Source organism: Pseudopodoces humilis, chromosome 22 (genome assembly GCF_049639895.1).
Source record: "Pseudopodoces humilis isolate 2021_Gansu_Grassland_sample_001 chromosome 22, ASM4963989v1, whole genome shotgun sequence".
Taxonomy (NCBI): domain Eukaryota; kingdom Metazoa; phylum Chordata; class Aves; order Passeriformes; family Paridae; genus Pseudopodoces; species Pseudopodoces humilis.
Window position 1 is genome coordinate 9,901,944 of NC_142221.1, and position 68,038 is coordinate 9,969,981.

At 59.3% G+C, this 68,038-nt stretch overlaps 5 protein-coding genes across 20 annotated transcripts in view; 2 read left to right on the top strand and 3 right to left on the bottom strand.

The window, feature by feature from the left end:
• The first annotated feature begins 603 nt into the window (after positions 1 to 603).
• GRIN1 (glutamate ionotropic receptor NMDA type subunit 1) lies at positions 604 to 39,011 on the top strand. Of its 16 annotated transcripts, XR_015774401.1 has the most exons (23): positions 604 to 954; positions 6,002 to 6,136; positions 12,067 to 12,243; positions 16,353 to 16,415; positions 17,193 to 17,293; positions 18,111 to 18,232; positions 19,067 to 19,241; positions 20,564 to 20,708; positions 20,801 to 20,884; positions 22,071 to 22,206; positions 23,010 to 23,137; positions 23,319 to 23,483; positions 23,715 to 23,833; positions 24,506 to 24,618; positions 24,725 to 24,873; positions 25,571 to 25,728; positions 26,097 to 26,258; positions 27,634 to 27,743; positions 28,685 to 28,830; positions 30,416 to 30,667; positions 31,407 to 31,517; positions 34,258 to 34,827; positions 37,367 to 39,011. XR_015774401.1 is itself a non-coding variant. In XM_088066006.1 (22 exons), the coding sequence occupies exons 1-22, from the start codon at positions 697 to 699 to the stop codon at positions 37,433 to 37,435; spliced, it is 3,078 nt and encodes a 1,025-aa protein (XP_087922132.1). In that variant the 5' UTR covers positions 604 to 696; the 3' UTR covers positions 37,436 to 39,011. The 16 variants fall into 16 exon arrangements, 15 of the variants coding, with proteins under 15 accessions (XP_087922132.1, XP_087922133.1, XP_087922130.1 ...); XM_088066006.1 differs by lacking the exon at positions 34,258 to 34,827; XM_088066007.1 differs by lacking the exon at positions 34,258 to 34,827 and having other exon boundaries at positions 37,370 to 39,011.
• LRRC26 (leucine rich repeat containing 26) lies at positions 38,996 to 43,147 on the bottom strand. Its single transcript, XM_005527316.3, has 2 exons — positions 42,369 to 43,147; positions 38,996 to 41,131 (listed from the first exon to the last, which is right to left on the bottom strand). Exons 1-2 carry the CDS (start codon positions 42,916 to 42,918, stop codon positions 40,872 to 40,874), a joined length of 810 nt encoding a protein of 269 aa, XP_005527373.1. The 5' UTR covers positions 42,919 to 43,147; the 3' UTR covers positions 38,996 to 40,871.
• A 2,874-nt stretch (positions 43,148 to 46,021) lies between these two features.
• RNF224 (ring finger protein 224) lies at positions 46,022 to 46,658 on the bottom strand. The gene has a single exon (XM_005527315.2). The coding sequence runs from the start codon at positions 46,520 to 46,522 to the stop codon at positions 46,022 to 46,024; it is 501 nt and encodes a 166-aa protein (XP_005527372.1). The 5' UTR covers positions 46,523 to 46,658.
• Positions 46,659 to 51,208: 4,550 nt separating this feature from the next.
• On the bottom strand, positions 51,209 to 53,384 carry LOC102108707 (uncharacterized). Its single transcript, XM_014256254.2, has 2 exons — positions 53,324 to 53,384; positions 51,209 to 52,806 (listed from the first exon to the last, which is right to left on the bottom strand). Exon 2 carries the CDS (start codon positions 52,755 to 52,757, stop codon positions 52,374 to 52,376), a length of 384 nt encoding a protein of 127 aa, XP_014111729.2. The 5' UTR covers positions 52,758 to 52,806; positions 53,324 to 53,384; the 3' UTR covers positions 51,209 to 52,373.
• A 13,555-nt stretch (positions 53,385 to 66,939) lies between these two features.
• The window catches only part of RNF208 (ring finger protein 208), a 2,739-nt gene continuing 1,640 nt past the window's right edge, over positions 66,940 to 68,038 (top strand). Inside the window, exon 1 of the mRNA XM_088065998.1 lies at positions 66,940 to 68,038. This exon is cut by the window's right edge and continues 1,640 nt beyond it. Within this exon, the coding sequence (XP_087922124.1) occupies positions 67,377 to 68,038 (662 nt within the window). The 5' untranslated portion in view covers positions 66,940 to 67,376.

Below are 68,038 nucleotides of genomic sequence, written 5' to 3' on the forward strand. Positions count from 1 at the left end.
AGGGAGGGTTCTCCAGCGCTGGAGTGCACACAGACCATGACAGAGTCCATGTCACACACAGCTGTCCCCAGGCAGAGCTGCCGCAGCGTGCCCTTTAGAGGTGCTGCCTAAGTGGGAATGTCGGTGTGGAGAACAAGCCCACAGCCCGTGTTTTACCCCGCTTTACTGAACCGAGGCACCGGGAAAGCCGCGATCCCGAAAGGGCACTGCAGGTGAGAAGGGCGGAGCGGCCCCCCCGAGCCCGGCCCGGCCGAGCCGCGCATCCCCCGCTCCAGGGACGCTCCGGGAGGCTCAGGACGCACCCGCAGCCGGGCTCGGGGGGACCCGGGCCGGGCAGGGACCCCGCAGCCCCCGCGGGAGGGGTGGGGGCCCCGCCGCAGCGCAGGGCCGGGCGGGGGTCCCGGGGGCGGGCGCGGGGCGGGCGCTGCGGCAGCGAGGGGCGGGCGGGGAGGGAGGAGCGGAGCGGGAGCTTCAGCACCGGGGAGAGCGCCCGGCCCAGCCCGCGGAGGCCGGGGCACGGCCCGGGGGGCACAGCCCGCAGAGCTCCGGGCACGGCCCGGGGGGCACAGCCCGGGTGACACGGCCCGGGTAACACGGCCCGGGGGGCACAGCCCGATGGGGCCCCGCTGAGCCGGGCGGGCGGCCCGAGGGGCGCGGGGGGCGCGGGGGGCCCGGCGGGCTCCGGGCCGCCCGTGGATGAGCACCATGCGGCTGCTGCTGCTCGCCCTCCTCTTCTCCTCGTCCTTCGCCCGCGCCGGCTGCGACCCGAAGATCGTCAATATCGGCGCGGTGCTGAGCACCAAGAAGCACGAGCAGATCTTCCGCGAGGCGGTGAACCAGGCCAACAAGCGGCACGGCACCTGGAAGCTCCAGCTCAACGCCACCTCCGTCACCCACAAGCCCAACGCCATCCAGATGGCCCTGTCCGTCTGCGAGGACCTCATCTCCGGCCAGGTACCCCGGGACGGCGACCCCCTCCCCATCCCCTCCCCATCCCCATCCCCAGCCCCGAGCGGGACCCGAGCCGCGGCCACCCCGGCCCCGAGCCTCGGGGTGCGGGTCCTGCCCGGGCCCGGGGAGCACTGCCCGCATTGCAGCCTTTATGTAAGCGAGGAGTGCTGTGCGCTCCGGGCACCCCCGGGCACCCACAGACACCCACAGACACCCCCGGGTACAGCCGGGCACCCACAGACACCCCCGGGCACCCCCGAGTACCCACAGACACCCCCGGGTACCCCTGGGCATCCCCGGGCACCCACAGACACCCACAGACACCCCCGGGTACCCCTGGGCATCCCCGGGCACCCACAGACACCCACAGACACCCCCGGGTACCCCTGGGCATCCCCGGGCACCCACAGACACCACCGGGCACACACACACACCTCAGAGCACACACAAGCTCACACTCGCACCCCGGGCACACAGGGACACCCACACAGCTTTGGGGCACACACACAGAGACACACAGTGCACACACACACACACACAGAGACACACAGACACACACACACACACACAGAGACACACAGAGACACACACACAGAGACACACAGACAGAGACACACAGACACACAGACACACACACAGACACACACACACACACACAGAGACACACAGAGACACACACACAGAGACACACACACAGAGACACACACACACAGACACACAGACACACACACACACACACACACACACAGACACACAGACACACAGACACACACACACACAGACACACACACAGACACACACACACACACACCCCTGTGCACACACACACATCCCTGTGCACACACACATCCATGTGCACACACACACATCCCTGTACACACACACACATCCCTGTGCACACACACACATCCATGTGCACACACACACATCCATGTGCACACACACATCCCTGTGCACACACACATTCCATGTGCACACACACATCCCTGTGCACACACACACATCCATGAGCACACACACACATCCCTGTGCACACACACACATCCCTGTACACACACACATCCCTGCACACACACACATTCCATGTGCACACACACATCCCTGTGCACACACACATCCCTGTACACACACACACATCCCTGTACACACACACATCCCTGCACACACACACATTCCATGTGCACACACACACATCCCTGTGCACACACACATCCCTGTGCACACACACACATCCCTGTGCACACACACACATCCCTGTGCACACACACACATCCCTGTGCACACACACACATCCATGTGCACACACACACATCCATGAGCACACACACATTCCATGTGCACACACACACATCCATGTGCACACACACATCCCTGTACACACACACACATCCATGTGCACACACACACATCCATGAGCACACACACATTCCATGTGCACACACACACATCCATGTGCACACACACATCCCTGTACACACACACACATCCATGTGCACACACACACATCCATGAGCACACACACATTCCATGTGCACACACACACATCCATGTGCACACACACATCCCTGTACACACACACACATCCATGTGCACACACACACATCCATGAGCACACACACATCCCTGTGCACACACACATCCCTGTGCACACACACATTCCATGAGCACACACACATTCCATGAGCACACACACACATCCATGTGCACACACACACATCCCTGTGCACACACACACATCCCTGTGCACACACACATCCCTGTGCACACACACACATCCCTGTGCACACACACACATCCCTGTGCACACACACATCCCTGTGCACACACACATCCCTGTGCACACACACATCCCTGTGCACACACACACATCCCTGTGCACACACACATCCCTGTGCACACACACACATCCCTGTGCACACACACACATCCCTGTGCACACACACATCCCTGCACACACACACATTCCATGTGCACACACACATCCCTGTGCACACACACATCCCTGTACACACACACACATCCCTGTACACACACACATCCCTGCACACACACACATTCCATGTGCACACACACATCCATGTGCACACACACATCCATGTGCACACACACACATCCATGTGCACACACACACATCCCTGTGCACACACACACATCCATGTGCACACACACACATCCATGAGCACACACACATTCCATGTGCACACACACACATCCATGTGCACACACACATCCCTGTACACACACACACATCCATGTGCACACACACACATCCATGAGCACACACACATCCCTGTGCACACACACATCCCTGTGCACACACACATTCCATGTGCACACACACATTCCATGTGCACACACACACATTCCATGTGCACACACACATCCATGTGCACACACACATCCCTGTGCACACACACACATCCATGTGCACACACACATCCCTGTGCACACACACACATCCCTGTGCACACACACACATCCATGTGCACACACACATTCCATGAGCACACACACACATTCCATGTGCACACACACATTCCATGAGCACACACACACATCCCTGTGCACACACACATCCCTGTGCACACACACATTCCATGAGCACACACACACATCCATGTGCACACACACATTCCATGTGCACACACACATTCCATGAGCACACACACACATCCATGTGCACACACACATCCCTGTACACACACACATTCCATGAGCACACACACACATCCCTGTGCACACACACATCCCTGTGCACACACACACATTCCATGTGCACACAATCCCTACTGTGCAAACAGCGGCTCACACACAACACATCTGCACTTGTGCCAGCGTGCACAGCTGCTGTGACACATGGGCACACACATCTGTGTGTGTGGGGGGACCTGGCACACCCAGTGCCACACACACCGGGACGCGGGCACACAGACAGACACAGACACACAGACACACAGACACAGCGTGCACAGACACACACACAAACACACACAGCGCGCACATGCACTCACACTCGGTGTGCCCTGTGTATGACTGGCACATGAGCACAGAGCGATGCCCCCTCCCGTGTCCGGGGTCACACCCGAGGGTGCGTTCTGACCGCCAGTGCCGGTGGGTGCCCCGGGCCCGGCCCCTCCACCTGCCCCGCGTGTGCCGAGCCCGGCCGGGCACCCCCAGCCGGTCCCCGGGGGGCTCGAGGTGCGGACGGGCAGCTGCAGAGCCCGGTTCCCCAGCACAGCCCCGCACACGCCGAAGGTCCCCGAGGCACGGACACCCCCGGCACGGAGCCTCACCCGCCCCGGGGCGCAGAGAAACGCGTGTGCGCACCCAGGGCAGCCGGCCAGCGAGGGCAGGGGGCTGCAGCACAGCTGGAGCACAGCTGGAGCAGAGCTGGAGCAGAGCTGACACCTTCGCAGCTCAGCTTCCCGGTGTGGAGGTGTAGGACAGCTGGGGACATCCCTGCGGTGGTGGCCGGGCCGGGCAGCGCGGGCTGTCCCCGCTGTCCCCGCTGTCCCCTGGCAGCAGGGGAGGCTCAGCGGGTCCGCACCGAGCCGCGGCTCCATCCGCCGCTCCGGGATGGCCTCGGGTCGCTCCGGGGCTCGGGGTGGCCGCTCGGTGCCGGCGCTCCCGGGCTGGCCCGGCCGCTGTGCCCGGAGCGCCGCAGCGGTGCCTCGGTCCCCGCTCGCTGCCGCCGTGCCCGGCCCGGGGCTGCGAGGCTCAGGAGGGGCTGGCAGCCCGCACACACAGCAAAATGGCTCCTGCCGGCGGCTGCCGAGCCCCGCAGCACAGCCCGATCCCCGCAGCACAGCCCGATCCCCGCAGCACAGCCCGATCCCCGCAGCACAGCCCGATCCCCGCAGCACAGCCCGATCCCCGCAGCACAGCCCGATCCCCGCAGCACAGCCCGATCCCCGCACAGTACGGCCCGAGCCCCGCACAGCACAGCCCGAGAACAGCACCAGCCCCGCCCGGCCCGGCCGCTGCCCCCCAGAGCCCTCCTGCCCCAGAGCAGACCCCCAGCCCTGCTGGCTGCCGGTCATCGCCCCCTGTGTTAGCGCTGGGCGCCTCCGCCCAGGGCATCCCCTCCTCCTGCATCCCCAGGACCTTCCCAACCTCCTCTCCAGCAATTTCTCCCCACTCCCACATAGGGCTGGTCTCCAGCCCGTTCCCCAGCTCCCTCTGCACCCTCAATTTGCTTCCAGTGCCAAGCAGGATCCTCCCTCTTCCCCCCAGGGCCCCTTCCCCGGGCAGGCTGCATCCTCCTCTCCTCTCCTGTCCGTCCCGCCCGGGCGCTGAGCACATCCTGGGGCTCGGGCAGATACTCGGAGAAGGAAGAGTTATTTCCTCCAGACATCCATGTCTTTGCTGATTCGCCCTAGCTGGAGACCTGTCACCAGCTGGGGACATTCCTTGTGCCGTGAAAGGACATCGGTGTGATAAAGGATCCCCAGGGATTAGCCAGCTCCTTCCTCTCCCTTTGACACAAAATAGGATCCTGCTGGAGACCAAAATCGCAGCTCTGCCATTACAGCAGAATTTTGCCGAGATCCTCGTTCCCCATTTTGGCACAGCTGGAATCCTTGGCTGAGGGCAGATGCCAGCTCCCACCCTCGGGCTGTGTCAGTACCCGGGGCCAGATGGCTGCTTCACCCCGCGCCTCCCGCTCCCACCACACTCCCAGCTGACCACTTTGTTCATAGCCATCCTCAGAGGGGAATTACAGCCGACTATTAAATGTGTGGTTAAAGAAATCGCATTACACAGTGTGACTGGAAGGGAGATGCTTCCCTTTAATCTGTAATCCATGAAGTTATTCGTTTAGGGAGCGGAGAGGTTGGGCACGGCATTGCACCCTGAGCAGAGCCATCGCCTCCAGCCGTGGCACAGCCCCCCCTGGCTCCCAGCACAGCCTTTGCTTCCCCAGTGCCGTTATCGTGTTAATGTGGGGCTGTTCAGCATTGCAGAAAAGAAAAGGGGAAAAAAATAATCGCACTTGATGGCCGATGCGCTGCCGTGAAATAATGTTTGTGTCGTGTATCCTGTCCTGCAGGTCTATGCAATATTAGTTAGTCACCCTCCTGCTCCCAACGATCACCTAACACCAACACCTGTATCATACACAGCTGGCTTCTACAGGATCCCTGTCATTGGTCTGACAACACGCATGTCTATATATTCTGATAAGGTAACTGATGCATGCTTCTGCTCTGGTACCTCATACATGTGCTGTAAATCAAGACTGCCCATCAGGAGGGTTAATGATGTCTGCACTCTGTGTCTGTCTGTCCATCCTCTGCAGCCCAGCCTGCAGCTCCCTCTCTCTCTCTCTCTCTCCTGAATTCCAGGGTACATAATTTTTTTGCAGCTGCCACTGTTGACCTACATAGTGCCGGATGATTTCTGCAGCGCTGCTCTGCCAGGCAGGGCAAAGGCACGAGCTGGCTCCTGCTCTCTGCTGACAGCCAGGGGGTCCTGGGGGTCTGGGGAGGGACAGAAGATCCTGGTAGAGCTGTACATTGGGCAGGAGCTCTCTGGGGCTCGGAGGGTGTTTGGTTGCATCCACTCCTCTGGGTTTGTGGGGTATTGGTAGGGGAGACATCAGAATACCCTGAGGCTTCACATGACATTCAGTCTGGTCAGCACTCAAGCCAGGGGTTCAGATTCCGGTGTCTCAGCTGTCCCTGTGGGAACACAGAGACTTCCAGGCTGGATGAGGTTCTGCCATGGGCAGGCAGTGCCTGGCCCTCAGCTCACAGCCCGTTTGGCAAACACCTAAAGCTTTAGTAACAGCAAAAGGAGGAGCTGAGCAGAGCCAGGCCTTCCAAATGCCATTGCAGGATTTCATCCAGGCACACGAGCTCTGTGGGTGAGATCGAGCCTGCTTCGAAGCACAAATCGGCCTTTGCTTGGAAAATGTGAATATTCAAAAATGTAAATGTTCAGTGCAAAAATAGTCACTCCACCTACATGCTAAATGAAGTCAAATTTCAGGAGGAGGAGCAGAGGCTCCCGAAGAGGCAGCAGAGCACTGCTTGGCTGGAGGAGCAGCAGGGTTTGGCTTCTCCCAGCAGGGAAGCCGTGGCAGGGAGGTCAGCAAAGCAAGACCAGGGCAGTGGTGGTGATGGTGGCTGCCAGGGCTGGGGACCTGCACACCCTGGCGGGGTCCCACCAGGCACAGCTGTAGATGGAAAGGGATGGCAGCAGAGCTGGCAGCAAGTGTGCAGGGGGGATTTGCTCTTTGCTGCTCTGGGGAGGAGATAGATCTGACAGGAATGTCCCTGAGAGGGTCCTTGTCACAGAGCCCACGATGGCAGGGAGAGGGGACCCTGCTCCTCATCTCTGTTCCATCTCTGCAGGGCTGTGCCCAGCAAAGCAGCTGCTGCTGCCCACAGCCCACCTGTGCTGTCCAGCCTGGGGCTGGCCTGCAGTGCTCACCCCGAGGGGCTGGCTCTGTCCTCTGCTTCTGCCAGTCCCGTCCTTTTTAAAACATCTTTTCTGCAAAGCAGCGTCACAAAGCCCACCTGGCTCACTCAGGGCTGGAGGAGAGACCCGTGGCTGCAGTGGTGGCCCAGTGTGCTGGAGATGCCCTCTCTGGAATATCTGGGGTGTTGAGCAGGTTCAGGGCTGTGGGGTACACTTGCCTGGCAGAAACTGGGCAGGGAACCCAGGCTGCCCACCCCAACACCCTCAGAGCACCCCTGCCTGGCTGGCACCATGCTCAGCCCCCTGCCCACCGGGGCTCAGAGCTCTCAGAGGAACAGGGACTTGCAGCAGGACATGGGGCAAAGGCAGGCACTGGGGAGAGGAGCAGAGGATGTCTGGGCAGTGGAGAGGACAGCAAAGGTGGGAGCGGGGTGGGGGACAGAGGGGTGGAGCAGGGATGGGGCAGTGGAAGGTTCTGAACACCCCATGCAGGACAGGCTGGCTCCTGACACAGGGACACTCAGCTGTTCCCTTTTTGGTTTCCAGCTTGCTTTCTTTTTTGTTTTAATTCAGGAAATTATATCTTTCAGCTTAGTTTCTATGGAAACAAGCTTGTAGGATCACTTTGTATGTACGCCCCTAATTGGTTTAGGAGCCATCAGACAATTTGGGTTGGATTTCACTGGGGGCTGAAGTTGGGTTAATTATGGTCCTCTCAAGGCTGCCAGGGGGAGGAAAGGTGTGGACCTCAGCAGGGACAGCTTTGCCCAGTACCTTTTGATGCTCTCAGAGCATCTTCAGTCAAGCACAGTGGTCCATGAGCTGTAGCCAGTCTTTCAGCAGAGATACCTGAAGGAAGTGAGTTTTATGCTCACAGTACCCAATAATTTGTTCCAGAATTAATATTGCAGTCATCAGGCAGAGCACTCTGGCTTGGCCTCCATGTGCACCTTGTGAAATGACGAGCTGTTCCTTCACTGAGAGCCTCACATCACCCAGCACAGTCCTGGCTGCCCAGGGAGGGCTCTCTGGAATCCCAATCCCCTTGAGTGAGGTCAGCAGGGAACTGGAGGAGAGAGGGAGTCCCAAGGTAAAGGCAGCAGAGTAGTTCCCATCACTGTGGTGTCCATTGCTATGCAGAGCCCTCCAGGGACATCTCCTGGACTGGGCATTGCAAAAATCCCCCTCTGACTTCCCATGCTGGGCCCCTCAGTGCTCCTGTCCCCCGAGGGTCATTGGGGTGTTTATATCTCCTGTGCATCTGCTGGAAAAACGAGATGACACTGACATCTTGGCACCATGGAAAATGTGAGATGACAGAGTGTGAGAGCAGAGCCTGGGGGAATGCACAGCTCGGGAGGCAGGAGGCTCTGTGCTGCTCAGCACCAGACCTCTCCCACATGAGGGGCTGGAGGGACACCCTGGCTGAGCCCCTCACCACCCCACAGCAGATTATCACAGCAGAGGATCAGGAGATAAATTCATAAATGAAGAGATCTGCTCTGCTGCTGGAAGAGTGGGAAAATGGAGTTTAGACATCCTGGAATTGAAGAGCTTTTTCAGTTCCAGCACCTTGCCCTGGTAGTTGAAGTGAGTCTGTCTCTCCAGCCAGGGGATGGCTTTTCCCTCTGGTTCCTGCTGGCAGTGGAACCATTCCAGGTCCTCACGGGGCTTGTTCACCAAAAAGGGGTTCGTGCTCTGGTCTCACTGGCAGTGGGTGCTCAGCAGGAGCCCTGTCAGGCAGGGTGGGAAGGGGCAGCTGGGGACACAAGTGGCTCTTGTTGGCCAAGGTCAGGGTCAGTTCTCCTCCACCGGCCCCACAGGTGATGACTGGAGAGGCTGCTTGGTGCAGCACAGGGGTGTTTGCCCTGGGACAGGGGAGCACAGCCCCCAGCAGGGCAGCCTGGAATGTGCAAGAGCAGACCAGGGTAGAGGAGAGATGCTCTGATGGAGCCCCCCCGTCCCAGCAGATCCCCACGGGCTCTCAGATTCCAGCTGGGAGCAGGACAGAGCAGCCCCGCAGTGGCCCTGCCCCATCCCTCCTGCACTGCAGGGAAAGGCAGAGAGGGCACTTTAGTCTGAGCTTCCCCTCCTTCTGTCCCCAAAATCCCTCCCTGCACTCGTCTGAGCTATCTCAATTATCTCAGCTCCCTCCCACAGCCACAGCTGTCGTGTGGGGCAGTGGGCAGGCTCCTTCCATGCAGACACTGGCCAACACTTCTTTCCCATGCCCAGCTGGTGAATTTTACCAAATCTTCAGGAGCTTTGCAGATTGGGATCTCTGTCAATCTCTTTGAAGTTTCCCAGGCAGCTCAGCCGGGGAGTGCATTGCTAGAAGGGGAACTGACCCCACTGCCACAGGTGATGAAGCAAAAGCACATTGCTGCCTTCAGCCTGTAGGAAAAATCACTCCCCAGCCATGGGCTCTGAGTTGGGTGAGCCCCAGGGCAGACAGAAGTGAAGGAGGTGACAAACCCTTCACTCACAAGGCCCTGATGTGACACACAGGCACTGCCATGGCCCCCAGCCGTGCCCTTTCCCCTGTGGATAAAATCTCCATGCAAAGGCACCCCCAGGCTGCTGCAGGCTGTGCACAGTTCCAGCAGCCCAGTTCCCTGCAGGGATGGCTGCACTCCCTTTCTTACTCACTCTCCCTCCCTCCTGCCTTCTGCAGGTACAGGCTGACAGCTGTGAGTGCACTCTGCTTTCACACACACACACACACACGATCTACCCAAAGAGCTCCTCTTTGTATCAAATCTTCAATCAAATATCTGCAGTTCTCAAGTCCTGACCCCACACTGAATCATCACAGACTGGTTTGGGTTGGAAGGAGCTTTAAATCCCATCCAGTTAAACCAAGTTGCCCCCCAAAAACCTGGCAGTAATTTTTCCCTCTTTAAGAAAGAGGGAAAAAGAAGAAAGCCATGATTGGTTTAAACACCATTTTTTCAAGCTGGTTGGGAAGATAGAAAGTAATTGGATGCAATATATGGAAGTTGCAAAGAGTTTTTTTCATTTCAAAAAGGGATTGAAAGAATTTTTATAGAATTTTGATGTTTCTAACCTGTGTTTCTCTGATTTCTTTTTTTAATATTGGCCCTTCTGTTATTTTTTCAGCTCTTTTCTCTCTTCTGATTTTTTTTCTCATTTCCCATTTCCCATTTCCAGTTTCACTTTCCCTGGATTTCCTTAAAGCAATTGAAAATGCCCAGGGGTTAAAAATTCAGAATGTTTGGACCCAGATGGTGTGCCCCTGGCAGTGTGCAGCAGTACCTGGGAATTCCTGGCCATCTCTGCAGACTCCAGAGAGATCTCGAGCACTGTGTTGGTTTAACACCATGTTAATCCCTATGGGGTTTTTCCCAACCCCACAGGCCAGTGCTGGTTTAGTGGGGTGAGCTGCTCTCCTGTAGCTGTGATGTTTGTATCAGTCATACTCTCAGAGCCTTGTTGAGGCTCTCCTGGTTTGTTTTCTCATCTGACTGAACATCCACCCTTCTCCTCAGTGTCTCACACTCAGGAAATGTTCCCAGTGCTGTGGTGGCTTTGCTGTTCCCCATTCCCGTGGCTTGGGCTGGGGCAGGAGCAGGGAGCCCTGGGCAGAGCAGGGAGTTTAAGTTTACATCCTTTTCTGCACATTTCCTGGTCTGGTTTGATGTTAGCACCGTGTTGAGTGTGAGGAAGAGGGTTTATTTGCTGTGTCTGTCCCTCCTGTGTGTGTCCACGGGGGACAGGATGCCTTTTCCTTCCAAGTGTGTATCACTTTGGCCTATTCAGGACATTTCTGACCCATTCTGTGTCTGGCCTCTGGATGAGCAGCTCTGGACAAGCCCTTTTTGGTGCAGACAACCATCTCAGCCTTAGAGGAGGGAATATTATGGTGCTTTATTTTTGTCCTCTCCAGTTCTGGCTCCTGCCTGCCTCCAGCACGTAGCTGGGCTGTCAAGGAGGGTCCATGCTGAGCATGAGCACTTTCACTTCCTAATATTTGACTCTAGGGCTTTTTGGACAAGCTGCATTTGTTTGAAAGCTCTCTGCCAGCTCCAGCTTTTGGTCTGATTGCTCCCCTAAGAGCGCTGTACTTAATTAGGCTGGAATTGCTATTGCACAATCAGCCATCCATAACGATGCCTTTAACCGAATCAGAGAGGTTTAAATCAGGCTGGGGCACGGCTCCAGAGCTGCCTCCTCTGCCTGCTGCTGCTGCAGAACAGGCTGACCCAGAAACAGCCAGGGACCGTGTTATAAAACTGCCTTTCTCAACTTCTCCCATGGCAAATGACGAACACACAGCTGCCTGTACCTGCCTCTTGCTTTCTGGAAGGGAATCCTTTTGCTTTTTGATGTCCATAAAAAAATTAATTGTTTAATTAATAATGGTAATTATTCAAAAGGTCAGGAGGCAAGGCTATGCTTGCACTGAACACTGCTGGTCATTCATGGCTCGACAGGCCTTTCTTCTCTGTGCATTTATGGACCAGGAAGCAGAAGCCCCTCTTTGCTCTGCTTTAACCACAGAGAGGTACAAAATCATACCCAGGGTTTGCTTCCCAGCCAGAAGGAAGGCTGCAGGTCCCAGAGGTTAGCTCGAGGTGTGCACCCCAAAATGGCTTTGTGATCCCAGCCCTGTCCCTGCAAATGTGGCTGACACCCCCACAGTCTGTGTTGAGCTCTTGTTCTCCCTTGCAGAGCATCCACCTGTCCTTTTTGCGCACGGTCCCACCTTACTCTCACCAGGCCAACGTCTGGTTTGAGATGATGAGAGTCTTCAACTGGAACCACGTCATTCTGATAGTCAGCGACGACCACGAGGGTCGTGCTGCACAAAAGAAGCTGGAGACCCTCCTGGAGGAGAAAGAGTCCAAGGTCAGTTCCTGAACATTGTCTTGTAGCTTTGTTTAAGCAACAACAAAACTAGAAGTCTTGGGCTGTTGTATGTATGTAGATTTCTGTATGTAAAACACCTTTTCTTTCCATTGTAACATGGCTAACATGCTTAAAGCATCAACAGTGTCTGACTAGTACCTGACAGAACTTTGTACTTTATTCATTTCACTTGCTTTGCCATGGTCAAAATCTCCTACATGTAAATCGACTACAAAATGAAGGGAAGGATAACCTGGAGCTCTGCAAATGCCTTGCCCAAGTTTCCCAGCCAAGGAGAGGACCAGTCGCTCAGCTTAGGGAAGCAGCTGCCCCACTGCAGCCACCCCGGGGCCAGGCAGACCCAGCAGTGCCAAAGCCACCCCGAAAAGCAGCTTCTGAATTGGCTACTGGGGCTCAGCTGAGTGCTTAGGAGGGGCAGGGCAGGGCTGGAGTGACCCTCTCGGTAGAGCCCGTTCCCATCTCCATCGAAGCACATGCCAAACGCTGCTTGCCCGGCACCCCATGCTGTCACAGGGTGGGACAGGGACCTTGCACCGGCTCTCAGGGCCAGCAGGAGCAGGGAGGGAGGCAGGGCAGGGCCCCGAGGCGCAGGAGGACAAAGCACAGACCTGCGGCATGGAGGGAAAGTGAACAAGTGTTCAAGACAAGCAGAGAAGGAAAGCACAGGAAGCTGTTTGGCTGCAATCTGCAAGGCAAGGAGCCACCTCCTGTCCTATGGGGTGGAGTCCCAGCACGTCTTCTCTCCTGGGCAGGGTGAGGTCCCCTTCCATTGGGCAGAGCCCGAGTTCATCCAAGTCTCCAGCAGCATCAGCACAGGCACCCATTCGGGGATGTTCCCTCCTGGATCACAGCCAGGGACCCCAACCTGCAGCTGCTGGACCTTTGGCAGTCTCAGCTCTTGAGGAGACGTGGCCACAGATTCTTCTTGTGGTTGGAGTTGGTGGCTGAGCTGAGAGATGGGACCCTGTGACTGCTCTTTGTCACCCTCCTGGAGTAAAAACTGCTGCAGGGGTGCAGGCTGGCACAAGCCACACTGACCTGCAGACTCCTGATTTTGGCAGTGATTTTTAAGAAGTTCCATCCTTGCTGCATCTCAGGCTGTCACAAGGCACTGATGTTCCACAGAGGGACCCTCCTGCCTCCAAAGGCAGCTCCCCACTGGGTGACAGCAGGACGGTGTTTTCCTCCAAAGCCTCTTCCTGCACAAAGCCCTTCATCCAGGGAGAGCCACTGTCCGTCCCTCATCCCTCCTCTTGAACTGCACTTTCTGTTTTCCTGTAGCTCCTGTGCATCCCATTTTGCTGTTCCCTCTCGTGCCTCCGCTCCTGTTTGCCCCATGTGGTGCTCCCAGGCACAGGGTGCATTTCTTCTTCAGCCTGTCCACCCTGCAGGAAAGCCTTTGAGATCTGGAGCTTGAAATCTGGGCAGGGAGGGTCTGTCCTCAGACCTTCCCTGTGTTTGCACTGCATCTACTGCATGTCTTGGTGTTCTCTGGCAGCCCCTGGGCTGCTGCAGACGCTCGGGCCACTCTCCAGCCTGGGGCACCTGCTCTGCCTTGTCTTCTCCCTGGGGTGTGCCACTGCTTCTTGTTTCTGTTTCCTTTGAGGAAAGGTCAGGCAGACTGGTCTGACCGGTCCTGCAGGTGGCAGATACCCCACTGGGGCTTTCCTGTCCTCCTCCACCTCTTCCTCCAGTCTCTTTTCTGATCACTGATGTGCTGACTCTTTCCGTGCCATCAAGTTGTGCCATGGGCTCCTCCCCAGCCTCTCCAAGGGCAGGCTGTGCCCTGGGGAGGGAGCAGGCAGGATTCCTGATCTCAACCTCTTCAAGGCTCAGATCACAGCCCCTGAGGACCTGGAGGACCTGCTCAGGCTCAGAGACTCACCCGCCCACCTGAGCTCTTGTTTTGGGGCATGGCTATGCCCCAGGGTCGGTGCCAGCCCCGTGTGCCATGCAGGCACCACTGCAGCTGCAGCAGCACCCCGAGCTCAGCGCTCAGGCCGTGCTGGCCAGCCCAGAGTGCCCCATGTGCTGGCCTTGTGCCTGGCTCTCAGCCTGGAGCTGCTGCTCCACCCAGCCCTGCTCTGCTCCTTCATGGGGTTCCTGGGGCTCCAAGGGGGTGCTGGACACGGTGAAAGCAGAGCTGGCAGGTCCTGCTGTGCTCCCTGCCTTTCTCTGGGACAGTGCTGCTCATTGAGACCATTTTTTGAGTGAGTGCAGGAACACACGGTGGAAAGGGAAATTCTGATTTGTTGGTCCCTGTGTGAAACATGAAGATCAGAGAAAGGCTGCAGGACCACATGGAAAAATGGGAAAAAGAGGATTATTAGGGTAGTTCTGGAAACAGGACTAGTGACAGGGAGAGGTGATCGGGGCCAGCCTTGTTGCACCCAAGACTGCTGACCAGCCTGGGCCAAGGTGCCAGCACATCCCAGGAATTCCTGGCTGGAGGCTGCAGCATGGATGTCAGCTTGGCTACACTGACAGTGCCTGGGGAGAAGCGACCAGTGTTGCCTGACTGGAGAACATTCCTGCTGTATCTCTGGTCTCTTTGTAGCAGTCATTAACTCCAGGCTCACTGCAGGCCCAGCAGAAGCCACTAAGAAGCCACTGCAGAAATCCTTGCTGTGGGAGTCATCAGAAATGAAGGCAGACCTGGGATCCAAGCAGATTTTGCCTCTTCAGATACTTTCTCTTGCCAGGACTCAATTTCTTTGAGTAATGAAAAATATTTTGGGCTGCATCCAAGGGGAAGAAAGAAAAATCGCACGACTGCATGGAAAGGAGACCTGGCAAGATGTCCTGCCAAAGACTGGCCTGAATGCTCAGGAAGAGGCAAGTTAATTGGTTTGGAAAGCAAGATGAAGAGAAATCTGTCTGTCTGAGGAACAAGCTGGGAACATGGACCCCTGTGCCCTGGGGGTGCAAAGGGTTGGGTTCCTGGCAGGGATCCATTGCCACCAGGCTCTGGAAAAATGGAGATGAGGGTAGAGCTGTGTCCCACACCCCATGTACACAGATCAGGGATGCTCAGCTGGGGCAGGGTCAAGGAGAAGATGGCAGACTGTGTCCCACCAAAACCTGCCAAGCCATCTCCTGAAGGCACCGTCAGGTTGCTGTTAGTGGCCTGGCCGCAGGGGCTGCTCCAGGAAGGTCCCGGGGCTCTGAGCAGAGGTTGGGGACCCTCAGCAAGCTGCAAGCTCCACAGGAAAGCTCCAGCACTGGGTGCCCTGCCCTGGGCTCCTCTGGGGCCGAGCAGCACCAGTGGGGCAGGAGCAGGATTTCTGCTCCAGTCCCATCTCTCGGGGGTCAGCACACACCCCCAGCCCCACGGGCACGCTCCAGGCAGAACAGCGAGCAGGGAGCCCCGCTAGCCGTGCTTAGGGCCAGGTTATGGCACCCTGCTGCCAGGGCCACCCGTGTGCCACAGAGCCATCAGTGCCCTGGCCCTCCCCAGGGACCAGGTAAAAGCCGCAATGTCATCCCATGTTCACCATTGCTCCATATCGCCACGCTTTGAGCCAACACGGGACGTAGAGAACTTTATCTTTCTCTTTTGGATGTCAACAGAGCTGAAAAAGCTGCTCCCTCCTTTCAGGGGGTGAGAGGTTCAGCTGAGACACCTCACTTTGTGTGGACAGGATTGTAATTCTGATAGTGACGCTAGTAATGCTAATACTCTTAACTGTAACAGTTTGTCTTTATCCAGCACTTTCCGTACACAACATTTTGTCCTTTACTTCCACAGTAATTCCATGGAAACCCAACCACTTAGGCCCTTAGATTGTTTCTGAGCTTAAGACAAAAATTCCTTGCTGAAGAATTCCCCAGTCCCTCAAGGGAAAATGCAACTGCATCACACCAGCTGTGCCACTCAGGCTTTGCTCTCAGATTGCTCCGTGACTCCCGTGAGAGCTGAGGCACAATCTCTCCTGATAGTGGTTTTTGCGAGCTCCAGCGTTATAGAGACCCTTTAGCAAACAGTGGAGGAGGAGGTGGATGTTGGATTGCTTTACTACACGTCATTTTCAACTGTTTATAATATTCTTCTGTGTCTACATATTTTCTCTGTGCACATTATTCATCAGAGTAAAAAAAGGAACTATGAAAACCTCGACCAACTTTCCTATGACAACAAGCGAGGACCCAAGGTATATATGCATGGAAATGCACGCCGCCCACCAACCTAACTAGCAAATGAAAAATAGCCACAGCCAACAGAAAAATAAAAAAGAAAAAAAAAAAAAAGAGAAAGAGAAAAAAAGAAAAGAAAAGAAAAGAAAGAAAAAAAAAAAATCCATGACTATGTCTCTTGGTAGCACGTTTTTATGTTGAGATAGTTTGGTTTGGACTTGAGAATGGAAACTTAGCCAGCTGACCCTGGAAGGATTTCTTTTTGAAACATGCATGTGAACCAGTAATTAACTTGCAAGTTCTTTTTTTTTTTTTTTTTTTGAAAAGTTGAACCAACCCCCTTTCCTCCCCAAAGGAAACGGTTCCTTGGTGTAAGTTGCTCACTTTGATTCCCAAAGGTTAACCCTGTGCAATATGTTTTTTTCATTTCCCATGTTTTTGAAAAACAACACTCGTTTGAGTTTTCAATTGCATTTCAAAGCCTTTTTCTCTTTCCTGTACAATGCACGCCTCTTTTTGGGTCTTGATTGACTTCAGTTTGCATGCACAGTGCAAAAAAAAAAATTTAAAAAATTAAACAACCAAAAAGCCAAAACATTAAAAGAGAAAGGAAGGAAGGAAAGAAAGAAAAGAAAGAAAGGAAAGAAAAAGAAAAAAAAATAACTATAACCAACCTTATTTAGCAGACTTTTGTGCAGTTTAATGAATTCTCTTGACCCTTTTCTAGATAGCATGGCTCTCACCACCAGTCCCGGGGCTCACTCACTAACCAGCTTTGCTCACACTAATCACAGGCTGAGAAAGTGCTTCAGTTTGACCCTGGAACCAAAAATGTGACATCGCTGCTGCTGGAGGCGAAGGAGCTGGAAGCCAGGGTGATCATCCTCTCTGCCAGGTGAGGCTGTGCCGCCCCTTCCCCTCCCCGCTCCGATTTCCTCTCTTGCAACGCTGCCCAGCACTGGAGGCACCGCGCATTTGGGGACTGACAGCTTCCCGAGAGAACCTGCCCCAGTCCTCGGGGCTGGGGGTGCTGGGGGTGCTGGGGGTGCTGAGGGTGATGAGGGTGATGTGGGAGATGAGGATGCTGAGGATGATGAGGATGATGAGGGTGCTGAGGATGATGACGGTGCTGAGGATGATGACAGTGCTGAGGATGCTGGGGGTGCTGAGGATGATGAGGATGATGACAGTGCTGAGGATGCTGGGGGTGCTGAGGATGATGATGATGACGGTGCTGAGGATGATGACGGTGCTGAGGATGATGACGGTGCTGAGGATGATGATGGTGCTGAGGATGATGACGGTGCTGAGGATGCTGAGCATGCTGAGGATGATGATGGTGCTGAGCATGCTGAGGATGATGAAGGTGCTGCTGGCCAGGCAGACACAGTCCCTGGCAGGGCTGGCTGTGCTGCAGAAGCAGCTGTGGTTACTGACGCTGTGTCCTGGCCCAGCTGGGAGCGAGGGGAGCGTGGTGGCCCCATGGCCACAGCACAGTGTGCAGGTGTGAGGGTGCTCGGCAGCGCTGGCACCTGCAGCACCAGGCGAAGCCGACAGTAAGGTTCCCATGGCATAAGGGATTCAGCCACTGGCCAGCAGAGCCGGCAGGCAGGGTCACCTGGGCTGGTGCATTGCCTGGCACCGCCACCCCCTTGGCGTGTGACAGCGGGGCCAGCCGGGGCCACACGGCCGCTCCCTTGGTGTCTTTGCAGCGAGGATGACGCGGCCACGGTGTACAGATCAGCGGCCATGCTCAACATGACGGGCTCGGGCTACGTGTGGCTGGTGGGGGAGCGGGAGATCTCGGGCAATGCCCTGCGCTACGCCCCGGACGGTAGGAGCTGAGGGAACCGGGGGAGCCGGGAGGAGCGGCCCCTGCCCTGCCCGGCACCTCCCGAGCTGAGGGAACCGGGCCCGGGGAACCGGGATCGGGGGAACTGGGGGCTCCTGCCCTCCCCGCACCTCCCGAGCTGAGGGAACCGGGCCTGGAGAACCCGGGGGAGCCCAGGGGAGCCGGGATGAGCGGCCCCTGCCCTCCCCGGCACCTCCCGAGCTGAGGGAACCGGGCCTGGAGACCCCGGGGGAGCCCAGGGGAGCCGGGATGAGCGGTCCCTGCCCTCCCCGGCACCTCCCGAGCTGAGGGAACCGGGCCCGGGGAACCGGGATCGGGGGAACTGGGGGCTCCTGCCCTCCCCGGCACCTCCCGAGCTGAGGGAACCGGAGCTGGGGAGCCGGGAGAGCCCAGGGGAGCCGGGATGAGCGGCCCCTGCCCTGCCCGGCACCTCCCGAGCTGAGGGAACCGGGCCTGGAGAACCCGGGGGAGCCCAGGGGAGCCGGGAGGAGCGGCCCCTGCCCTCCCCGGCACCGCTCGGGCTGTGGGACAGCGGTGCCGTGCTGGTCCCGAACGGAGCCTCCCGCACCCCCCGCTCCCTTCTGGGCGTGGGGACTCGGCCTTGGCCACGCTGCCGCCCCAAATCCGCGTCCCCCGGGGGAATGGGGGCCAGGGCCTGGGCATGGCTGCGGGCCCAGCCCCGCTGCCCCTGGCCGCTCCTGCCTGAGGCTCGGGCAGCTCCCCCCGCATCCAGGGGATGCTCAGCCTTGTGCTCGCTGTCCCAGGAGCGGGGCACGGTCCCAGCAATGCTGAGCCGCTCCCCTCTGCCCTCGGCAGGAGTGATCGGCCTGCAGCTCATCAATGGCAAGAACGAGTCAGCCCACATCAGTGACGCTGTGGCCGTGGTGGCCCAGGCCGTGCATGACCTGTTTGAGAAGGAGAATATCACAGACCCACCGCGGGGCTGCGTGGGCAACACCAACATCTGGAAAACAGGACCTCTTTTTAAGAGGTATTGGGGAAAGGGTCCTGCTGGAGGGAGCAGAGGACCTGGTGGGGGAGAGCTGGAAAAGGTGGGAGCATGTGGAGAAGTGCAGGAGAACATGGCTTTGTTCAGGGCATCTGTCACTAAAGCTTTGGGGCATGTGGCACAGGGCTGCCTGGACTCTCCTGCATGATTTGGATGTGAGGGCTACGTCTCTCCTAGAAAACTCTCCCAGACACAGGCTCAGGCAATGGCACCCAGTTTTTCCAGGCTCTTTAGGCATCATCCTGGTGCCTGGCACAAATTCAGTCCATGTCAATCCATGCTACCCTGGACAATGCTTAGACAGCTGGGATGTGTGGGCAGGTAAGGAGGAAAAGATTCCCTCTAGGAGGAAAAGATTGGGGACCATGGTCTCCTCCAGTCTGGAGCTTGATTCCATGGGTGAAAGTGGGAGAGAGGGGGACTTCTGCCAAATCAAGGTAGGGGGATATTTCTGTCCCATTTTATCTTGGTTTCCTGCTGAACATTCCAGGGGCTGTGGCATGGATCCAGCACTGCAAGCAGGGCTTGGTGGCAAGGGATGGCCATGCATGGGACATGCTGTGGATTTGGGACATGCTGTGGATTTGGAGCTGGGGTGTCACAGACAGGAGCATGTGCCTGAGGGGTCCTGCTGCCAGGGCAGGGCGATGGCAGGTCCTGCATGCGCTTCCAGACCCCAATTCCTGCAGCACTGCAGGTGCTGGGGCACAGGGGCTGGGCCTTGGTGCAGCACTCCCTGCAGATCTGCGTTCTGTTGAGCATGAGAGGTGCAAAGCCTGCAGATTGTTTCAGAGGCATTTCTGGCATCCCCTGCAGTGACAGTCTTTGGCATGAGCGAGTCAAGGCTGTTCTTCACAAGTGGCTCAGGCAATCCTATCACCTTTCCAGGGTCTGGGGGCTGTTTCTCTCCTTGGTGATGTTTGTGTGTGCCTGGCCTCTAGCCAGGCTGGGATGGGCAGGTTCCAGGCACAGCACCAAAGCTGTAGCATGGGCACATCTCCCAGGGAACCCCCAGAGGAAAGTGTCCTTTCCTCCGATCATTCCAGAGAGGAGTGGGACTGATCTGGGGGAGAACAAGGGGCAATGGCAGCAGATATGACAGAGAACATTTGGGAAACTGATTCCATGCACCAGGAGGGGATGGCCACAGGTCTAGAAACAGACCAGCCTTGGCTGGACTTGTACAGGGTAGTGAGCTTATGGCAGGTAACTGAGAGGAGGCATTTGCCTTTCTGATGCCTGGTGAGGCGTCTCAATGGCACAGCAGCTGTTCCAGGTTGTCCCAGTTGTGTTTCTCTCCACAGGGTGTTGATGTCCTCCAAGTACTCAGAGGGTGTCACCGGCCGGGTGGAGTTCAACGAGGACGGGGACAGGAAGTTTGCCAACTACAGCATCATGAACCTGCAGAATCGGAAACTGGTCCAGGTTGGGATTTACAATGGCAGCAATGTACGTGCAGGCCTGGACTGGGGAAACAGGGCTGGGGCACTGGGGTGTCCAGCTTGGCCTCATGTCCATCTGCTTTCTTCGGGATCCATCAGGTCCTGACCAACGACAGGAAGATCATCTGGCCAGGGGGGGAAACGGAGAAACCTCAAGGCTATCAGATGTCAACCAAGTTGAAGGTAAGAGCAAATGGCATTAGGGACAGAGCTTCTCACTCTCTGCATGCCAGGCAGTGACTTCATCTCCCTCCCACTTCTACAGCTCCTCTGCAGCTAGCAGCAGCAGTTGCAGGGCCAGGAGAGGATATGGGAGAGAAACAGAGAAGGTACAGCAGGGTGTTCAGAGCACAGCTCTCAGCTGGAGTCAACCTAGATAGGGTGGCAGGCATCCTTGGCTTTGGAAAGAGATAGGTGGGAAGTGGAAATGAGACAGCAAGGAAATGGTGGAGGGACAAGGTGTTGACCATTTCTTATGGGAGCCAGAGGACACCTGTCACAGATTTGAGAGAAACACAAGGATGGTCTCCGTTGGCCAAGGCATGGTTCAGCTCTGCTGCACAGTGCAGAGACCAGGTAGAAACAGATTCAAAAGATTAAACCCTCTTGTGGAGGGTGGATAGACTGGTGGCTGCGAGGCTGAACTCAGGAGGTCCCTGGGGAGCTGATGGCCAGAAGCTGGAGGTAACACTGGCATCAGGTCCCTCCAGTCTTGCTTTGCTTCTCATGCTGTTCTTTTAAATGTTGCTCAGCAGCCCCTTCAGTGACTGGATCCAACTTCAGTGGCTGGATCCTGGCCAGGCTGATTTTACCACTATGGCCATTCATTTGTCCTACTGTTCATTTGTCCAGCAGGTGAAATCCCATTCCCACTGGCAGTGAGCCCTTGTTCCCACGAGGTGCTATGGGTATGTTGTGATTGCTGTTTTGCTGAAAGGTCCAGGGCAGGACTGGAACACCTGCATTCACTTGGGGCAGTGTGACAGGATCTAGAGCCCCTTTCCAGGCTCTAGGCCTGGCTGTGTGGTGTCTCCCATCAGTCTCCTGGTAGGGAAAGAGATCTTGAGGCTCAGCTGAAAGTGCCACATGAAGGAGGACACTCCTCACCTTGGGTGCAAGGAAAGAAAATGTTCTTAGTGTTCTTCTTGGCAATGCTGTGTTAACAGTTGGATTCTGTGATCTTAAAGGTATTTTCCAGCCTAGAGGATTCTGTGATTCCCCGTGCCAAAGCCAGGTGCTGCTGCTGGGCTGAGATGACAGCTGGGGAGGGCACCACAGCTCCTGTGGAGAGGGCAGCCCAGCTCCCAGCATGGGAATGGAGCTCTGGAGGGAAACACAGACCAGAGGGTGTTTGTGCTTCACCTCACAGATTGTGACCATCCACCAAGAGCCTTTTGTGTATGTGAAGCCCACTCAGGCAGATGGGACGTGCAGGGAGGAATTCACCATCAATGGAGATCCTGTCAAAAAGGTCTTCTGCACTGGACCCAATGAGACCATCCCAGGTAACTCGGTCTGGTGGGGACTTCCACTCCAAGAAGAGGTCCCAGGGAGGGTTCTCAGTCACACAGGAGACCCAGAGCAGTGACAGCACAGCTGGCCCCCAGCAGCCCCCCATCAGCTCAGCCTCACAGCAGTGCTGTGCAGGAGTTGGGCCCTGACATCCAGGGGCTTGAGCCCAGCAGATTCTTTCCCACTGTCTCTCTTCTGGATGGGCTCCAGGGCTGCTTTGAGGGATTGCATCCCAAGTTTCTGTGTCCTGACATGTTCCAGTTCTCTCTGCCTTGATGTTCAGCAGCAGCAAGGACCCCAAGGCACATTAGCATGTGCTGCACTGCAACAGCACCCGTTTCAAACTGTCCCAGAAACCTGTGTCAGGATCAGGAGTGAGCACCTGCTGTGGGATGGGAGCTGCTCAGCAATGCCAGGCTTGCCCAAATCCACCTGAAGGGCATCCCCTTGGCTCCTCACACCTTCCTGTGCACAATTTCCCTCCAGAGCTGTGTCCTGGGCTGTGTTCAGCCTGCTGGGCTCATGCAGAACTCCTCCAGCACATGCACTGAGCCCACTCCTTGTGGGTAGCACCCCCTCCCAGCCCACCTGGCTGGGACATGGCAAAGGAACGGGGCCCCTTTGTCCCCAGCCTGCCAACACCCATGGGTGACAGAGGGTGGTCAGGCAGATGGCCCTGAAGGATAACGTGGTTACATCCCACATGGAGACTGCTCTCCCTGGGGACAGGCACGGAGCCTGTGTGTGCTCCCTGGCCAAGGGCTGCCCCACTCATCCCCGTCCTGTCCCTCCCCAGGCCGTCCCACGGTGGCACTGTGCTGCTACGGCTTCTGCATCGACCTGCTCATCCGCCTGGCAGGGGTGATGAACTTCACCTATGAGGTTCACCTGGTGGCTGATGGTAAATTTGGTACCCAAGAGCGGGTGAGTTTGGGCAGCCTGTGATCTTTCTTTGCCTGTATCGTGTGTTGAAACACCCCCACGCCCTTGTCCTGAGCAGGGTGGGGTGGAAGGGCAGAGCAGGATCCCTAAAACGTGCAGGGTCCTGGCTGGTGGGGGATGTGTGTCGGGGCAGGAGTCTGACCCAGCCTCGGTTTCCTGGCAGGTGAACAACAGCAACAAGAAGGAGTGGAACGGGATGATGGGGGAGCTGCTGAGCGGCCAAGCAGACATGATCGTGGCTCCCCTCACCATCAACAACGAGCGGGCTCAGTACATTGAGTTCTCCAAGCCCTTCAAGTACCAGGGCCTCACCATCCTCGTGAAGAAGGTATGGTGTGGGTGGGATGTTTTGTAGAACACGGGAGGTGCTCATTCTCAGATTGCACCGTGCCCAGTGCAGCCCCTGCAGATTCCAGGCTGCAGGCTCCTGTCTGCACCAGCCTGGCCCTTCCTGAGCAGCAGGAGCTTGGGGCAGGGCAGGGCCCCTGTGGATCCCTCCAGGCGGGCAGGGTGCAGGCCTAGGGGGTGCCAGCGCTGTTCCCCTCTCTCCTGTGTGCAGGAAATCCCCCGCAGCACCCTGGACTCGTTCATGCAGCCCTTCCAGAGCACGCTCTGGCTGCTGGTGGGGCTGTCTGTGCACGTGGTGGCAGTGATGTTGTACCTCTTAGACCGATTCAGGTGAGTGCACTTTGGGCTACTCGAGATCTGGAGGGGACAGGGAGGTGCTCCTGGGAACTGGGTCCCTTGCTTGGGCACAGTCTTGCAGCCTTTTGGGGGCTCTCATAGGGACTTGACCCACCTGCTCTGCCCCATAGCCCTGGGCTGAGGCTCCTGGCCTCTCTGGCTGCCAAAGCTAAGGGATCTGGATATGTGGGGTACCCAGCACGTGGGGATGTGGGAACACACCTGTCAGACCAGGTGCTGTGCAGATACCTGACCAAGGGGACTGTCAGCTTCTGAGAGGATTTCCTCTCAGCCTTCCTTGGCCCTGTGGCAGCTCCTCTGAGGGCAAGACAACCTGTCCCTGCCTCAGCCCTGTGCCCAGAGGCTTTGATGGCTGATCTGCAGGGAGCCCTCTGTGCTGCAGTGGGAGAGGCTTGAGCTGACCAGGGTCAGATAATCTTTCTGTTGTGGGGAGAGTGTGATGGGAGTGTAGCAGCGTGAGGCAGACAGGGCTGCGGGTCAGCACGGGGATGTGCCAGGCACTGGGACAGAACAGGGAAGAGCTGCTTGGGACAAGGTCTGTAGGAATGAATGACACAGGGCTGCACCAGGACACCTGGGGCACACTGGGGAGCCCTGGGAATCAGGGTGAGGGGAGTGAGAAGGGTTCTTCATCTTGTTTTCCAGCCCATTTGGCCGGTTTAAAGTAAACAGTGAGGAGGAGGAGGAAGATGCCCTGACTCTCTCCTCAGCCATGTGGTTCTCCTGGGGAGTCCTGCTGAACTCTGGCATTGGAGAAGGTGAGTCACAGCTCCCAGGGGGACTGCTCTGCCCTGCAGCCCAGCCTCTGAGCTTGCCAAGCCGAGCCCTTGTGGTGCCGCTCTCATCTCTCCTCTCCCCCTGCAGGTGCTCCCCGGAGTTTCTCTGCCCGTATCCTTGGCATGGTGTGGGCTGGCTTTGCTATGATCATTGTGGCCTCATACACTGCCAACCTGGCAGCCTTCCTGGTGTTAGACCGACCTGAGGAGAGGATCACAGGCATTAACGACCCCCGGGTAACGACCCCCGCTTGCTTTCCCCTTCCCTGGGGTATATAACACGGCTTGTGGTCCCAGAGCCCTGATCACCACGGCTGTGATCTGTGCTGGGGCAGGGGGGGCAGACTCAGGGAGCTCTGCCTGGGCTGGTGTGATGAGTGTGAGTCCCTGCTCTGGGTGGGAATGGACACACTTAGGCAGGGATCAGCAGGAAAACAGCCTGTCCACAAATAGCCTGTCTGCAGTCAAACTGCCTGCCTGTTCCTGGAGAGCCTCCTCTAACCAAGGAGGAAACTATTCATTATGGATGAGTTATAACTAATGAAATCGTCCCTGCGGTGCAGTCAATACTCCCCACATGCCTCAAATCCATTTCCTGCTCTGGCAAGGACACAGCCACAGCTCATCAGCCCAGGAATGCAGGAACATGCCCTGCAGCAGCACTGACCCACAGCATCCCACGGCACTGCCAGTCCCACGGCAGCCACAGGCCTCCTGCAGCCTCAGTGCCACCGTGGCCCTGCCCCAGAGCATCCCCTGCCCCAGCACCACGCTCCCACGGCATTCACTGCCCCACAGCATCCTCGGAGGAGATCAAGGTCTTCTCTAGGGAACAGGTCCCTGGAGGAGATGGGGAATTAGGAAACAGCTTTGGGGTGAGAAAGTTTTCCTGGTGAAGGACAGCAAAAATAGGAGCCCTGCCCTTGCCTTTCAGCTGCGCAACCCCTCGGATAAATTCATCTACGCCACGGTGAAGCAGAGCTCCGTGGACATCTACTTCCGACGGCAGGTGGAGCTGAGCACCATGTACAGGCACATGGAGAAGCACAACTACGAGAGCGCTGCCGAGGCCATCCAGGCAGTGAGGGACAAGTGAGTAGGGCCAGCACCGTGCCTGGGAAGGGCTCCAGGGAGCTGCAGTGGCTGGAGAAAGCAGGGCTAAGCTGGAGGGAGCTGCAGCTAAAGCACGGCTTAGTGGGACCACCCAGCTAGGGCTGGGGAGGATCTGCCCAGTCGTGATGCATCCCAGATCTCTGGGTGGGAGCACAAGGTCTGCAGGGGGGATGGCACAGTGAGAGCCCAGGCCATGGCCCCTCTTTCTGGCCCCTTTTCTTCTCTCGGTGCAAGGCTGGGTGGCTTCAGTGTTTAAACCAGAGCTGGGAGTGCCCTCGCTGCTCCCACGGAGGTGCAGACAAGCTGGGCTGCCCAGCCTGACCCTTCCATCCTCCCTCTGTATCCAGCAAGCTCCACGCCTTCATCTGGGACTCGGCAGTGCTGGAGTTTGAGGCCTCCCAGAAGTGTGACCTGGTGACGACGGGGGAGCTCTTCTTCCGCTCCGGCTTCGGGATCGGGATGCGCAAGGACAGCCCCTGGAAGCAGAACGTCTCCCTGGCCATCCTCAAGTCCGTACTCTCCTCTTGGCACGGGGCTTGCCCCCAATGCTGCATGTGTTGGCACACGAGTAGGCTCGTGCCAGGCACTGCCAGCCACCCTCCAGACCTCTGCAGGGACAGGGACACTGGGGCTGCCCACCCATCCTGACAGAGGGGCACTGAGTGACCGGGGTGGGCACCAGCTCTGGCTCACAGGGCTGGGCAAGCAGCAGGCAACTGGAGGGAGGGCAGAGCAGGGCAGGGAGCAGAGTCGTGGTCTAGGCAAAGCTGGCAGAGAGCAGCAGGGTCCATCCAGCACAGATGAGCAGGGTGTGGGTGCTGCCATCTCCCCACTCCTCCCTCAGGGCTCAGCCTGTCCAACAAGCATTGCAGTGCCCTGGCTTGGTCACCCAGGGCTTTTTTCTTTCAACTCGGCCTGCTCCTCTTACACAGGGGTATGTCAGGACCCCCTCTGAGTCCAAGGCTTTTAGAGCAGCGCTAACCTGCAGTGTGGGGTGTCACAAGTCAGACTGATATTATGGGTGAAAAGGGATTTCCTTGTATTACTTTGGAAATGCCTCACTCATTGCAGAGAAATGTCACAGTGGAGGAACAGGCAGCTGGGAAGCAGCAAGTGAAGGGGGGAGCCCTGGAAGATTCCTTTTAGAAGAGACATGGTCAGGAACCACCAGGGTCCTGCCCAAGATGCGGAGGGGAAAGGGCTGAGAGAGAGTGGGCAGGATGTGGAAGATGGACAAGACCCAGGGTGATGTAGGGAGCCATGGACCCCGTCTGTGGGATGGTCTTAACACGGTGATGGGTGGCAGCAGGACAGATGGGATTTGGGACAGCCACATGAGAAGCCTGAAAAGGCCTTGGTGTCCTCCTTGGAGAGGATGGGGAAGCCCAGGGCTACAGGTGGCCCAGGAAGGTGCTGGGGGTATACCAGGAACAAGAGGGAGGAAGATGCTGGGATGTTCCAACCCTCACTGTGCAGTGCAGGGAGCTGCCAGGCAGCAGTGCCCTGACCTAGAGGGTGCTGGGGGTCAGCAGAAAGGACTGGGCTCCATCATTGCCTGGGCTCCAAGTGGCCCTGGCAGGTGGCGGAGCCATGCAGGAGGGAAGTGGGAGGTGTGGTTCATGTCCACTCCCTGCAGCCTTCTCCAAGAGCTCTCGGAGCACTGCCAGCTCCATCCTTCCTTGGGAACACACCTTCCCATGGCTTACACGTGGCTCTTTTGGCAGCAGGTGCTGCCCCAGAGCAGCACACAGAGCCAGCACGTTCCTGTGCTGGTAGGCTGCAGGCAAGCACAGAGTGCCAGGATGGAGGGCACAGAGGCACAGAGTGTGCCCCAGCTGCCTTTGTCCCCAGTGACTACCCTGTCTTGTCTCCTTGTGCTTCCAGGTCCCACGAGAACGGCTTCATGGAGGATTTGGACAAGACTTGGGTGAGGTATCAAGAGTGTGATTCCCGTAGCAATGCCCCAGCAACACTCACCTTTGAAAATATGGCAGGTTTGTTCTGCAAACCTCTTTCTCCCCCTTGGCTGGGTAGCCCACTTTTACTCAAGACATTCTCCTCTCCGGGGCTTTCCTCTCAGGCCAAATTCCTGCTGCTTCTGGGTTTGTGCTTTCCTAGTGCTGGGAGGCTGCTGAGGTGGGCTCCATTCCCACCTTGTTTAGAGCAGTTCCACAAAGCTTCCCCCATCTTCCCTGGGTTCCCTTCTTGCCAGTGGGGCTACTGTGGTGTGAGCAAGGCTCCCCTCCTTTGGCCAGACTGCGGCTGGCAGTGCAATCAGAGCTGGCACCAGTGCAGAGAGGACAGCAGCACCTCGAGGGAGAGCCCTGCTGCAGGAGGGGCACTCCCCAGTCCTGAGGAGCCCTGGGCAGGGCCAGAACAAGGATAATTGACACAGAGGGGTTTTCCTCTTGCAAAGACTGTGAGAAGCCCAAGACAGGCTGTCCTTTTGCACTGAGGTGGTGCTGCTGGTCCTACAGCCAGACAATGCAGTGGTGAGGGATGAGGCTGGCACTGCTGTCTGGGTTACAGGCAATGGAGAAGGGGACATTTTGCTCCATCTCCTCAGACACCACTTCAGAAATGTCATCCCCGAGGGTTGCAGCATCCAAGGACAGCACAGAGCTCTGTGCATGGCTGTGCTTCCTGGCGAGCCAAACTGGAGCACCAGGGTTGGGTTCTGGTGCAAACAGCCCCACAGTCCTGGGGATGGGGGGTCTGCCCTGGGGCTGGCCATGTCTGTCCTGTGCCCCCAGAGCTGGCACTGACATCCCTCAGGTGCCCAGGCTGTGTTCCCCTCCCAGTCCTCCAGGATTGCGGGGAGATGGCGGGGGGACCCCGGGTTGGCAGATGCTCCCGTCGCTGAGCATGATGCAGAGGAAATGAGGGGTCATGTTGCAATTTCTACTGCCCCCTGTAACTTTCCTGCTTATTTCAGGTGTGTTTATGCTGGTGGCTGGAGGTATTGTTGCCGGGATATTTTTAATATTCATAGAGATAGCTTACAAAAGGCATAAGGACGCGCGGAGGAAGCAGATGCAGCTGGCGTTCGCGGCCGTTAATGTGTGGAGGAAAAACCTGCAGGTAGGACAAATCGTTTTTAGAGCAAATCTCCACCAGGTGCGTTTTCCATTCCTTCACCAAATCAGTGAATGCAGAGCTGTGGATTAGCATGGGGCCCTCTGTCCCCCACCCCCAGTAGCTCCAGCTGGGCATTACTGGTGTTAAGCTGTAGGGTGGTGTCCCTGCCTTTTCCCCGGGAGCTGCCCCTGCCCGACGCTCCCAGCAAAGCTCCAACAGGGCAGAGGCCTGGCCCAGAACAGCCCCAGTGGAGCTCGGGATGGGGGCTTTGCTCTGGTGGGGGCCACGTGCCAGAGCCACACCTTGCCCTGGCTGGGCAGGCAGTGCCAGCATGGCTCCTTGGCAGGTTCTGCCCTGCTGCCCGGCTCTGGCCGTGCTCACCAGCAGATGGGAGAGTCAGCCTGCTGCCACTGCCCATCCCTGCCCGGTGCTCAGGTGGAGGAATGCTCCAGGGATAGCTTCCATTTCCTCCCCTCCCCTGCCTGCTCCACAGCAGCACGGTAGCCCTTGCCGTACCCAGGACCGACTCCAAAATGAGGTGGTGCGTGCTCTTGTCCTTTGGAGACAAGGACATTTCCCCACGCAGGAGCCAGCAGTGCCAGTCCCTGTCAGTGCCGTGGCTCCCTTGGTCTCCTCTCGTGGGGCTGTTGCTCTCCCAGGCTTCTCCTGCTCCTGGAACATCTCTGTGCCGCTCAGGCAGGGAAGCGCAGGAGGGTCAGAGGTGCTTGGCAGTGACATTGAGCCATGGGCACATCTGTGGGCCACCAGCCTCACACTTTCCTTCCCTGCTGCTTTCGGGGCCGAGCCCCACGGTGCCCCTGTCCCCAGTGTAGGGCAGCTGGAGGCTCTGTCTGGTTTTTCCCTCGGGGATGCACAGCGGCGTTCAATGAGCAAGAGCTCCTTTAGGTGACTAAAGGACACTGCTGCTGGGAGCAGAGCCAGTGGAGCAAAGAGAGAGGAGGAGGCTCGGGGACCTCGGGGAGCCCGGCCGGGGCCCCAGGGAGCAGCGCTGGCCGGGGCTGCGGGGGGGCTGCCCGGGTGGCCCGAGAGCAGCGAGGGGAGCACGAGGCCGGGCTGCTGTATCCTGAGAGCTCGCTGGGTTCAGTTCACCGGAAAGAGTCTCGGAAAAGCCATTTCTCAATTTTTTTTCTCCTTTTTTTCCTTTTTTTTCCTTTGCTTCCAAAAAGCAGCAGCACCGAGGGGGTTAAGGCTGCTGGGACAGAGCACACTAGTCGCACTGCCATTTTTCACTTGCCAACCTTCTAGAAAATACTGCACTGGGTCCTTGGGCAGAGTCTGTGGGACTGTGAGCAAAGCATGCTGCCCTGTGGGGGTAAACAGCCTCATGGTAAAGAGCCGTTTGACATTGTAAGACTTTTCCACAGGAGGAAACGTCAGAGCACTAGTATCTGGTACATTGCTAGAAGGTAGGCAAGTGGAAAGATTTATTTGTTAAAACGAACAAACAAAAATAATGGTTTTTGGGATCACAGTTTTGCCATGGCTATTTCCTGAGATGCCATGGAAGAAAAAGACATTTCATTCCATTCATCTTGCTTTCCTTTCCGTTTGTGCATGTCCGCAAAAGAGAGAACTGAGAAGGAGGAGCAAATGTATCCCCGAGCATGCTCTACGCACCAGCGGGATACATTTTGGTTACCCCCGTGCGGTAGCAGAGCCAGACCTGGTCACTCCGTCCCCCGTCGGAAAGGTCACACTCATTGGCACCAAAGCAATTGGGGAGGACTCGTTGCCAGCGCCCGGCGCCGAGCGCGGCCGGGCCCCCCGGCCCGCGGCCCCCGCACCATGGCGGCTGGTGCTCCCAGCCTGCGCCAACCAGGTCCGACTCGCTAACTCCAACGCCTACATCTTTCAGTTCTGTTTCTCTTTGAGTTCATCCCGACCCGACGACATCATGGCACTAACGCTTTGCTTCCTCCCTTTCTTTTCCTTTGTATTTTTAATTTCAATTTTCTTTTTCTTCCAGTTTCCTTTTTGTTTTTTAGCCTGTTTTACTTTGGAAAACAAACCAAACCACCACCAACAACCACGTTCGGCTTTGCACAACTGCATCATTTGAATTTTTGAACACATTTTTTTTTTTTACAGAATATTCATACAATGACTTCTCTTTCAATGCAGTCCTCTCTCTCTCTTGTGGCGCTAGGATTCAGCCTCAGAAAAGGCCCTGAGCACTTTTTTTTTTAGTGGTAGGTGCAGCATCTCACGTCTGCGTCCAGCCAGGCTAGCGGTGGAAGCGAGGGGCAGGGCGCCAGGCAGAGCATCCCCAGGAAGCGAGGTCAGCTGTGCCGGCCTGGCTGCAGACACCAGGAGAGCAGGGCTACTTCCCAGAGGGGTTCCCAGCGCTCCAGATGCGAGGCTGGTCCCCGTAGCTGTAGCAGTGTGGTGGCTGTGCCGTAGCTGTGGGTCACGGAGGCCCTTGGAGGACTGGGAGTGGCAGAACACCTCCAGTAGCTTTCTCACCCAAATGAAGGCCATGACATGGGGCAGTATTCAAATAGATTTAGAGTTTCCAACAACACACTAGAGATCTAATTACTTATACATATTCATTTTAGGATAGAAAAAGTGGTAGAGCAGAACCTGACCCTAAAAAGAAAGCCACTTTTAGGTCCATCACCTCCACCCTGGCCTCCAGCTTCAAGAGACGTAGGTCCTCCAAGGATACGGTAAGAGGAAGAAGAACAATTCTGCCCTCTCTCTTTCTCTCTCTTTCTCTCTTCTGCCATCCCATTGACTGCCACACACCCATCCCGAAGCTGCCAGTGTACATGCATAGCTCATGTTCGTCACCAGTCAGTCAGTCAGTCAGTGAGTCAGTCATCCCGTGTACCTGAAAGGATGCTGGGATCCTGGAGGGCAGGCAGGAGGTGGCTTGGAGTCCTGTGATGAGTTGGGAGATGCAACCGAGTTTTTGTTTTGTTTTTTGTTTTCTTTTTGCCTGGATGATTTCTGATGTTCCTCTCTGTGCTTCGCTCACCTTACCGGTGCTGACCTCTTGAAACTGATGACATTTTTTCTTTTTCTTTTTTTATTTTTATTTTTCTGTTCCTAAGTGTTCCTGTACCTGTTTGTCATTGTATGCCTAAAAACAATCACCCCGATTTAATTTGGGCACCGTGTCACCTCACCAAGAGCCATGCGTGTCACACTCTCTACATGTGATTTTTGTTTGTGACAATTAGCATTCGGAATAGTCCTCGCACAGGAGTGACAGCTGTCTCTGGTTATCGTCAGCAGTAATGCAGCTCTAGAAAAGAGATGAAAAGGCTCCAAAGAGGAGGTTGTTAAAGACCCAGCCTTGGTTCAAACTCGTGTTTTCCGCTGCTCTCACATAACCAGAGAAAATTTCCAAATTGCTGCCTCTAAATCCAGCTGTTTCCAAAATGTGCAAACGTGTCTGCTCGTGCTGGAGCTTCAGACACTTCAGCGTCAGGTTGGGCTGTTGGTCTGTCGGACTGAGCCGTGTCCCTCTGCATGTCGCCGTCTGTTGTATGACACTCTGCACTGTGGCTACTCTGTTGTCTCGTGTGGCAGCGCCCGCTGCGTTCTGCTGCCCGACCTCCTGGCGCGACGGGCTGGCCAAAATCCCCTCCCCGGGGCGACCGGCGGGTTTGTGCCTGGGGTTCCTCACGCCAGGTCCCCGCCAGGCTGCCCGAGGCGCAGCGGGGACGGGGGGACGGTGGCAGCGGGGGGAGATGTGGCCCCCGTGGCGGGGTGGCCCGTCCCCAGCCGCAGGCTTGGGCGCCTCGGGGACAGCATGTGGTATGGCAGGGGGTCTCGGGGCCACGGCTGTGTGTGAGGAATGGAGGAGGCTGCCTTTGACACCAGCGCAGGCTCCATACCGAGAAGCTCCTGGAGCACCCCCGGAACGCGGCCCTGGGGACAGCTGAGCCCTCGGCCGGGCTCGACTGCCACCATCTCACACAAAGTGCTCCTCTCACTGTCACCTCGAAGGCTGGAAGTCATGGGGGGAACAGCCACGCTCATCCTCTGTATCCCACGGGGAAGACGGGCATCCCTGTCGCCTCCTGTGCTGCTCCTGTGCTCCCTGGGGGGCACCTTGTCCCAGTAATGGCCCCATGCCTGGGCTCCCCTCTCCCCACCGCTCACCCCCTGAGCAGCTCTGCAGGGAGGTCACAGGGCTTTGTGTCTTTGTGGCCTGAGCCATGACCAGGGCAGAGGAGACAGAGATGGGCTGGGTGGTGCAGGGAGTGGTGCAAGAGTGAGGAGGAGGAGGAGGGACAAGTGGAAAACACAGAAAAAAGAGGGGAGAAAAATTGGCAGAAAGATCTTCATGTGCTGAGTGGAGCCCCATGTTCTGTTGTGTTTGAGCCACTCCACAATTAGGAAACCAAGGGGTCCTGTCCTGGGACAGCAGCATCAGGATGGTGCCCTGAGCACCTGCGGGAACCGGTGCCACCGGTAAGCAGAGGAGAGGGGGAGAATCCAGGAAAAATGGGGCAGAAATATGGTACCTCCCATATTGCTCCTTCTTGATCCTAGTCCATGGTGTGGCATCCATCCTACACCAACCAGCCCACTGCCCTCTCTGCCCCATGCCAGGAGCACCCCAAAGCCCTGAGCTGAGCAGGTCCAGGGCCCACCTGCACCCCAGGTCCCATGGATGGGCAATGGAGCTCTTCTCTCCCCTTCCTACACACACTGGGGTCCAGCACAACACAGGGCTCCCCATGCTTGGGTCCCGGTCACGCTCTTCCTGGCACATTGTCCATGGGCAAATTGTGGAGAGAGATGACCCCACTGATCCCAGAAGATGGTCCATTATTCCCCACTGCTCAGAAGCCTGTCACAGTGCTCTGCCTGCCGTGGGGTGCCATGGCCAGGGTCCCAGGACACATTCCCCTGGGAACTGGGCTAGCTGGGTCAAGAACAGGCCAATGGGGTGAACATCCAAGCCAACATGGCCAAGCTGGAGGCTAGCAGCTATTGCAGGAGGTCCGTGGTGGAGCGAGCTTTGTGGTGATGTTGGGCAGACCTGCTGGTTGCTCTGTGGGGTGAGCAGCCAGCAGCAGCGGGGTGCTGCCACCAGCTCATGTCACAGCCTGTGCTTGGTGACCTCCACTTCCATGCAGCAGCCCCGGCTCAGAGACCCCAACGCCCTCCTGCTGGAAGGCCCCATGAGTCCATAGCATGCTGGGGCACGTTGCCTGGGGTCCTTGTAAAGATGAGAAAGCAGCGAGGTGCTCTGTTTCATGATGCTCAGCAGAGCTGCAGGCCCACACCAGGTCTTAGATGGGCAAGGCTGGAGAGCCCGTGGGGCTGGAAGGCCAGGCCGACCCCAGCCCCACGGGCTCTCCTGGCTAGCGACCGAAAGACGCAGACCTGGTGGCCTTGCTTCTTTCCTTTCCGTTGTCGGGAGTTTTAAAAATGGATTCTGCTCTGCAGCCCTGCAGAATGGTCCCTCAGGAGTGCCAGAGAGACAGGCTGGCACCATGGAGCCAAGACAGCCCTGGGAAGCTTCCACCCCACTCTGAACGTCCTAGCGCCCACCATCACCCGAGCTGCACAGCCTCTCCGCGGCACATCATCCCCACCGCCCCAGGAGGAGATGCATGTGTTCCCCATAGGCAGCTCCTGCAACTCGAGTAGCACTGGCAGAGCTGACGTTGCCATCCATCGCAGCCACCCACGATACTGCAACCCCACAGACGCCATGTGAGACGCATAAACCACACAGACACCTCCGAGCCGGCACATTGCGTACAGACCCGTGTGGAGGTGCCCAGGCCCCTTAGCCCCCGCAGAGCCACCCTGCCAGCCCCAGGCACAGTGCCACGCGCCCCGCGGCACCGCCCCGCCACGGCCGGCGCTGCCCCGTGGGCACGGTGCCACGGCTGGGCCACAACCGAGGGGCTTCCTGGAAAAGGTCACCTTTTCAGTGAAGGATCAGCTGTCCCAAAGCCAAATGCTTCTTGGCTGAGAAAGAGCCTAGTTTTTGGCCCAAAAGAACCAAAAGTAAGGTCAAAGACAACTTTTTTTTTTTCTTTTTTTTCTTTTTTTTTTTTTTACCTAAAGGGAAGTTGATATTTTCTACAGCAAGATCGCATTTAGCTGGAATCCTAATTTTTAATTGAAAAAAAAAAAACAACCCACAACAACAAACCAAAATTCTTCCAGAAAATCTTCCACCAGCCAGGGACTACCATATGAGCCCAGTTAGGTTGAAGTCATTTTTAAAGACATTAAGTTCTTGTCTATATTTTCTTCCTGGTCGTCATTTAAAGTTTTTGGTGCCTTCACTTCACTTCCATACCTTAACATGTTTGAGTCTCTTCTACGGTTAATATTGATTAATTTCTTGGCTTTATAATGTTTGGTTTGGGGATTATTGCACCATCCCTGTAACATAATTTGCCCTAAATTACTGATATGTGCTTCTAGCATTAGTCCTACTTTAACATACTTTTGATATGACCGTTTTCTTGCTTTTTTTTTTTTTATTTTCCTTTTTTATTTTAATTTTAATTTTTATTATTAAAAATTGCATGCATGAACTTTACACAGAAAAAAAAAAGTAAATGAGAATGTTACCCTGTGATAACTCTGTGATTGGAGGAGATATGCTTTCAAATCAAAAGCCATGCTCTTGTATTTTAATTTTTCTGGCCAGATTGCCCATTTTGCTTGGTTGTTTTAGTGTTTCCCACCCCCAGAGCTGTGCAGAGAGGCCAGAAGGCCCCAGCCTGCCCTGCTACACCACCACAGCAGCCACACAAGCATCGAGGCACACACACTCACACAGGCACACTCTCCTTCTTCCACCCCCCTCACATCAGGCAGGGTGTTTAACAAAGGACCTTTCTTCTACCTGTTCATTTTTGTATCTCCAGTTCCTCCTTCTCCTCCACCAGTGAGTCACCAGCCTCTCCCCTTTCCCAGTCACCTCTCCTCCCTGGGGGAATCAAGCCCAATCCCACGAGCTTTTCACACCTCCCAGCAGCTCTGCCATGGAAATAACTGCATTTAGCTGGAATCCAAATTTTTCACCAGGAGGGGGTGGCTGCACCCGATTTTGGGAGAGAGGGGTGTTTTTTGGTGCGCTGATGAATAGCCACAAAAAGCTCTCCCCAGGGCAGCAGAGTGACACCGGGATGCCCTTGGCCGCTCTCTGCCAGTGGGTGATGGCCAAGCTGTTGCCCCTTAGCAAGGCAAGGCCGTGGCCAGGCATTCCCAGAGGCTCCATTGGAATCCTTGCAGTGCCCGAAGTGGCGAGGTGACCCCGCGGGCGTCAGCGCGTCCCCAGCACGGTCCCAGGGAGACGGGAGCGCGCTGGCTCCCGGCCCTGCCCCAGCGGCTCCACCGAGGGGAGCACAAAGCCGGGCTGGGCAGGGCAGCCCCGAGGACCCCACGCCAGGCTCGGGGGGTGGCAGGAGGCAGGGTGTGCAGCACACAGGGTAGCCACAGTGCCAGAGCTGCCGGCAGCGCCGCGAAGGCCACGGCCACCATCGACCAAAGCGGGGCAGGTGAAATCTGTCACCAAGGAGCCCCCCCCTGGAGCCCCTCAAAACATCAGCCCTCCTGAGCAGGGTGGTGCAGGGGCTGGGAAAATGTCACTGGAGAGGGTCTGTGCTGCAGTACACGAGACCCGCAGGGACCCTTTCCTGCCCTGGCACCGGATCAGGAGCGCACAGAGCGGCGCAGGATGCTCCGGGCCACCTGCTCCCGCAGCAGGGCTGGACTGGGCTTCCAGGCCAGGGTTTGGAGTTAGGAGAGTGGAGCTGGGAGAGGAAGGGAGTGTGGAAGGAGAAAGGGAGGAAATAACTGCCCAGCTGTAAATTCCTGCCTGGGGAGGAAGGACTTTTTTTTTTCTTGCCCATTGGTGGGTATTTCTGCTCTGCCCCCTACTTGCTGATGGGACTGCAGCAGGGGAGGGCTCTCCCATGGCCCCTCCCGTGACAAGCCCCCGCATCTGGAAGGAGCTCAGAACCCCCAATCCAGGCCACAATCCCAACACAGGCCGTACTTTCACATTAGCAATCAACGCCACACTTTATCACGAGTCAACCACACCACACATCTCACCTGCATGAAAGGATAGTCACGGCAGGGTCATTCAAGCAAGGAGGTGAAATGCCCTGGCCTCAAAGCACAGCTTGATCTGGCACCAGAGAGTGCCAAAACCCAGCCAGACCCTCCAAACACAGGTTCAGGCGTGGGCTGGGCTGATGAGTCACAGGCTTTGTTTTGTAGCCCTCCCAGAGCAGAGAGGGCCTGGTTCAGCGGGTGACGTGGCAGCCACGCTCTGCAGAAGCTGCACCACGCTCCTGGTGTCCCCTCTGCCCAGCTCCAGGGTGCTTGGAGAGCGTCAGCAGTGACCTCTGCACAAGCGTGGATGGCGCTGGGAAGGGGACCTCAGCCAGCAGCAGCTCTCAGGGCGTTGCTTCACTCCCAGGGGATATCCTGTAGGGACACATGGGATAGGAGTCACAGCGGGGACGAGTGCCAGAACTGCCTAACACTTCTTTCTCCTTGTCTGTCTATTTGTGTGTTGCAGCAGTATCACCCCACCGACATCACTGGCCAGCTCAACCTCTCCGACCCCTCAGTCAGCACTGTGGTGTGACCTTCTCCCCGAGGGCCATCAGTCCTTGCCCAACACAGTAGGAAGGCACAGCCAGGACTGCCTTTCCAGGGACACTGATGGGTTCTTCTGGGTGAGATGGGAGGAAAGCATCCTTCATCCATACACAGTGACTCCATTGTATATCCCCCTCCCTTCCTAAGCCTGCTGCCATGCTCGTGCCCCAGGAAGCACGGCAGGACCAGGACAAGGTTTGGACCTCACTGTACAGAGATAATTGCTTCCAAACAGTGCCACGATAATCAGAATTGCCACCGACTGGCTCCATGCAAGGGGAAAGGACTGCAGAAGGCACACGGTGCCTGCTCTCCCATGGTAGCAGGGAAGAGCTGGTGCCAAACCACAAACACATGCTTCACCTCACAGACTGCAGCCTTCTGAGCACACGCAGCCCCTCAGACGTGTGCTCCACGTCTCCCACCGCCTGGAGGGCTCCGTGCCCACGGTCCTGAGCAGCTGGAGCAGCCAGCTCCTGGTGCGGCAGGTCGGGCACATGTTCCTGCTGTGTGGAGCGACCCTCCCGTCTGCAGCAGGGGCTGGAAGATGTGCGCTCTGCTCCCTGCAGGGGACGGGCCCTCCCCTGCCGTGGCTGTGACTCGGTCCCTGGCCGTGGTCCGGCTGCAGCCCTCGCCCCAGTGCTGACCGCGGAACTGCGGAGCCCTGCGGTGCCACCCCGGCTCCCATCTCTCCTGCACAGAACACATCCCCAGGACCTGGCCACGGCCAGCATGTAGCACTCACACAGCAGCTCTCCTGGCCAGGAATTCTCCACGGAAAATGGCTCTGGATGGTTGCACTGACCTCTACCCCAGCTCCACACTGCCTCAGCACCAGCAATGCAAGGAGAGATGCTGCGGGCTGCTCGCTGCGGTGCCCCGGTGCGGTGCCCAGGCTGGCTCAGGGCAGCACGGCCGGCCCTGGCGGCTCCCCTGCCACCCTCACCTGCAGCTCCAGCTCGCACCTGCAGCTCCAGCTCGCACCTGCAGCTCCAGCTCGCACCTGCAGCTCCAGCTCGCACCTGCAGCTCCAGCTCGCACCTGCAGCTCCAGCTCGCACCTGCAGCTCCAGCTCGCACCTGCAGCTCCAGCTCGCAGCAGCTCCCGCGGCAGCCCTGAAGCCCCAGCTCACGGCGCTCCACCCGCCTCAACCTGGAGACGTGGAAAGCAGATCCCAGTTCGGGAGAAGGGAACCGAACGAGCCAGGCTGAGCCCGTCGCACCCCGCACCTCCTCCCCCGGGCCCGCACGCCCACCCTGAGCAGCTCCCGTGGGCAGAGGCAGCGGGGGTGAGCAGCTCTGGACGGGCAGCATCGCATCCCATCTGCAGGGAAACCCACCTGCAACGTGGTACCCAGCGGCACGAACTGCCTCCCCCTGCCCCAGGCTGCCCCCGCGGGCAGGATTTTCACATGGCAGCTGAGCATCGTCCCACTGACTGCTGTGGCTCCATCAGTCCATTAGCTCCAGCTGAGAAATCGGACCCATTCTACTTTATACGTCAATGTTACATTAATACCAAGTTTTTGCAAGAGCTCAGTAAAGTCTAGACTGGATCATGAAGTGGTTTATTCCAGAGCTGCGTGCCTCTTTCTGTCTCTGACTTCTGGCAGGGAACCCTGCAGTGAATCAGAGCCTCACCCAAGCCTGTGGCAGGGTCTGCAAACAGTGGAGGGACGGGAGGGGACGAAGAAACCAGCAGGGAGGAAGGCCAGGGACTAGAGAGGGGACTGGGAGGGAAAGGGCATCCCCATTCTGGGATACTCAGGTGACAGAGAGCCTGCACAGCCAGGGGGGGACACAGGCCTTGCAAACAGCAGCACCAGGGCAGCTGGCCCTGTCCCACCTCCATGTGGGGTAAAAACAGCCCCTGCCCCACGGGAGAGGAGGAGGAAGGAATCTGGCCCTGGAGCAGCACACGGGGCTGGTTCCTCCCTTGAAAATTAACATGGGAGCAAGCCACCACTGAGGTGACACTTGGTTTATTTCTGTGTGATTTACTGATGCTCTGACTCCTGCCACGTCCCTGGCAGGTCCCAGTTCTTGCACGGGCAGGAAATGGAGTGAACAAGCCTGGTGGTCACAGCATCTCATTGTGGCTCTGATCACCTTGCAGCAGGTAAGAGATCAGGCCAAAAAGGGCTGTTGTTTTTCCTTGAAAGATGTTTTTGTCACCCCAACTTGTGGCTTTGCCTGCAGCACAGCTCCAGATCCTTCCAGGCCATCTCCCAGCATGCTCACTAAGCATTTCCAGCAGCATTTCCACAGGAAAGGGAAGGAGCAGGACAGGGAGGTGCAGGGGCAGCCCCAGCCCCGTTTTGTGGGTGATGGGAGGTGAGGCAGCAGCCAGGGCTGCTGTAAAGGGCCTGTTTGTCCCCACTCCCAGCACTGAGCTAACCCTACACCTTTCCTTGGGATGTAGCCTAGGGAAAAGCTATTGAGGGAGAAACCTCAAACTGTAGCCTCACCCATCCCTTGGCAGCTCCTCGGCTGAACCACATCAGTGGCAGCTCAAGGCTCTTCCTGGCCCTCACCCTAAACTTCAGCCTCACCCTAGACCTTGCTGGCTGAGCCTTCTCAGCACCAGCATTCCTGACTCAATGGAAAAAAACTATCAAAAGGAGCTTTCTGCAAGCTGCCCTGTCCTTGGGCACTCTGAAAGGTCTGGGATGGTCTGAGAACCCCGTGAAGGCTTTGGGATGCTCCAAAGCATCCAGAGGTCTTCAGGTATAGAGAGGCATAGGGAGAGCTCTGGGGTACACTGAAAGGAAAGCAATGCCTGCCAGGACACAGAAGCCAAACATGGCACTTGGGTGCAGGAAACACCAAGCCAAGGAGTTCTGAGGGCACAGAAGGAAGCACTGGGGCTGCTGGGGTCACTGAAGGCAGTCAGAGGTGCAGGGGGCACCAAAGGGCCCAAGGAGCAAAATGAAAGGCACACAGAGGCTCCTGGGCTGCACCCAAAAGGCAAATGGTGCCTCCTGGGGTGGCCTGAAAGGCACCAAGAGGGATGTGATGTGTCCTGGGACACACACAGGGACTCCCAGGCTGCACCTAAAGGCACAGTGAGGCATATGGGGCATCCTAAACCCACACTGAGGGGACTGGGCAGCACAGGACAAGGGGAGCAGGATCACCTGAATGCCCCCAGGAAGGGAATATGCAGATGTGAGGGTGGCTTTGGGGAGCTTCCCAAAACACCGAGAGCATTTGTGGTCAGTGTGTGCCCTTCAGGGAGCTGAGCTGGAGGCTGCTCCCCCCTGGCACCATCTTGGGGAACTCTGAGAAAACCTAAAGCAATTCCAGGAGCAGAACTTCCTCTCGCTGGTCCACAGGGGTGAGTTTGCAACAGGTGGGTGCAGGCCACTGGAGAGGGGCGTGGATGGAGGCCAGCCTGCCCAGGACAGAGCCTGGCTGAGCCCCTCAGTGCACCCTGCAGACGTGGGGTCTCCTCCAGCAGTGGGATTCCCGGCGCAGGCTGTGGTAGAGCACCACGAGCGAGCCCAGCACGGTACAGAAGAAGATGCTGGCGATGAAGGAGAAGGGCCCAATGATGAAGAAGGCGATGTAGTGCTGGGGGGACAGCGAGCTCTCCTGGCACTGCCTGAAGGACTCCTCCCCAAAGGCCATGATCGGATACTTGTTCAGCTGCTCCGGAACTCTGCAGAGAAGCAAGCTCTTCTCTGGAAGAGAAAAGCAGTGCTGCAGGGAACACTGGACAAGGCAGGGGCCAAGGACAGGGGGATGGCAGGATGCACGGGATGGAGGGCACCAGGGCAGGAGGACAAGGGCCAGGGTCACCAACATCACCCATGCCCAGCTACAAAGGGGGAACGGTGAAGTTCAGGACTCACCTGTGTGGGGTGGGATGGGGTGGGATGGGCTGGGATGGGATGGGATGGGATGGGATGGGATGGGATGGGATGGGATGGGCTGGGATGGGATGGGATGGGATGGGATGGGATGGGATGGGCTGGGATGGGATGGGCTGGGATGGGATGGGATGGGATGGGATGGGATGGGATGGGATGGGATGGGATGGGATGGGATGGGATGGGATGGGATGGGATGGGATGGGATGGGATGGGATGGGATGGGATGGGGTGGGATGGGAGGGGATGGGATGGGATGGGATGGGATGGGATGGGATGGGATGGGATGGGATGGGATGGGATGGGATGGGATGGGATGGGATGGGATGGGATGGGATGGGATGGGATGGGATGGGAGGTGGGCACAGAGCTGGAGAGGGCACAGGAAGATGGGTTTGGAGCAGGATGGCAGGTGGGGCAGCAAGGGGGAGGGACTGGCTCCCAGAACACAGATGTGGGGAGCAGTGAACAGTCAGCCTGGAGACACCACAGGAGGTCCCAGCCAGCACAAGTGCAGTCACACATGCAAGCTGGAAGCAAGCAGGAGAGGGTAGCAGTGGTGCTGGCAGAGCTGTGTTTCACTGAGGGTCATGGGGGAAGAAATGCAGGATGAGAACCAGGTTCATGAAGGCTTTGGGGAAGGGACTGAAAGCGCTGCACCCTGGATGGGCCAGCAGTGATGTGCACCCTGACACACAGGCTCCACTTGCTGCCTCAGGTGCCATGTGGCAGGACTGGTGCCACTGCTGGGGACAGCTCTGGGTGCCTGGCACTGGGACATTGCCCAGCTCCTCTCCAGGCCATCCCTGCTGGTGACCAGAATCAAAGCGTGGGCACAGCTGAGGCCCAGGGCTGTATCCACCCGAGCAGACGCAGGAGCTGGCACGACCTAAGGCCAGGTTCTGGAGAAGCTCACCCCAAGGGTGCTGACCCGCCAAGCCCTCAGGCAGCTGGCAGCCGGGCTCTGGGTCCCGCCCCAGCCCTGGCAGGGTGAGCAGCCAGCACGGAGCAGGTGGGGGCTGGAGGACACAGCCCTCTGGGCACTCACCTCGCACTTTTTCCCTGTTGTGGCTCAGCCAGCGCCAGAGGGGCAGGATGCCGCAGCTGCACACCCAGGGGTTGTCCTGCAGGAGAAGCGCTTGGAGCTGGGGCAAGGCGCCCGGCACCCCGGGCTCCAGCTCCCCCAGCCTGTTGCTGCCCAGGTTGAGCGTGGCCAGGCTGGTGAGGGGCAGGAAGGTGTCGGGGGTGAGCAGGGTGAGGCGGTTGTGGCTGAGGTCCAGCTCCTGCAGCCCCCCGAGCCCCAGCAGAGCGTGGCTGTGCAGCAGCTCCAGGCGGTTGTGCGCCAGGCTCAGCAGCCGCAGCCCCGGCAGCGGAGGGAAGGAGCGCGGCCCCAGCACCGTGATGAAGTTGTAGCCGAGCCACAGGGCGCTGGTGTTGGTCGAGAGGCTCCAGGGCACCTCGAGGAGGCCCCGCTCGCTGCAGTCCACCTCTCCCGGGGAGCAGTGGCAGGCGGCCGGGCAGGCTGGCGAGGGCGGGGGGCACAGCAGCAGCAGCAGCAGCAAGGCCAGCGCGGGGCCGGGGAGCCTCCAGCAGCCCATGGCTGTCCCCCGGGGCACAGAGAGCTCCCTGCCCTGCTGAGCTGGGTCACGGACAGCTTCTCTAGAGCCCCACACCTTGCCCAGCCCCCCGGCCCTGCCCGCTGCCCTGGGCTGAGCCCGGCAGTGCTGGTCGGAGGCGCTGGGCAGCTCTCGGCTCCCTGCAGTCACTCGTGTTCATTCCCCAGCTCACCCGGCTGCAAACCTCAATGGGGCTCTGCTCCCGGACCCGGTTTTCCTCGGGGTGGAGCTGCACTTTTTTCAGCAAATATTTTTGCAGTGATGCTTGCCCTGCAAGGTGTGGAACCGTGCCCGCGTCCCTCCCTCCCCCAGGCACCGCTCCAGCCAGGTAAGCGGCCAACTCTGCGTGGCCTGGGATTAACTGCTTGTGTGTGCTGCGGGCTGGAGAGCTGGAAATCAGCAAATCCAGATCCACCTCTGAGCCTCCATCCTCGCCAGGGGCATCCCCCATGGACATGCTGCCTCAAAAGCCATGTACAGAAGGGTGTATGGGCCCAGGACCCCCATAAGTGGCTGGGTTACTGGAAAAAAACACAGCTGGGCCAAATTATATAATTTGCAGGTCTTACCCCATCTCACGTGCTGTCCCACCATGCCCAGGGGTCCTCAGTGGGGAGCTGTGCTGGGAACCACGGCCCACCCTGCTGAGCCCAGCCCTTGTCCATGGCAGGAGACCACCAGCCATTCCAGGATGAGGAGGGCTGGACTGGATCCCATGGGTCACCTTTCTCCTTCCCAGAAGGGGAACACGTCCGTGTGCACACGGAGGGTGGCACAGGAGCCCCCCATGAGAAGCACAGCAAAGGTGAGCTGGCTGGGCTGCAGCCACCCCAAACTGGTTTGCCCTCCCCTCGTCACAGCAGTGCCAGTTCCATGGGGCTCAAAGTCTGCCTCCACCCTGTTTACACCCGCTTCAAAGCCGCTGAAGGCTGCTGAGGAGAGGTGTCACCTCCCAGTGCCACTGCCCTGGCAGAGCTCAGGGGGATCAGGGGTAGCAGGGGACACCCAGCTGGCAGCACCTCACCCCGTTTCCAGCCAGACTGGGAGCCCAGGGCAGGGACACTGTCCCCACTCACATCCATCAGGACCCCAGTGGCCACGGTCCCAGAGGAATCCCTGTCCCTCTGCCCCCCGGCCAAGGGGCTGGATGGGCAGCAAGGCAGGGCACAGCTGCACCTGAGAGCAAGGCCAGGATGTTCCCAAATCTGGGACAGAAGCAGCAGGCAGAAGGTTTAATAATAGCATCCCGAGAAGCTTTGGTTTGTTTATCTATCCTGCAGCAAACTCGCTTTGCTGCATTAATCCCCATCTGGAAATAATTCAGAGGAATCCTCCAGCCCAGCCCAGCCCCAGGGCAAGGGCACAAACCCAGTGCCATGTGGAGCTGCAACCCCAGCTCATCCCAGCCAAAGCCTATATGGACACATGGATTTTGAGGGAATCCTGTCCCAAAATGCTCTTCCTCCCCAGGAGCTGCATTGCCCACTGCCTGCATCCATCTGGATTCAGGGGACAAGTGCAGCATTCATGCCATAAATGACCCAAACCACTATTAGAAACAATGACAGGGAGCCGTGGGTTTGGGCACCCAGCACTGTGGGAAAGCTGGGACCCAAAGGTGCTGGGCTGAGCACAGAGCTGCTGGCACCTCTGCAGGGAGGGATGGACCCTTCCCACCATCCACGGTTGAGTCCTTGGGGAGAAAAGGAGACAGAGGGGAAGGTGCATTAGGACTCAGCACCAGCTCTTATCCATTCCTTGAAGGCTTTAATTTCTTGCATGTTCCCAGGTAATTAAAGGTCCAAGGCAGGACTCACACGGGATTTCTGAACCACACCATACCTCTGTCTGCCCTGGGGCACCCCAGGTTTGTTCCTCTGGGACTGTTTTAGCTGGAGCTCTTTTATGGCAGGTGACGCCAAGCGGCAGAATTGTGCACGAGCTCTGTGCAGCCGTGGGTGCTGTCCGTGGCTGGTGGAGTCCCCTGGCTGCACGGGGAACATGTGAGCACCAGGACAGCCCAGGAGACACAAGGTTCCTGCCAGCCCCAGGAGACACAGGCTGGGGTCCCCTGCCGAGCCCTGAGGGGGCTCCTGGTGCTGGGGTATTGCAAGAGCTCATAAATCACATGGAAAACAGAGGCAAAAAATGGGTCTTGAGGAAGAATCTCAAGAGCTGCTCAGACAACACCAAGCCCTGGCCAAGAGCTGTTTCTGTACCACTCTGTGCACTCCAGCACTTCCAGTTTGGCCCCTGTTAACCCAGAGCAGCTGCCTGGTCTCGTGTCCTTGCACCCAGGTCTGGAGTCAGGCAGGGAAAGCAGGGAAAGCCATGCAGGCAGCAGGGCACAAGTGGAAAAACAGCAGCAGGGTTTGTGGGTGCCTGTGTGAGAGGAAAAGGTCAGGCAGGAAAAGCCAAACCAGGCATGAGCCAGAGAGCACAAGGCCAAGCAGGAGCCTCTTGAGCTCAGCTCTCCTCCCACACCGGAGCTGGAACAACACTGGAGGTTTCCTAACAACTCTCATCCTCAATTTCAACCGTCCTGCTATCCCAATGCCAAAATTTCTCATGCAAATGGCCAGCAGAGCAAACACTCCCAGCACAGCAATCCAGCAGGGCAGGTCACTTCTCCCCTCATCCGCCACAGGCAGAGCTTGCCCCAGGCCAGGGTTGCTGACAAACACATCCAGGATGTGCAGCCCAGCAGGACAGAAGTGTCTTTAATAGACGTGGAGCTCTCAAGGTGCTGGAGGTGCCCCACGGTGTCGCTGTGCCGGGCCCCGTCCCCTGCCCGGGGGATGCTCGGTGCCCCTGTCCTTGCTGCAGAGCCACACACGGGGGAACGGGGCACGGGCCAGGCCGTGCTCAGGGACCAGAGAACGTCTGTGACAGCTGGACCAGGTTCTGAGTAGCCAGCAGGCCAGATGGGCAGGATAGCATCTTCATCCCCCGCTGCTGCACCCCAAATCCCGGCGGGACGGACAGGAAAGCCCTGCCCGGGCTGAAGCCCCTGCTAGTCCGCCAGCACCGCAGTCCACACGAGGCTCTGAGGCTTGGCAAAGGTCCCCAGCAGCAGTCCCGGAGCTCAGCTCTCCAGCGCGGCCGTGACCCCGCAGCACAGGCACAGCCGGCAGCAGCCGCGCCGGGGGAACAGCGCGGGGGTCCCGGGCTCTCGGCACGGCCCCGCCGGCTGCTGGGTCACCGCGGGCTCCTTGCAGCAGCCCTTGGGAGCGGGGAGAGCCCTGCCGGCCGGCCGCGGCTGCTCCTTGTCGGCCTTGACGGCCAGGAAGGTGGCGAGGTCGAGGTCGAGCATGGTGACCCCTCCGCGGGGCGTGGGGGTGTTCTGGCGGCACTGCGGGCACGGGATCCAGCGCTGCTCGTTGCTCACCGCGTCCAGGCGCTTCAGGCACGCCTGGCAGAACGTGTGGCCGCAGTACAGGCGCCGCGGCAGCCGCACGCCCAGGTCGTACGAGGAGTAGCAGATGATGCACTCGACGCGCTGGCTGCCCCGGCTCGGGGTGCGCGAGTGAGCCCCGACACTCGGCCCCAAATCCTCCGGGCCGGGGCTGCCGCCGGCCTGGGACATGCTGGGGAGGGGGTGACAGGAGGGGCCAGGCCGTGACTGGGGCCGGGGCAGCGGGGTGGGTGTCACCTCCGAGTGCACCCCACGGGTGGGAGAGGTGGGGACCGGTCTGTGTGGTGGGTTCCCAGGAGCAGCAGCATCACCGCTTAACATCCATCCCTTCCCAACATCCATCCCCACCCGACATCCATCCCTGCCCGACATCCATTCCTGCCCGACATCCATCCCTGCCCGACATCCATCCCTTCCCGACATCCATCCCTTCCCGACATCCATCCCCACCCAACATCCATCCCTGCCCAACATCCATCCCTGCCCGACATCCATCCCCGCCCAACATCCATCCCCACCCAACATCCATCCCTGCCCAACATCCATCCCTGCCCAACATCCATCCCTGCCCGACATCCATCCCCGCCCGACATCCATCCCTGCCCGACATCCATCCCTGCCCAACATCCATCCCTGCCCAACATCCATCCCTTCCCGACATCCATCCCTTCCCGACATCCATCCCTTCCCGACATCCATCCCTTCCCAACATCCATCCCCACCCGACATCCATCCCTGCCCGACATCCATCCCTGCCCAACATCCATCCCTGCCCGACATCCATCCCTTCCCAACATCCATCCCTGCCCGACATCCATCCCTTCCCAACATCCATCCCTGCCCAACATCCATCCCCACCCGACATCCATCCCTGCCCAACATCCATCCCTGCCCGACATCCATCCCTTCCCGACATCCATCCCTTCCCGACATCCATTCCTGCCCGACATCCATCCCTGCCCGACATCCATCCCTTCCCGACATCCATCCCCACCCGACATCCATCCCTGCCCGACATCCATCCCCACCCGACATCCATCCCTTCCCGACATCCATCCCTGCCCAACATCCATCCCTGCCCGACATCCATCCCTTCCCGACATCCATTCCTGCCCGACATCCATCCCTTCCCGACATCCATTCCTGCCCGACATCCATCCCTGCCCGGCATCCATCCCCACCCGACATCCATCCCTTCCCGACATCCATCCCTTCCCAACATCCATCCCTGCCCGACATCCATCCCTGCCCAACATCCATCCCCGCCCGACATCCATCCCTGCCCAGCATCCATCCCTGCCCGACATCCATCCCTTCCCGACATCCATCCCTGCCTGCCGTGCCCAGCCCTGCCTGGAGGAGCAGGATGCTGCCACTGCTCTGGGTTGTCCCTGCACCCACGGGGGATGTGTTTGTCCCGGTGCCACACCGGGAGCTCTGCAGGGAACATGGGTTGGCCAGACCTCAGCAGCCTCGGGCTCAGGGTGCAGCCTGGGGCTGGGGGAGCATGGGGTGAGCAGGGGTGAGGTGGCTGGGTGGGCTGGGGAGCAGCACTTGCAGACCAGGCAGTGGCACAGCCCCACTCCTGCTCAGCCCCGGGCTGTGCTGGCACAGCTGTCAGCAGCAGAGGGTGGGCACAAACAGGGAGGGGGCTGAGGGGATCCAGCCTCACCTCAGGTGGCATCTGGTACCCACCAGAATATTTGCAAACTTCTCCTGGAGGCCACCAAGACTCTGTTCCCTTTCCTTTGGTGACCTCAAGGGTTTTGGTGCACATGGGTAACCCTCTCCTCCCCTCCTCCCAGTCACCCCATCCCTACCTGTCCTGAGATGCTTCCCAGGGCCTCGGGGTTGGTAGCAGAAGGGCTGTGCTGTCCCGGGGGGCTGTGGCAGTTCTGTGGGGAGCATCAGGGAGCTGAGCTGCCAGCCAGGTCCCTGTGGCTGCCAGTGATCGTGCTAGTGGGCAGAGGCTCACCTTTCAGGGACAGGTGCTATTGGATCTGCTGCAGGGAAGCCAAGCCCGGGAGATTGGGTTACAGGCACCCAGGTAACAAAGAACTCTGAAATCTAAGCCCAGGAATGGTCATCAACCATCACCTGTGCTTCACTAACAGACGGAGCTGTCCCTGTGAGGCCAGGGAGCTCTGGGCTCCACCGTGGGCACGCTGGATATCGTCTGGACCCGGGCAGCAGCAGCAAAGTCCTCCACGTCCTCCCCAGCCAAGAACATCTGGGCAGATGTTGGCCAGCGGAGACCCCGTGGCGCTTCAGCCCACACATCCCCAGGTCCGGGCTGCGGGGACAGCTGTGGCAGGAGTGGGAGGGCACGGTGGGGTGGCAGGGCTGGGACTGGTGCAGGGACACTCTGATCCGGGCTGGCAGTGCCCGGTGTGTGGGGTGCGGTGGCCCTGCCCTTCCTTGGGGCTGCAGGCTCTGGTGTTGGGGCTGGGTTAGCAGTGCATCAGGCTGGGGACACCCCAGCGTCCCACCGGGACACCTGCAAGGTGCAGGACCCAGGGGAGGTGACAACGCCGGGGAAGCGCAGGACTCTGTCCCCACAGCTGCCCGTGGTCCAGCAGCGATGTCCCAGCCCTGGCATGGAGGCTGCTGCAGACTGCAGACGGGAGTGTGGTACGGGGACAGATCCTTTTCTCTGGGAGGAGAAAAGCCCATCCTGGAGGCAGGGCGGGACAGCCAGGACACCCGGCAGCATTCCTGCGTGGAGCAGGAGCGGGCAGCAGCTCCCACTGCAGGCAGAAGCAGGCAGGGAGACAGGCACGGCTCTCCCCTGCTGCCTCCTCACCAGCAGCCCTCAGGTCGTGTTTCCAACACTCCTCAGAGAAGGAATTGGGGGTTTTGGAAATGAAGATCCCCACAGGGTCACTGAGAGAAGGGCTCACCCCCTGACACTGGTGCCTGTGAGCCAGGGAGCAGCTCCAGCAGAGCAGCACCTCTGGGACACACATCCCGGGGCAGGACCCTGGTCCAGCCCTGCCACAGGCTTCCCGAGGCAGTGCACACGTGCTGTGTGTGCCCCCGGGCCCCCAGGCAACGGGGTGGCACCCCATGGCACCCCAAGGCAAGGCAAGCACAGGCCAGTGGGGCCAGTTTGGGACAGGGCTGTGCCAGGGACTTCGATGTTGGTCAAACCCATTGGCCCAGGTGGAACACTGGGTAGATCAGGATCCAGCTGTGCCCTGGCATGCCGGGGTACCACCGTGCCTGCCTGTGCAGCCCCACTGCTGGGCACCCCCGCACAGCACAGGCAGGGTTTGGGGCAGGGGAGCCCTTGATGACACAGGGACGGTGCATCTGCCATGCTGACACCATGAGCCCTGCCCAAAGCCCTCCTGGAGCCAGGAACAGGGAATCATAGAACAGTTAAGGTCAGAAAATACCTTTAAAATCATGGGGTCCAATATCAGGCCAGCACCACCACCAGGGTCAGCACCAACCATGTCCCCAGCTGCCACATCAACACATTTTCTGGGCAGGGATGGTGACTCCGCCGTGGCCCTGGGAAGCCGGTGCCAGGCCTTTACACCTTCAGTGGAAAGTTTTTCCCTAATATCCAACCTATCCCCTGGCACAACCTGAGGCCATTTCCTGTCACTTGTTACTTGGGAAAAGAGATGAACCTTCAGTTCAGTACAGCTCCTTTCAGGGAGTTGTGTGGAGCAGTAAGGTCTGCCCTCAGGGGAGGCAGATCTGCAATCAGCAGCGACACACATGGATGGGAAACGTGTTTTCCTGTTCCTAAACTCATCCCCGGGCGCTGCAGGGACCTTCGGCACCGCGGGGAGGGAGCGGCACCTCCGGGAGAGCAAAGGTCTGATCGGGATGAGCCAGGGCTCCGCCACCCACGCTCCAGAGGCAGGAGGGGACAGCGGCCCAGAACAATCCCCTGCACCCCTGGGCACCTCGGGAGGGTGAGCACAGCCAGGGAGCACCCAGGGGACTCTGCACTGCACCCTCCCCTGCTCTCCCCGTTCCCTGCCGCTGCAGTTTAATCATTGCCCGGTGTCTGGCAGCAGCGCCGGCCGCTCCCGCCGTGCTTGGCACGGCCCCGGGGCCAAGCAGAGCGAAGGGCAGCGGTGACACACGGCTCATGCTGTCCTTCCCTGCCCTGCCCGGGCCCTAGCACACCCTTGGCCAGAGTTTGCCCTCCCCAAGCCGTGTGTCCGTGTCCCGCAGCCGGGGCTCGCACGGGCCGGGCCGCCCGAAAGGAAACGGGGGCGGATCGGCCGCTCTGGGCAGCGAGAACAGGGAGCTCCTTGTGCGGGGCTGTGTCCCTGGCAGCCTCCCCCGCCAGTGACCGGGCCGAGCCTCTGCCGAGCCGCTGCCTGCCCAGCCCAGAATAACCCTGGGATTTCAGGAGGGACGGGCTTCCAAGCCATGGTGGGCTCCCATTGCTGATGGACTCCTGGGGGGTCACAGCCAGCCCGGGCAGTGGCCCAGAGCCCACCCAGCTGGCCCAGCCAGGAACTTCCCTTTGGCAGGCCCTTCCTCAGCCCCTCCCAAGGACTCACAAAGTCTTTCCAGACAGGACAGTCTGGCAGGGCTGGGCAGTGTCCCCAGACAGGCAGGAACGCCTGGGCACTGCTGGACCCAGGCTGGCACTGCTGGACCCAGGCTGGCACTGCTGGACCCAGGCTGGCAGTGGGGCACCAGGCAGCAGCCAAAGAGCTCAGCACGAGCTGCTGCTGCCACGAGTCAGCAGGGCAAGAGTTAAGCCTGGTCTGGAGATTTTAGCACTGCCCTTACACACCCACCAGGGAAAGCAAGCGAGCAAGAAGTGACACGGGAATCCCAGAAAAGCTTGGGTGGAGGAAGCAGGCACACCTTGGCAGGGCAGAAGAGGGCTGTAATTTTATTTGCAGCACCCTGAAGTCATCTGCAAACACAGGCGCTCCTCCCAAGCCCCGGCTCCCGCAGAGCAGGCAGTTGTGCAGCAGCTGCCGCCTGGCAGAACAGCTGTCCCTGGGACGCCAGCACCAGGGAGGGACGGCAGCACCACGGCGGGACATCAGCACAACAGCAGGCTTGTTCCAGGTCGATGGCAGCAGCCCCAGCCGAAAGCCCAGCCTGGCGGTGCCCCAGCTCACTGGGAAGAGCCCGCAGGCTCCTCCCGCCTTCCTCCAAGCCCAGGGAGTTGCAAAAGGCGAATGCTGGGGCTCTGCATCCCCAGCAAGATGCCCCAGTGCTGCCCCACTGCTGGAGCTGGGCCAGCCCTCTGCACTGGAGCTGTCCCGGGGATGCAGAAGGGACAAGAGGTTGTGCCCAGCGCCCCACAAGCCTGGCAGGAGGAACAGAATGGGGCTGGGGGTTTCCTGGCACTAGGATGTTAATGCCCACATCCATGCTGTGCCATCAGTGCTGCCCTGGAGCACAGCCAGATCTCTGCCATGCTTTGGCTGTCTGTCTTTCCTGTTTCTGTCCCTCTGTGCCATGGGCAGTGTGGTGAGGAGCAGGATCCAGATGGAGTTTGGTGCAGGGTGCCAGCAGCATCCCCCTGATGCTGTGGGAAGGGGGATGAATCACTTCTGGGGAGGTGGGTCCCTGTTCCAGCTGGAGCCTTGTCCCTGGCTCCTCTCCACTTCTCCGAGACAGTGACAATGATGTCCTCCATGCACACAGGGCTGCCAGCATCCAAACCTACCCACGAGCAGGTGGACACCGGCCAGACCTTCCCAGGGTGGAGGTTTCCCAGCACGGGGGTGGTGGCAGGGGCTCTGTGCAGGATTGCAGGCTCACAGTGCTCCCCCATTTCCAGTGCAGTCACTTCCTGGTGCCATCTGTCCTGGCACACATCATTCTCAGGGCTCCCGGGCCCCATGCCCCACCTGGCAGGAGCACATCTGGCTGCAGAGTTCCCAGGTATAAAGCAGTGTCAGTCCAGCCAGTGCCAGCTCTGCCAGGTGCCAGGGCAGTTCCCGGGGTGCCCAAAGCAGCAGCCATGTCTCTGTGGCCTGGCCTGGCCCCATCCCATGGTCAGCACATCCCGGCTGTGCAGGGAGGGCCCTTAGGAGATGACACAGCAGCACTTGGGGCAGCAGGAGCAGCAGCTGCAGCAGCCACACCGCCTGCCAGCCCCCCGCTCCTGGCTCTTGGGTGCCTTGTCCAGGGTGACGGTGTAGAAGGGGGCAGATGAGTCCCCATTGGGCATCCTCAGGCTGGCGTACGGGTTGTAGGGACGGGACCAGGACTTGTCTGTGGAGATGGTTGGGCTGTTCCAGCCGTTAGCAAGGTCTGTCTGCTCCTCCTTGCCACAGGAGGGCACGGCTGCAGGGTTGGCGATGATGGTGGGCTCATCTCTCAGGTAGCGAGTGATGAAGCTCTGCTGGAACTGCTCCCGTGGGATGTTGACGCTGGCGTAGGGGTTCTCCACGGTGACTCCACGATCCATCTCCCTGCCCCTTGTGAGCACAGCTGGCCTGGCTGGCACTGCCCACCCCCTGCGGGACAGAGCCCCCGTTACCCCGGGCTGTGGGGGTGTCAGTGCTGGGGTTGTTCCCACTGCAGGGGAAGGGACCCCCGGCAGACTGGTTTGGGTGCAGGGTGCAGAGCTGTGCTCCCCACTCCCTGCCAGCCCCAAGGGACCCCCACAAGGCACACATGGAGCCAGCAGAGCCAGGAGGGGAGGCAGGAGTGGGGGTGCAAGGGGTGGGCATTGGGGGGCAGGAGGCGGTGCTGAGTGGGACACAGAGTGCAGGTAGGGCAGTGGGGTGGGGTGAGAACTTCTAGGGGGATACCGAGCAGGAGGAAAGGGGGTGCAGGGGAGCGGAGAGGCAGAAGGAAGATGGGACAGGACAAGGGCAGTTGGGATAGGGCTTGGGGACGGGGCAGGCTGTGGGAGACAGGGAATCGGGGCGGGGGACGCAGAGGAAAAGGGGGGGCAGGCAGGGAAAGGGGCTCTGGGGGGAGCAGTGAGGGCACGGGCAAGGTGGGGGCAGCGATCCCCCCGGTACTCACCGAGAGCGCGGCTCCGGCCGCTGCGGGGCCGCTCTGCCCCGGCTGCGCTTCCTCCTGCACGGACCGCCCCGGGCGGCGCCGCCCCGAGCGACCGACAGACAGACAGACAGACAGACCGGCCCCGAGAGACCGGGGCAAAAACACCCCTCACCCGGCACCCACCGCCCGGCACCAACACCGACCGAGCAGCCCAGCCCACCGGCCACTGGCACAGGGCAGGGGCCGCAGGGAGCCGGGCACCCACAGCCGGCACCGGACGATGGGCACTGGGCAGTGGACAGGGACACTGCACAGGGGGCACTGGGACCAGAACTGGACAGGGACACTTGGCACTGGACAGGGGCAGGGGGCAGTGGGAGGTGGGCACTGGACAGAGGCATTGGGCAGCAGGCAAGGCCACCGGTACCGAGGCACCAAAGCAGCACCAGCCACCAGAACCAGGAACTGAGTGCCAGCAGTGGATACCAGCACCACACAGTGCACAGTGAGCCCCATACTGCAGGCAGTGCCACCGTGCCCTGTCACCACTGCCAGGACATCTGACACTGGTACAGCCACCAGTACCATCCACAGGCACCAGCAACTGGGCACTGAGCTCTGGACACTGGCACCAGCACTGGCACCGCACTGGTTCTGGGCAGCAGGCAGGGACTGGGAGGGGGGCACTGCACTCCAGGGCTCTGCGGGAACCAGCAAACCCCGAGCTCCAGGCGCTGGGCACAGGGCACTAAGCACCATGCACTTGTCCTGAGCAGCGGGCAGGGGACATGAGCTCTGCACCCTCCGGCAGCCCCAGGCTCTGCCTGCCCGTGGGCACCCAGGTCCCTCCTGCAGCCCAGGACAGCCCTTGCCCGGCTGTGTCTGACCGTCCAGCCCTGAGAGTTAGGTTTAGGGTTAGGCTTAGGCTTAGGGTTAGGGTTAGGCTTAGGGTTAGGCTTAGGGTTAGGCATCCCAACGGTGGAGCTGTCCCTCCTCCAGCTCCTCCCAGGGCTCTCCCAGGCACCAGGAATGAAAAGCTCGGAGCCGATGCCATTGGTACGCGTTTCCCCGGGGCTCCCGGGCGGTGCAGTGCCTGACGCGGGCACAGGAGGGTGGTGATGCTCTTTGCAGTGCCGGAGGATGATGAAGGACGGCGCTCCCCAGAGCGGGAGGCTTTGCCAGCCGCGGAGGGGGAGCTCGGTGAGCCCCCAGTGCCGGTGGTGGCCGCTCACCCGACCTTGGGCCGGCTGAAGGCTCCGCTGGAGCTCAGGAGAGCCCGGGGGCGGCCGCTGTGGGGAAAGGACACACCGAGGGGTAGGGCCCGGGCAGAGATGGGAACCCCCAAATTCAGGCTGTGTGAAATGTGAGGAAAAATACACAACTTCGGGGGTCAAATAAAATGAGTGTTTATTAAGGAAAAAAGAAAAGTAAAAAAACCAAAGGGGAGTAAGGGGTAATGGGAAGGGGAGAAAGAAAGGAAGGAAAAAAAGAAACCCCGGGTCTGAGCATTAAGTCCTCTGACCGAACCGACGTTTGGCCCCAGTGCAGGAACTTTATGACACTGCAGCGAGTGCAGCTAATCTACACTCGAATTTATATAAATATATAAAAATAGAGGTAGAGTGAAGTCTGCAGTGCCGGGTCCCTGCAGCAGCCAGACAACAGCCATAAGTGACAGCTCTGAGGCACCTGCTGCCCCTTTTATACCCTCGGTCCCCTCAGTCGGGGCTGGAGCTCCGCCCCTGTGGTCTCTGTTGATTGGTGCTGGCAGACGATGAGGTAACACCTCTCATCCAATGGGGAGCTGCCACTGGGGTTGGTAGCGGGAAAATTCATCCCTGGTCTGTAGGGCCTTTGGAACGGGTTAAAAATCCCTTGGGAAATTCATCCCTGGTCTGTAGGGCCTTTGGAACGGGTTAAAAATCCCTTGGGAAATTCATCCCTGGTCTGTAGGGCCTTTGGAACGGGTTAAAAATCCCTTGGGAAATTCATCCCTGGTCTGTAGGGCCTTTGGAACGGGTTAAAAATCCCTTGGGAAATTCATCCCTGGTCTGTAGGGCCTTTGGAACGGGTTAAAAATCCCTTGGGAAATTCATCCCTGGTCTGTAGGGCCTTTGGAACGGGTTAAAAATCCCTTGGGAAATTCATCCCTGGTCTGTAGGGCCTTTGGAACGGGTTAAAAATCCCTTGGGAAATTAATCCCTGGTCTGTAGGGCCTTTGGAACGGGTTAAAAATCCCTTGGGAAATTCATCTCTGGTCTGCACAGTTGTGGAGGAATAGGGCCTTTGGAACAGGTAAAAATCCCTTGGAAATGCTGCATGCTGTTGATGAGGGATTTGCCCTGGGGCTTTTGAAACTGAGACACTTAAAATGAATTCTTAAACTTACAAATAATGTATCAGTAACAACCAATACATGAGCAAGGGATTACAAAATAGGTATAATGCTTATTAAAATTGTTAGCTTTGTTAACAAAACAATATTCAATTAAAAAAAATTAAATTAAATTAAAGAACAATCAATTAAAATAAAGAACAGCCAGTACAACTCTGCAGTGACCTCATGTAACTCGTGGAAACTCCCTGCACAGAACTTGTACAACAACACTACTCTGCAACATTCTACTGGCTCCAAACAGCAATTTCAAATAATCACACATGCAAAAGCCAATTAAGGGGCTTTATAAATGACAGAAACACAAGTCTCCTGCCGTAGAGCCCAGTTGTGCGAGGTTTTCTTCAAGGCTTTTACCTTTAATTGTCAGCTGCCTCCTCATTAACATCAGAGTGAGGCCTGGGGTACAGAAAGAGGGGTCACTGGGAGGCACCAGTGGAGTGAGAATCACATAAAGGGAACCCCATGGGTCAGTGTCACCCAGTGATGGGGATCCCACTGGTGCAGGTCTGGGGGGCAACGTAGGGAGCACAGAGCAGGACCCAGGGGTAAAGCTTCCAGAGACGGGGGGTTGGCAGGGGGATGCTCAGTGCCAGGCTCTTCCCTTGGCAGGGGGATGTTTAATGCCAGGCTATTCCCTTGGCAGGGGGATGTTTAATGCCAGGCTATTCCCTTGGCAGGGGGATGCTCAGTGCCAGGCTATTCCCTTGGCAGGGGGATGCTCAGTGCCAGGCTCTTCCCTTGGCAGGGGGATGTTTAATGCCAGGCTCTTCCCTTGGCAGGGGGATGTTTAATGCCAGGCTATTCCCTTGGCAGGGGGATGCTCAATGCCAGGCTATTCCCTTGGCAGGGGGATGCTCAATGCCAGGCTCTTCCCTTGGCAGGGGGATGTTTAATGCCAGGCTCTTCCCTTGGCAGGGGGATGTTTAATGCCAGGCTATTCCCTTGGCAGGGGATGCCGCGTTTCTCAGGGCTGGCGAGTTGGATACGTGACCCCGTGTCCAGGCTGGCATTAAGACCGACATGCCAGGAGTGGGCCGGTGCCTGGCACGCTGCCGGCCGCTCCCCGGGCTGCAGGAACCAGCGAGGAGCCGCTTTCCTTATCGCCCTCCCGCAGCCCCCTCCGTCCCTGTCCCCTGCGGCTCCCGGCCCGGCCGCCCCCGGGTCACGCCGGGGCTTGGCAGCGGCGCGGGGGAAGCGAGCATTGTGGCTGCCCACTGCGGCCCGGCTGCAGGAGAAAGCAAGGATTTCCTGGCCTGGAGCAAGTCCTTCCCGTCTCCTCCCAGCTGCCGAGAGCCTCGGGGCTGAGGGTGGGCTGTTCCTGACAGGCTTTGGACAGGAGGTCCACGCTCCCCTGCACGGAGTTGCTGCTGAACGTGCAAAGGAAGCAGAAGGCTGCACGGATCTGGGCGCTTCGGTTGGCAGTGCCAAAACCTCCCCTTGTGCTCCATGCTATCCATAAACAAAACCCCTGCCCAGGCAGAGCCTTTGGCCAGCCCCGAGCTGTTCCCCTTGGTGCTCGTGCATTCTCACACAGTGTGCCACGGGCACAGCGGCAGCTGGGTGGGCTTGTGTCCCCGCACAGGGACTTTAGGGAGGGCAATTCACCCATTGCCGAGCTCAGCCCGAACCCGTGACAGGTCGGTGCTGTGGGGATCTGTGTCCATAACCTGCAGCTCCCTGTGCAGAGCCAGGAGCAGCAAACAGCCCGGCACATCTCCCGAGGCTAAACCCTCACACAGACACCTGGAAAAGGGGCTGTAAGAGCCCCAGCTGGAGCACTGGGCTGGGCAGCTCACACACACAGCCACGTTTCTTCCTGCTCAAATGTCCTCAGCCGAGGCGGGGGCAGCTGCTGCTCCCACCCCCGTGGGCGATGCCGCGGCTTCCGCTGTGCCACGACCTTGTGCCGCGGCTGCACCTGCCGATGGTTTTTTTTAGGACAAGGGCTGGTTTCCTGCTGTATTTCCGTGACTGAAAGTTTCCAGTTCTGGGCATGGCTATGACAGAAGGGCTGCCACTCGTCTCCTGGCCTGGAGCATCCCCAGCCCTTTGCAATCCTCTCCTTTGGCCCCCGCCCCGGGGGTGGGTTAGGGATGGCACCGTCCTGCCCCGCTGAGGGCTCGGCCGTGCCCATCTGGGGCTGCTCTCCGCACGGGGAGCCGGCAGCTCCCAGCTCCCAGCTAAGCCCTTGGCTCCGGCTCTCTCCCAGCGGAGGTCTGGTTTCTGTCCTGCCGGCTGCTTGTCCTCCCCTGCTCCGAACAGTCCCCGTTTGTTTGGCTCCCGCTGCCGGCTGGAGCTGGGGCCGCGTGCCTGGGCCGCCTGTGCACAAGGGCTCCTTGTTCAGTGCCTCCCTCCCCGCTCGCTCCCCGCCTGCTTTAGCAATTATCCCAATTAGCTGTGCCCTGTCCCTGCTCCCCCGCGGACCCCGCTCCCTCTCGTACCCGCCGCTGTGCGGGAGGGGCGATGCCTGCCACCTTCCTGGTGCGAAACGCGCGGGCTGGGCACAATCCAGGTGCCTGTGGTCCGTGCGGAGCCCCAGGGCTCTCCTCAGTCCTCTTTGGCCCTTCAGGAGGGTGAGGAAGCTGTGCCGAGTCTGCATTTCCCGGGGTGCCACTGGCATCGCCTGGGTGGGCACTGCCCGTCCTGCCCCAGCCTCGGGGGGGTTCCTGCAGCCACGGCCACACCATCCTCATCCTCATCCTCATCCCCATCCTCATCCCCATCCTCATCCCCATCCCCATCCTCATCCTCATCCCCATCCTCATCCCCATCCTCATCCCCATCCCCATCCTCATCCCCATCCTCATCCCCATCCCCATCCTCATCCCCATCCCCATCCTCATCCTCATCCTCATCCTCCCACAGCTGTGCGGGGGCGGCCGGGCGAAGGTTGAGGTTTCCACTCTCTGGGGAAGGCTGGGGCAGCGGAGGGGCCTTTCCACAGCAGTTCTGGCAGTGCCGCACCCCAAGGCCACCTTCTCTGTCCCCCGAGCCCACGGAGAAGCCGGAGCGCAATCCCCGGGGAGATGCCGGGCACCGGAGCATCCCTGCCTCGTGCATCTCCCAGGCTGGAAACGCAGGGCAGGCAAAGCCCCGGCTCCTCTGCCCGAGGCAATGCCAGCCCCTGCGATGGTCACAGCCCCTGCCACATCCCCGAGCAGGGACACAGCGGGGACACAGCGCCTCGGCAGGGACATCGGCAGGCAGGGCCAGCAGCTCCCGGGATGGCTCCGAGCGCCCTGCCCGCTCTGACAGCAGCCCCGGGCTCCCGGCCTTTGATGTTTACGGCTCGAGCCGGGCTGTCTGCTCCCATTTGCGTCTGCCGAGGGAGGGCTGCGAGCACCGGGCTGGCGCAGGCTGGCAGCTCCGTGCTGGCACGCAGCAGCCGCCGGGCAGGCAGCCCTTGCACTGCCGCACAGCCTCCTCCGCAGCCCTGCCAACCCCGTGTGCCAGCCCCGAACCCCGCGTGGGCACCGGGGTCCTGCAGAAGCCGGGGCTGGGTGAGCCCAGGCGGGTGCGGGCTCCCTGGGACCCTCTGCCAGGAGTTCCTCGCTCCCAGCTGCCACCCACGGCAGCACTGGGAGTTCACCAGCTCCAACTCGTGCCGGACCCACTCCCCCTTCCAGCCCCCCATCCCCAGCCACCCCTCTTCCCCCCGCTGCAGCCCTCCCACCGCACGCTCAGACCGAGCACCGAGAGCAGCCGCAGCTCCTGCTCAGGGTCCCGCAGCCTCTGCCGGAGCAGGAGCCGTGCCCAGGGCCAGCGCCCAGCTGTGCACCCACACAAACCCTCCAGTAGGGTTACAGGCACGCAGGAAAAACAAAATCCTCATCTCAACGCTCAAATTCACCCGGCTGAGGCAGAAATGCAGCCACGGTGCCGCACACACGAACATGGGTCACCCAAGCTGAGCGGAGGGCCAGCAGGAGAGCCGGGGGTGCTGCCAGCGCTGAGAGCGGGCACAGGGGAGCACATTGTGCCCTCATTGTGCCCTCATTGTGCCCTCCGCTCCTGCAGGACAGCACACTGGGACAGCAGGATCCCAGCACCTGCAAGCACAGCCTCGGCCGTGGGGCTGCGGCCAGAGTAGAGGGGGCAGGCAGGACTCTGGGTCCCATCACTCCCTTCAGGGAGGTTTTCCTGCAAAAGCTGAAATTACGCTGCAGAATCAAAGCTCTGCCTTGGTCTGGGCAGTTCGGAGCCGTATCCCAGCTGAGGCAGAGCCCAGGAAGGAGCAGCAGGACTTTGGGCACCGCGGTGCCCGTGCCAGGACCACGGTGTCCCCCGGGCAGCTCGAGGGGACACGCGGCCGCCGCTGCTCCTCCTCCCTGACCCGATTTGTGCCCGGCATCCAGGCGAGCAGCGCTGGCAGGGTACGAGCGCCGGGCTCTCCCGGGGAGCCAGCACAGCAAACGCTAAATGTCACCGCAATTACAGCGCCGGCACCGGAGCTGCTCCACCAGCCCTGCACCGCCCAGCCCGGGAAGGAGGGATGGGACAGCGGCTGCATCCCAGCTCCGCACATGCTCTGCTTTCTTCCGAGCCTCCAATCCCTCGGGCTCTGTTAAACCCGGCATCAGCTGGGCTGCACGGGCTGCGAGAGGCTTCTGCAGAGCTGCCATTTCTATTTCTGGGCCAGCCCTGTCCTGTTTTCCTTGGACACCAGGTGTTTTCTAAAGGAAATGGGTCTTCCTTGCAGCCTCTCCCCCCTGAAATGCAGCTCCAGGTCTTTGCGGTCACCCGTGCCTGGGCCAGCAGTCCCTGGAGAGCTCCAGACCCCCTCATTCCCCAGGAGCACTGCAGGACTTGGAAGGAGTTTCTGACATGGCGGTGCTGCTGTGGGGTCACCAACCAGAACTTCTCCATCTCTGGGGAGTCCATGGGACTGTGCCTGTGTGGGGCTGGGGGAGATGCAGCCTCAGATGAAAGAGGGGGCTCTGATGGGAGCAGGGCCTGTGGCTCAGCGTGTGGCCAAAGTGTCACTCTGGACCTCATGCAGGGCAGCTTTGAAGGACACCCCACCACCTCTCCCTGTGCCCTCGTCTACTGCTTGACCCTCAAAGAAATAAAGATTTTCCCTGTGTAGCTATAGGGAAATCCATCTGGAATTTCCCATGTCCTCGCTTGTGGATCCCCATCCTCCCTCCCTCCTGTCAGGAGGGAACTGTGGAGAGCAGTACATCTTCCATGAGTGTTCTTTTCTGGCAGCTGAGCAAACCCAGGTCTGCAGGCAGGGAGTTGGTGGGGAGGGGAATGAAGGTCACACATCTGAGGAGAGAGGATGCGGTCCCTCTGGCCCTGGCCCCTTGACCTCCCCCGAACCCATGTGCATCCCCCCTCCTCCTGCTCCCTCCTCCTCCTCAGCACAGCACCAGCAGGGTGGGCCTCCTCTTCACACCCAGGGTTCATAGAAGTGGCCACAGTGTTAATCACTAATAGTAAAAATAATAATTAAGCCCCTTGGAATCTGTTGGGCCTTTAGGAACATCCATAACCTTCCAACTGATCAGAGTACTGTGTGTGCATTCCAAGGTTTGTGTGAGGCTTCAGACATTTTGGGGATCTTCTGAGCATCACTTCTCTCGTGGTGGGGTCTCTGTAGACAGCCGCAGGCACAGAAACCAGCCATGAAAGTCCCCACCATGGCATTAGGATTGTTCTGGGAGCAGCAGTGGTCAGGTCCTGCAGCCAGCCCACACACTGCTTTAAACAGCAGCCAGGGAACAGCAGCAGCTGGGGCATCCCTCAGCTCCCAGCTGGCAACAAGAGACTGCTGCTTGCTTGGCAGATATTTCAGCAGCATCCCTCCTTCAAAATGGTGTTTGCTGTGCCTGGGCAAGCTGCACAGACAGCTCCTCTGCTGGTTTTGGTGGAGCATTGTGGAGGATGAGAGCTGCTTGTGGCCACCTCAGCCAGGCCTGGAGGGTCTCAGCCTGGTGCTGATCGTGGCACTTGGGGTCCCTTCTCCTGGTGCTCTACCCCGGCAGGAGAGGCTGTCCCAAGGGGATGGAGCCCATAGGATGAGAACACGAGGTGTGGGCAGCACGTCCATCCCTCCCAGGGCTCCCAGGCCGGGCTGTGCCAGGGCCCTGAGCAGCCCGTGCTGCCCCACACAGACCCACAGGGAAAGCTGCTCTCTGCAAAGCTGGGGATGAGCTCATGTTTTTGTGGGTGAATTATCTGTGTGATGAGTGATTCACCAGAGCAAAACAAGATTGGTGTGAGAAGCAGATGGGATTTTGGGAAGAGCTGTGGATGTGTGCAGGACCTGGACAAGAGAACTTGGTGACGAGATCCAGTCAAGACACTGGACAGGAATGAGTTTTGCAGAAAGAAGCTGTGGTTTCACACAAGGCCAACACCAGCTGAACTACACCAAAACTACTCCTGATTATAAACAGCAAAACCTTGTTCATCTGGGACAAATGAAGGGAATCCTTGGCAAAGCTGCTCCTGCGTGTCTGTCCAAGGAGAGCAGGACCCAAGGACAGCAGGTACAACTGAGCTGAGGAGCAGCCTCTGAACCCAAAGGTGTGCTTGGCCTGCTGACAAGATCTCTGAAAATGGTAAAATACATCAATGCTGCTTGTAAAACCCAGGAGAGCACCCATATCCCATCAGCACAGCTCAGAAGGCAATCTGAGGATATCCAGCCAAAATATGTACATTTATGATAATGCCCAATGCAATAGGTCTTTATAAAAGATAACACAACATGTATGTTTAAATACCAAAGTTAGGAGTTAAACCAGGAGTAAGAGACAAGACCCAAAGGCAGAGGTGGCCACAGGGCTGAGGTTTGGTAGGGTTGTCACTCAAGTCTGAGCCACACAGGCCCAGACAGAGATGGAAGGTCTGGGTTTTGAAGGATGAGATTATTTCAGTTTGGGTAGAAAGCAGAGATCTTGGTGGACCAGCTCAGCAGAGGAAAGGGAAAGCTCTGAACTGAGCATGTGAAGCAGAGGCAGAGCCATTGGGGCAACAGGAAGATCCCAGCACCTTGGCACAAACATATTCTTATTCAGCAGAAAAGATGCCCAATGTAATTTATGATTATTTTTAAATAGAGCTGTTGCTTAACTCACAGAATAGCAGCATAATAACACCGTGGAGCTGGGTCAGCACAGGGATGCCATATGAATTAATAACAGAAAATAGCTGGTGCTCGCTCACTTCCTGCAATTTCCTCTGCTCAGTGAGCTCAAGCGGAAGATCTCGGCTCTGGCTCTCTGCACCCAGGCACGTGAGCAGGGCAGGCAGCACCTGACACAGGGAGAAAGGGGAAGACTGAGGGAATCCCTGTTCAGTGGTGTTAGAGTGCCAGAGCAGCCTCACACTGGTCTCAGCAGGCAAGCAGACCAAAGAATGGCGCTTAGAGGGACTAGAGGGACTCAAAAATCCCTTATCCAGTGAGAGAAACTCAAAGGTTAAAAACTCAATCGTTGGCAAGAAGGGAACATGAATTTCCAGGTGGGGATGATGCTGCAGGGTCCCCAGGGAGAGCCACACTCTGGGGTCAGTCTGGCCTGGGAATGGAGCACAGCTGAGCCCTTGGGGTACCAGGGAATCCCTCGGCCTGGGTGGCTTTGCTCGTCTCTTCCAGGTCAGGAAGAGATGCTCCTGGGTGAGATTTTTAGCATCATTGCCTGAAGTGTGGATGAGAAGATTGTGAGCTGCACAAGGCCTGGCAGAGCTGTGAAATACGTGACCTCCAGCTCCGGTGTCCATCCCACCGATGGCAGGGCCAGAGGACAGCGATGGTGTGGAGACAATGTGGCTGTGTGGACACGACACAGCTCCAGGACCCTGCAGAGCCCTCCTTACAGGGGCTGGATCTTTGCTGCAGCAGGGCTGGAGGGTCAGCAAGCAGGGCTGGGCAGGGTGATCTGCAGGGAGGGCATAAATCCTGGAGGAATATAAAAATCCTGAAAATCAGCAATGGGTGACAGGAGCCCGAAGGAGCCTGGTTAGCCCCCAGCAGCATCCTGCTGCAGCCAGGGCTGGGTGCAGTGCTGGAGCTGGTTTGGTTTGGTTTGGTTTGGTTTGGTTTGGTTTGGTTTGGTTTGGTTTGGTTTGGTTTGGTGCGTGTCTGGGGTCGGGGCATGGAAGCTGGAGGGCTCTGTGTGGGGCTGCCTGCTCATTTTGGCCATTTGCCTGTGGGGTTCCCGTCCTGGAGGCACCCACAGCACAGGGGGAAGGCAGCCTGGCCTCTCACATCTGCCAGGGGACATCCACAACTCTCACATCTGCAGGAGCCAGGAAACACGGACCAGGAGTCACCTGCTCAGGGCAGGGTGTCCCCAGCCTGTGGGGTCCTGTTTGCCTGTGCCGCTTTGGGGGCCACACCAGCCAGCCCACGGCCACGAGCGATGCTCCCAGAGCCCTGCAGCGCCCTGTCAGCACTGCTGGGACCCAGCGGTGGTGTCACCCCCAGCCACCACGCTGAGCCCGCCGTGTCCCCAGGGACTAGTGAGCGGTCCCTGTGCCCCAGAGGTCAGCAGGGACTGGGGGGCTGTCAGGAGACCCCCTCTGTTCCCCCGACAGCCGGTAGCCACGGATCCCAGGGGACGCAGGGAGCTCCATGGCTATTTTGGCAGTGGGAAAAAGCAGCGCCGGGGGAATTCCTGGCTGTCCGAGCTCTCCCCAGGCCCGGGGGCTGCAGGGGCTGCTGGCAGGGCCCCGCTCCCCGATGCTGCCCCACACGGGGCACGGGAGCAGCGGAGCCGCGGATGCTGAGTCACCGCGGGCCCCTCGGAACGAGCGGCGGGGCCCGGCAGGCGGCGGGGGAAGGAGCGGGGCCGCACGGGGGGCCCGGGGGGGCTCGGGCTGCGGGGCAAGAGGGGCTGTGGGGCGGGGAAGAGGGATGCGTGGGGCAAGGGGGGACGTGCGGGGCGGGCGAAGGGGAGCGGGGGGGGGGGAGGGGGGCAAGGCGGGTGCGGGGCGGGGAGGGGGCGTGCGGGGCGGGGGATGCGGGGCGGGGAGGGGGTGTGCTGGGCGTCAGGCGCTGCGGCCGGCGGGCCCCGGCGCTGCTGAGCGAGAGAAATGTGAGGCGGCTGCACCACTGCGGCGGCACTGCGGGCGGCGGCGGGAGCGCGCAGCAGCGCCCGCGCCGCCGGGCCCCGGGAACGGCGGGCACGGAGCCTCCGCTGCCTGCCCGCTGCTGCCCGCCGCTGCCCGCACCTGCCCGGGGGCACAGGGGGCCCCGGCACCAGCCCCTCGCAGCCTGCGCTGCCGGCCGGGGGTGTTGCATCAGCCCCGCGCCCAGCCGGGCTCCGCGGCCGGGGGCGGCGGGGGGAGCCGGGGGAGGACTCGAAGGAGTCCCCCGGAGCCGCAGCGGCGGTACCTGCCGGCTCCCCCGGCCGCCGGTCCCCGCCGAGCATCCGGAGCAGCCCGGCGCCGCCAGCCCCGGCCTCTGTGCCCGGTCCCCTCCCCGCGAGGCCGGAGCGGGCGGTGGGCCCGGGGGGAGCGGGGCCGGGGGCGGCCCGGCCGGCCGGGACCATCCCCGTGGAGCCGCGCCTCGGAGCCGCCAGCATCCCCGGGGAGCCGCGCCTGGCCGGGGCAGCGCCGCATCCCTCTGCCTTTCAGATAACCTCCGCCGCTCGGGCCCGAGGAACTGCACCGGGCACGGAGCGGGGGCCGGCGGCTGAAGCGGGACCCCTGCCCGGGGCCAGCGCAGGTAACGGGGCCAGGGCCGGGGGGGACCCTGCGGGCGTGCGGGAGCGCACGTGTGTGTGTGCGGGGATCTCTGCGTGTGCACAGGCGTGTGCTCCGCCGGGCCGAGAGCGTGTGGGGCTGGGGATTGAGCTGCGAGGATGAGGAAGGACGGTTCTGGGGAGGACTGGGGCACCCCCGGAGCGATGGGGGTGGCGGGGGGCTGTGCCGCCCCAGGGGCGGTGGGGGTGCGGGGGGCTGCGCCAGGGCTGTGCGGGAAGGGGTGTGACAGAAGGAGCGTGGGAACGCGGTGACAGTGCGTGGCACTGCTGACCACCCGGATCGCTGCGCTCGTGGGCGCTGCGGGTGAGTGTCTGTGTGAGAGCCGCAGGCAGAGCCCCCGGGGCTGCTGCTGTGTGCGGGAGGGGGAGAACGGATGCTGCTTGTGGGGCGCGGGGTGCGCGATGTGGGGTGCGCGATGTGGGCCCGTGATGGGGAATGGGAGAGGCGAGGCCTCCCTCCGCAGGGCAGGAGCCCGGGACACCCCGGCTGGGGCTGGGCAGGGATCCAGCCCACCCTCCCAGCCCCCGGGCACCCGGGGCTGAACCCCCATGGCCTCTCTCCTTCCGCAAAGGCGGCTGCTGTGCTGCAAGCAGATGGCCCCCCCGGGCCCCCTCCGCCAGGCCTGGCAGCTCCCGGCGGGAGCAGGCATCCCTCTAACAGGATTTGCAGCGTGATGGAGGAGAGCGCCTTCGCCCTTCTCGGAGGAGAGCCGGGCTGGCGCAGGGGCTGCTGAGGGAGAAAATGGCCTCGGGCTGGCTGCCTGCCCCCCATCTCCTGCCCCCCAAACGTCTCCTGTCCTCTCCATCAGCCCCGGGACAAGGGCAGGGGGCTGGGAAGGGGGGGAGAGGAAGGAGGAAGCCGGAGGGAGGGATAATAGCAGGGACAGATCAGGAGCAAGCGATGGAGGTAAAAATAGATCCACTGAGCAGAGGAGGGGCTAAACGTGAGAGAAAACCCTGAGCAGAGGCAGGTCGATGGAGGAACCCCTTCGGGAGGGGCCCTGCAGCCCAGCGGGGCTCTGGGGGACCTGCCCTCCCACCCTCAGGGCAGAAAGGGGTCCCGGGACCCCCAGGAGCAGATGCCTGGGGGAGAATACCTGCCTACTGCCACTCCTGCAGCCCAGGCACGCGGGCGGATGGACAGGACCTGCAGGGCTCTGTTGCCAAATTGCCGGGATCCAGGCGGGCACGCATCCCGAGGGAGCGCTGGCAGCCGGTAGATCCCTGAAGAGCCTTGGATCCAAACCCCTCTCGCTTTTCATTTCCAGCGAGCAAGAAGCTGAGCTGGGGACAGAGGTACCGGGGACCGAGGGGACGAGGTGTGCGGTGTCCTGGCCTCAGGCAAGGTGAGCTGCCCTCCAGCACGGGATGTGCCCTGAGCCCCTGCCCTGTGGGAGCTGCCGGTGACGGCAAGTGGGAGAGCCGGGAAGTCAGAGCAAAGGAATTTGCAAACACATTCTTCAGCGCCACGAGGATCCCATTGCATGTAAACAGGAATACAGGCCGGGCTGGGGCGAAGTGAGAGCTGCCTCCAGTTCTGCAGGACCCTCCCTGGACTCGCCTGCCCTGGGCAGTGCCCGGTGGCACCAGCCCCAAATTTCTGTTCCCGACTGCAGCCGAGCCGCTGTGGGAAGCGGCAGCGAAGGAGAAGAGAGGGGCTGCTGAGCGACTGCCAATGTCACGCTAACATCCCGGCGAGGCTGCAGGGAGCCGGCGCTTTGATCACCCGCCCGAGAGCATCTCGAAGCAGGCAGGATGCCACTGTGAGCCCTGCCTTCTCCTGCCTGCCCCAGCCTCGCTCCTGGCACCCTCGGGGCTGGCTGCAGAAGAGGGGTGCGGGGCCCGCTGGCGCTGCCCCGTCTCCCCAGGATGCTCTCCCGCACCAGCCGCTGCTCCCTGTGCTCCTGCTCCGCGGCCAGACCGAGATTGAAAGCTCAGCAGGCTGCCGGCATGTTTTAGCCTCATGCAGGCGTCCCTCGGAGACCCCAGAGCAGTGGACAGTAATGTGAAAACGATACTCATGTCGTGTCTGAAAGGGCAACAGGTCATCATTAAGATGGAGGCGATGAAGATCATCCACCCGGAGAAGTTCTCGGAGCTCCAGGCGTCTCAGCCGCGCTACGCGCCCGCCCCACGCCGCGAGCCGCCCCTCGTGGCCAAGCGAGCGTGGCCCTCCGAGTCCGAGATCATCGTCAACCAGGCGTGCGGGGACATCCCGGCCCTGGATGCCACCCCCGGGCCGCTGCCGCTGCCCCGGACCCCGCCCCTGCCGCGGCGAGAGCGCGGCTACCAGGGCCAGCGCAAGGGCAGCTCCGAGGTTTGCTACCACCGGCAGCCGCCGTCGGACGAGGTGATCGTCAACCAGTACGTGCTGCACCCCTCGACCCCCTGCGAGCCCCTGGAGTGCCCCACCTGCGGCCACATGTACAACTTCACCAACAAGCGGCCCCGCATCCTCTCCTGCCTGCACTCGGTGTGCGAGGAGTGCCTGCAGATCCTCTACGAGTCCTGCCCCAAGTACAAGTTCATCTCCTGCCCCACCTGCAAGCGGGAGACCGTGCTCTTCACTGACTACGGGCTGGCGGCGCTGGCCGTGAACACCAGTATCCTGAACAGACTGCCGGC

Bases quoted from the DNA above. Each gene is read 5' to 3' on its own strand.
- GRIN1 (XM_088066004.1), top strand. From the start codon at position 697: ATGAGCACCATGCGGCTGCTGCTGCTCGCCCTCCTCTTCTCCTCGTCC. The intron at 12,244-16,352 runs GTCAGTTCCTGA...ATTATTCATCAG, and splicing joins TGGAGGAGAAAGAGTCCAAG to AGTAAAAAAAGGAACTATGA. The intron at 23,834-24,505 runs GTGAGTGCACTT...CTTGTTTTCCAG, and splicing joins TACCTCTTAGACCGATTCAG to CCCATTTGGCCGGTTTAAAG.
- LRRC26 (XM_005527316.3), bottom strand. From the start codon at position 42,918: ATGGGCTGCTGGAGGCTCCCCGGCCCCGCGCTGGCCTTGCTGCTGCTG. The intron at 41,132-42,368 runs GTGAGTGCCCAG...TTTCTCTTCCAG, and splicing joins CAACAGGGAAAAAGTGCGAG to AGAAGAGCTTGCTTCTCTGC.
- RNF224 (XM_005527315.2), bottom strand. From the start codon at position 46,522: ATGTCCCAGGCCGGCGGCAGCCCCGGCCCGGAGGATTTGGGGCCGAGT.
- LOC102108707 (XM_014256254.2), bottom strand. From the start codon at position 52,757: ATGGATCGTGGAGTCACCGTGGAGAACCCCTACGCCAGCGTCAACATC.